This window comes from Ostrea edulis, chromosome 2 (assembly GCF_947568905.1).
Source record: "Ostrea edulis chromosome 2, xbOstEdul1.1, whole genome shotgun sequence".
In the NCBI taxonomy this organism is placed as follows: domain Eukaryota; kingdom Metazoa; phylum Mollusca; class Bivalvia; order Ostreida; family Ostreidae; genus Ostrea; species Ostrea edulis.
Window position 1 is genome coordinate 96,269,571 of NC_079165.1, and position 72,089 is coordinate 96,341,659.

Consider the following 72,089-nt stretch of genomic DNA (forward strand, 5'->3'; position numbering starts at 1 on the left):
TCTTCTCCCAGGTTTCCTTTGTCAACCACTCCTTCTGCTCTCTCTCTCTCTTTCCTCCCCAGAACTTTGGTGCAAGCTTCCTTCCAGGATTTCTGTACTCCTGTCCAGTGGTTCTCTACTGTCTCTTCGGTCAAATCTGCTAGCGCCTCAAACCTGTTCCTGACTTCACAGTTGAACTCTTCTATTTTCTTCCTGTCTTTCAGAAACTGTGTGTTGATCTTGTGGTGTGGTCTTCCTGCAGAGTCACAGAAGGATCTCAGCTTGGTCTTTAGTGTTGCCACCAGCAACTGATGATCCGAGGCTGCGTCAGCACCGCGCCTTGCTCTGACGTCCCGCACACTTCGTCTCCACTTGCGGTCGATCTGGTTATCAGTCTTTCGATCTGGTGAAGTCCAAGTGGTCTTGTGGATCTTTCTGTGTGGGTAGATGGTGCCGCCTATGACTAGGTCGTTGAAGGAACAGAAGTCTGTGAACAACTCTCCGTTCTCGTTGCATGTACCTACACCATGTCTGCCCATGATGAATTCTTTACCTGTGTTGTCGTCCCCCACCTTGGCGTTCAAGTCGCCCATGACGATCTTCATGTCCCCTCGTGGAGTCTGGTCCAAAAGCGACTGCGGAGAACTGTAGAAGTCCTCCTTTTCTTCTTCCTGTGCTACGTTAGTTGGTGCATAGCACTGTATGATGGTGGTCTTCCTTCCCTTGGAGTTGAACCTGGCTGCCATAAGTCTAGGTGAGACGGGTTCCCATGCCACCAGCGCTCTCATAGCCTCTGGAGCCAACAGAAGTGCGACTCCTTGGATGTGATCGTGGTCCATGTCTTCATGTCCGGAATAGATGATAGTGTCTCCTGAAGACAGTCTAGCCTGGCCGTTTCCGTTCCATCGGGTCTCACATAGTCCAAGAACTTTGATGTTTTATCTCTTCATCTCTCTGGCCACCTGCGCTGATTTGCCGCTCCCGTTTAGGGTTCTGATGTTCCAGGTCCCTATCCTGGTTTTGGCCTTGGTTGTAAGAAGACTAGTCTGTGAGCTGGCTTCTCGAAGGCTTTCACCAGCACGCGTCATGGTCCCCGCTGAAGGGGCGTCTTCCCGTCCAGGCAGTTGTTGGGTTGTAGTTGTCGTTGTTGCAGTTTCTGTAGCACTACTTTTTTTACGGGGTGGGGTTGCTAGCCCCATGCCCAACCCTCCTCCTTTTTCAGCCGGGCTTGTGACCGTCCTAGGCGGAGTTATGACGATGTAGAGTACCTCCTTAAATATCCCTGTTTTAAGGTAACTTCATCTCATGTGACTTGGCAATATTATGGGTTCAAAGTTTTAAAACAGTATTAATTTCTACTTGATATAGTTTAATTTAATCAATAACCAAAGAAAATGTATATGTCGCCTCTTGTTTTAAAGAAACAGAATCTTATAGGCCTATATCAACATCAGAAATGTGCACATTTCAGTGAATTCGTAGCATAATAAAAATGCGTAAAACTGGTTAAGATATCCCTTTTTAATAAAACAGTCTCAAAACAATGTCACTTTATAAATGTATATATAAATTAATCGTGGATATCAGAGAAATTAGTGTAGATATAGACTTACAAAAGAGAAAATACCAGCTAGGAATATTGACCTTGACGACATTTTATTTTATTAAAATTTTAATTATAGCATAGATACATTGTAATTGATTATTTAAAAGGGATGTAAACTTTTTCGGTATAAGAAATAGTTTACCAGATTGTTTTTATTGTACCCAGTGAAAAAAGCCTGCAAAATATATATTTATGATATTTGCACAACGTTTGCAAAAAAAACTATGACTGCACCTTAGGATGAAGTTACCTTACTACAATACCGTATATCTTTGAATCCGATTTTCACACCTCATTGTAAAAACGATACTGTGAATTAAAATGAAATTCGTCTATAAATGTACAAATCCTGTATATCCTTTGAGGCTGATAATATTGTTATGTCGCTAAACTTCAATATGAAATGGGGTGATTTCTTCTTTTTTTTCTTTAAACATGGCATATCAACCCTCATACAATTGTATTGGTTACATGGTGACTAAAAATTGCAGTGATCAATCAACACTTTAAATAAGGGTATTATTTGTCTCTAAAGGTATCAATGAAAGTTCTATATAAGGAGAAGAACTTACTTCTGATCACTTTGTATACAGTGTATTTATATACAACAGAATACGTTCAAATCAATGAAAGTGCTGTGTATGTGAACGCAAACTAGTATATCAAAATGAATGTGTGTAGCATTATTCAAAAATAAGTAAATCAGTCGAGGTAGCTCAGTAGTTGAGTGTTCGCTACACAACCGGGAGGTCGCGAGTTTGAGCCCCGCTCGTGCCATGGTCGCGTCAAACTTGAGTGATTGCCCCCTCGCCAAACGCTCGGCATGTAGAAGTAAGAATCAAAGGTCTTTCGGATATAATCCCACAAACGGAGGTACCGTGTTGAGTTAGGCGTTGGTATGTTAGAACTCTCATTGCCATGGCCGTAAGCACTAAACATAGGTCTATTTGTAGTATTTCACGTACAACAGATGACGTCTCAATATGAGTGAAAAAGTATGGACGGGACGTAAAATTGTAGTTAAATCATAGTATATTATTGATAAAGGAATAAATTTTACTTTGGAAAATGCCTCAGGGTATGAACTGCAATGCTGCACACCGGCATACTTGCTTTAAAATTCAAAATGAAGGTCATGTAAATCCCAAGCCTCTTGAAAAACTGTTTTCATAACCATACAGTAGAGCCAGAATTGTCGCAGATGAGAGGGGTATTGACCTCGATCAGTGAAGTTTGCTTTATAAAGCATTGATATCGGATCTAAACGTTTTACGTTCACAAGATACACAACAAGATATAATCAAAGTCGAAATAAAAAGGGACAATTTTAACAAGATGGTCACATTACAAACATTGTAATAAACAGTATATTTATATTCACTAAACTATCATTATCGTACCAAGTGCAGAAAACATATACCAAATGTTAAATTTAAAAAAAAAAAAAACCAAAAAACAAACACTACTTATGTACACTCATATTCAATTTCAATTTATTGAATAAAATGTACATGATTAGATAAGCGAATTAATGTAGAGAACGTTCTGTGATGGTTATTTTACCACCAGACATTCTTATACTTAGTACAGCTAGGTCAGTCATACTACGACATCTGTGATGCATCATGGCAAATGTACATGCATAATTCAATCATTACAATGCTTACACAGATGTACGTACACAGTGTTTGAAAAACTTATTGTTCACAAACTGTTCTTGTATATCGCGTGCAGAAAAGCTACGTGTTCACAAATAATCGATTCTTGTACATATCGCGTGCAGAAAAGCTACTTGTTCACAAATAAACTATTATAGGATTAAACATTCTTTTTGAAGAATTTATCGATGTGTAAACTCCGGACATTTTACTCACAAACTGAATAAAAGTGTGAAGCACTTTTATGTTAAGTTTGTGAGTAAAATGTCCGGAGTTTACACATCGATAAATTCTTCAAAAAGAATGTTTGATTCTTATAATTCGAATTCATCCACTTTATTTACAATTGCAAAAATTTGAATAGTTTCCCCGCACTATGTTATTTGTTTTCAGGCGTGTATGAATACATCGCGTTTTCGGATTTATTGATGTATAAACTCTTGTTCAGTTTTATTTTTGTCCAATCAAAACAATTGTAATAAATAACATTGGAATTATTCTTGTATATATCGCGCCCAGAAAAGCTAGAGCTCCACATTTAAGTTACACGTAAATATACTTAGGTAGCAGGGGACAGTTTCGCACTATAGGCCCGGTCAACTTTTTCAAAAAATGGAATTACCCTGTATTTGAAGTGATATTACATGTGTAAAAATGTATACAATAATTTTAGGATGCATGTCAAATGTAGCTGAGTGCTTAGTAAAAATGTTGATATACAACATGTAGGTGTCACCATGATTCCTAGCATATAGATGGGTGCAAATACGAAACTAAGACACGTGGTCTGTTGCTGAAGAAATTCCGGTGAAAACATGCAGGGTCTAGCAAAAGGTCTGTAGCTGTGAGGGAAGGTGGATGGCCCCATATGAGAGGTAGATTTTTGAGAAGGGCAGATAGGTTCTTGATTGTGCACAGTGTCTAAATCCCCATGTTTGGTACTGTGATGGTGTGGGGGTGGTGCGGATTAGCCCAAATGAGGGAAAATCAAAGCAAAAAAGGGGAACCTGCTCAGAGCATGTTTTGTGCACCAGCACCAGTATTTATAGATTACATGTAATTTAGGGTCATAATTTATTAACTACACTAATATGAAATACAAGTATTGACATAAAAGGGAAATATGATTTTTCATTAGTCTGTCATAATCTGACTTTGGTGTATACCCCCTATCCACATGTTTCAAAACCAAAGAAACTGTCCCCTGCCACCTTAGGCATTTCATATATAATTAACACACGCATCAAATTATGCATAAATGATATGCATTCTGTTATTGGGTGTCCTTTTTAGATAAAGCACATTATGTTAATTTTATTTTCTGTACTTTTGAGGATCTGCTATAAATAAAGCTTTCCCTTTGTTTACGACTTATATTAGATAATTTTTCTCAGCGAAAAAATATGCAGTGACTTTCTATCAGCCGTTGTGTTCATCGTCGCCAGCCATGGCTGAAACGTAGGTTCCTCTCCCCCTTTCAGATTAGACCATACGTTTCAGCCATGTTTGTACTACATATTTTACAAAATCTTTCATATGTTGGTTTCAACGAATGTCTTCCCTTTTCCACAGCAAGGTCATGACTTGTAATCCCTGTTTTGTATCACAATAAGCACAGCACAACGTTCAATTGATACCATTTTTCATTGAGTGAATAATAATTGCTTGAGAATACAATTATATTATAAACACTGACCAGTTACTCTTTGCTTCTAAAATACGATTCAGAAATGGCTTTTTTGGAAAAAAATTACATGAAAGTACCAAGTTATTGTTAGTACCAAAAAATATATTAAAGTTTGTGTGGATAGATGAATTATAAATCTTAAATACTAATACATTTATATTCTCAAAAGTAATAAGACGGTTCTATAATTTTATACATGAACTATACATTCTTGAATTCGGAGTGGTCTACCCAAATCTGCTCTTCAAAGAGTATTAGTGATTGATATAAACTTATCGTATGCACAGCAGTGGTACCTAGTTTTTTTCTGGTGGAAAATGGACACATAGACCGAATTAAGGGAGAACTCAGTGAGGTATAAGAAGCTTAGTTACAACTCAGTTCAAAGGTTTTACTTCTAAATGTCATTGTACAGGTGATATTTCAAATTGTTTATAGAAACGCGGCATTCGTGTAGTGAAATGAATAGTATTATAGTTTCGTTCGATCGTAAATTTATGGTTTTAAAATGAGTTTATGTAACAGTGCAAGTGAAATTCGATATCTCAGTGACAGGCCTGTATAAAATATGCAGACAGTCAGACGATCCCATGTGCTATCTGTCTAACCCTACTCCCTCTACCGACCTTAGAGATAGTGCGATTCTCAGCCGCACGTATACTTTTGCACCCGACTAGATCTACACCTGTATCTATAGTATAGAACATAAAGGCTGGCAGTTGATGGACATTTGTCAATATTTGTTCGCCATTGTCACACTACCACCCAGCTTTCTGGTGACTAAATATTTATTCGTTAATCTATGCTTTATCATTCCCTCGAATAAATATAATAGTTAGTATCCTTTATGTGAAGGTCGCCTGAAGGGGGACCACGACACTTGAATGGCAGTTATTCATTCAGTACAGCGGACACTGTAAAGGTTACTCGGTCTGGTTTCGGACATGATGACCACAGGGAAAAAAAAACAAGTCTCAGTATGGATTTTATTAATTATAACAAATGAGTCTGTTCAACGTGATTTTTTTGCGTATAAATCCGCTGACTATACAAAGTTTATTCTCAGTTTTCGTTTGAATGGTTACATATACATGTGTATGTAGTTCTTTCAAATATACTGAATACCGGGTCCAAAATTTAAAAAATTACCGACATTCATTACTCCCGAAATAAACGTTCGATGTGCATTGAAACACCAACTTGTGCATTAAGACTTAGTACATATAGGGTATTGCGGATAGCAAAGTATATATTTCATGTTTACGGCCGTTGACCTAATCAATGGCCATTTGATGATCGAATTAACACCTCTTTAAATATAAGTCGGTTTTGAATTTTAATACATATGTAGATCTACTTCTAAAATGGATTACTGACGCATTAAACGTGAATGATTTTTGACACATCCCCAAAAGATTACATGCTATACTTTATCAGTATTAGAACTTGTCAGTCAATCCGATTACAAAATCGATCAGTTCATCAACTACTGTTCAATGCAACAAACGGTCACCCAAATATAATGCAATAGTATTTTTAATATTTGAAAAACTAATACGAAGGGTGTATATAGAGTTCATACGATGAAAGAGGATTAAAGATATTCGCATCGAAGTTGTGCTGTATTCTTAATTCTTCATCTTTTTTTTTCTGCGTTGAAGGAAAATTACTCGTATTACACAAAAGAGAGATACATTGTGTTAAACTTGACCTTTTCGCATTTAGATATGGAAAATTAATAAGAAAATGGATAATGACCTTTTTGCACTTAAAATATTCAAAAACTCATCATATATAATAGGTGTTTAAAAGAACAATATTATGAAAGTATTGTCAGTTTTAAAGACTGTACATAAGAAGTGGGTGCTCTGTACATCAAATATTTGAACCGTCCTCATACTTTTTTAAATATCACAATATTTTGGGATATTTAGTCCCATCCCTAAGATCTAAAATTGGATGTATATGGTGCGGTGCAGTGGCGGATCTAGAGGGGGACATGGGAGTTGCATCCCCCCTTGGGGTGAATTTTTTTTTTATATATAAAAAGGGGTCATTTTTGCCATTTTAGGGTTTTCATCCCCTTTCTGGGCACAAAAGATATAAACTTGGGCCGGATTTCAATGAAATAGCTCAAGATCTGTCATAAGGTAGCTTATATCAAGATCCGACTTATGACAATCATAAGATACGACAGTACCGTTTCACAAAACTATCTTAACTTTTAAAATATTTTTGAATGCTATGGGAAAGATTAAAGGTTATAGAAATATGAATAGAAAGTAGATATATTACGATTTTAGTCATTTGTAATTATTCAATGTATTTATAAGGTTTAATGCATTGTACTTCTTTTCTAAATTATGTGATTTTACACGTTAATTTGTATTTCAAAAGTTACGCTCGGTTTGTGTACCATTTGATTACAGAAATTGTGAGACAAAATTAAAGTATTGAGTGGTGTTTTTATAGAAACGTCGACGTTAAGATATTAAACATGAAATTTTGATATATTTTTGTTTAATTTTTCCTTCGCTCCACTCTTCAGAAAATAAATATTTTCTAAACTAATTTCAAATATAAAGAAAAAAGACAATGATAAGGTTGAAGCGTTCGTTACAAGTTCGCAACATAACAAAATAACATACTAAGCACAAAAAAAAAAAAATATTCCGTAAACGAGGATGTGGGTGGGTAGGGAAAACCAAAGACACGGGTATCACTTGTGCAAACTTTTAACGATGCGGAATGTCGCATTAATCAAACAAAACGCATGTTCGACTATGTATACTGGACACGAAAAGCCAATGACTGAATGAAATTAAATAATACGAAAACTACCAAAGATAAAAACGTAAAGAAATAAAGTTTTCAAAACAAAACTCCACAGTTCCCAATGCTATGAAGGAAGGTTGTGGAGATGTCTCTCCTAAAGTCAATGTAGTAAATTCAACAGATTATCTCCGGTCGGGGAAAGAAAAGAAGAAAAAGTGGACATGCCTTTAGAAGCAGCAATGACAGGAAAAAGTTGGCTGTGGGATATCATAAACAAATATTGAGTTCATCACAAAGATGATATGCCGTGGTATACGAAGCATATCAATGATGTTCACATCCTCCATATAGTCTAATAGATTGTTTCTGTCCCTGAAAATCACAAAAACTGGTTGAAACAATATAATAGTATTCACAACAATTTCATGCAACTGTTTCTTTAAAAAATATACAAAATGTTCGTAAAAAATAAAGGAAATCTATCGCATAATGGATAGCTGTATGACCCGATTATCATGTATTATTTTTGTACATAATTACTTTAAAGCAGATTAATTACTTTATAAAGTTATTAACTTTCCCTTAATTACATGCTTGAAAACACCTGCATGTAAAAGAAAACAGTGCAAATATTATTTAGAAAGTAAATATATTGGGTACATATATAAATCACCCCATAATAGACGTCTATAAATAGACCCACGCGCATCAGGAGAATCCCAACATGATGTATTAACTCATACGCAACTGTCTAGTTTTAAGGCTGTAAGAGCGTAAAACAACGAATTACTAAGAGGTATTTGATATTTTTATTTCGATCAAACTTATGGTACGCTACTGTTATAACAAAATACACAGCTTTACACAGATAAGACCACCGATGATCTGAAAGTTTAAACTGGTCACGTGACTGTCACTTGAAATGGCAGTGACGCGGTTATTTGTAAACATCGATTTAAAATCAAATAATTTTGGTTAAAACAGGTGAAATAATTTATGATATGTCGTACAGCCTCATAACTACATACGTGCGATGATTTAATAGCGTTTTTACGAGATGGAAAAAAATTATGTAATTCGGACCATACAGCTTTAATAATAATTTAATGAAAACAGTTATTGCCCTTGGATTTAATATTTTGAAACATATCATTGAGTATTCAAATATAACTAAGACTTTTATGGTTAATAAGGGTTTTTTACAATAACTGTTGAAAAAGGCTCCAACAAAATTTATGTTCCTGTCATGCATACATCTTATCAACTCACTGACTTTGCGAAATCTTACGACGTCACTGAGGAGGGTGTAACTATATTAAGATACGAAGGAAGCAGCTACATGATATGATCTTATAACAAACAGATCTTAGTCGTAAAATAGTTTTGTGAAACTGGCCCCTAATAACAACACTCCTTTAAAGTTTTCTGGACCCGCTCCTGGGTGGTGTGCAAAGAGATCAAAATCTATAGACATGGCACAAACAGGTTATAAGTATAATCAATGTTCAGGTCTCGTTCATTTCTTCCTACAAACGCAGACATAGTCTGAATAACGATAACCACAGTATCCAACACTCCAGATTATATAGGTACACTCAATAGCTATGTTAGATTATATAGGTACACTCAATAGCTATGTTAGATTATATAGGTACACTCAATAGCTATGTTAGATTATATAGGTACACTCAATAGCTATGTTAGATTATATAGGTACACTCAATAGCTATGTTAGATTATATAGGTACACTCAATAGCTATGTTAGTAGAAGTACATGTTTTAACAGATAGCCATGGACATGTGAAATGTGTGTCTGGTGAAAAAAAGGCTATTGGGTAAAAATGAACCAGAACTTGTTGCGTGTCCTGTTTAATTTTTGCTGTTCTCGGGTGCGACAACAGAATAACCCAAGAGAAAGACAGTTGCTGGCGTTGCAAATAACAACCGTGTGAAAATGACTGGAGAAAGATAGGAATTTCTGGAAATTGTAGTATTGTTACAACTGATTGCAATCAACGTACTTGCTATGCACGGTATCTCGTGAATCAATGACGTGGTGACTATGTACACATTGAAACTATCCCTAGCCTATTGTTTAGCCCAAGCACACACGCAGAAGTATCAATGAACGGGTCCTACTTATCCTTAACTCTTCATTTTTATCTGGTAATGAGGACGGTGTCATTACACGAAACAGCCAAGGTCCATTTATTTTAATCTCGTACATGCATATACATTAGGGTGCGTACGTCATATGATTTGAAAGCTGAGGCAATGTGGAATTAAATACTATACCACCATTTCTTGTCAAAAAGCTGGCATATATAACTGACTGTATGTTCATTGTATTCAAAATCATATATTGAAAAGGTCTCTTTATTGTTAACGTTAATCTCCTGGATTAACAGAGTATACTCTTAGTAGTTGCAAAAGATGTTTCATCCAATAAAGCGTCTTTTATTAAGATGGTACAATACACTTACACTTAGTATCAATTTTTTTTTTAAACGCTGACCATCTAATTTCAAGTGATAGTTTTATGTGGATAGCTACACCAAAATTGTATTTAATAGCATATCATTTGAAGTATGATTTCACCATTGCAAAAGTGATATAAGTTATTAATAATTTTCTATCAAATTATATATGGGGTTTTTTTGGGGGGGGGGGGGGGGCGTCAAGTTGTATTGGATAGGTAAAATATTAGTCCGATGATTTTTAGATTCACGTGAAAATTATAAATATCTCCGTAATGATTGACCATATATGCGCGGATCCAGGATTTTATTTTTTGGAGATGGTTTCGGACTTTTGTTAATAATAATAATAAAAAACTCGTTTAAAAAAAAAGGTAAATATATAATAAAATAGTCAATGAATTATATACAATTCTCTCTGTGCCTTGTATGAATACTGTTGATGAATCGTTCTCTGTGCCCACAGGCACTCGACGTTTTAAATATCTATAATAACAAAATTGTCTTCCTGTAAACATAATATTCAAAATTATGTTTACAGGAAGACAATTGTTTTTAGCTCACTTGAGCTGAAAGCTCAAGTGAGCTTTTCTGATCACCCGTATTCCGGCGTCCGTCCGTCTGTCTGTCCGTCTGTAAACATTTTCAACTTCTTCTCAACAACCACTGGGCCAATTTCAACCAAAGTTGGCACAAAACATCCTTAGGTAAAGGGAATTCTAAATTGAAAAAAATAAAGGACCAGGCCACCTTCCAAGGGGAGATAATCAAGAAAAGGTAGGGTCATTAAAAAATCTTCTTCTCAAGAACCACTGGGTCAGAAAAGATGAAATTTATAGATAAGCTTTATTAGGTAGTGAAGATTCTAAATTGTTAAAATCATGGCCCCCGGGGGTCGGATGGGGCCACAATAGGGGATCAAAGTTTTACATACAAATATATAGGAAAAATCTTTTAAAATCTTCTTCTCAAGAACCACTGAGCCAGAAAAGCTGAGATTTATATGAAAGCTTCCTGATATAGTACATATTCTAAATTGTTAAAATCATGGCCTCCGGGGATCGGATGGGGCCACAATAGGGGGTCAAAGTTTTTTGGTTTTTGTTTGTTTGTTTGTTTGGGGTTTTTTTTATATAGTGCAGATTCAAGTTTGTTAAAATCATGGACCCCGGGGATTGGATGGGGCCTCAAGGGGGGCATCAAAGTTTTACATACAAATATATAGGAAAAATCTTTAAAAATCTTCTTCCCAGAACCACTAAGCCAGAAAAGCTGAGATTTATATGAAAGCTTTCTGATATAGTGCAGATTCAGGTTTGTTAAAATCATGACCCCCTAGGGTAGGATGAGGCCACAATAGGGGATCAAAGTTTTACATACAAATATATAGGGAAAATCTTTAAAAATCTTCTTCTCAAGAACCATTGGGCCAAAGAAGTTCACATTTACATGAAAGCTTTCTGACATAGTGTAGATTCAAGTTTGCAAAAACCATGGCCTCCAGGGATAGGTTTGAGGCCATAATTGGGACTACGGTTTTACATGCAAATAGATATGGAAAATCTTCTGATATGGACCACGGTGACTCAGGTGAGCGATGTGGCCCATGGGCCTCTTGTTTATTATAGATATTTAAAACGTCGAGTGCCTGTGTCTTGTATGAATACTGTTGATGAATCGTTTCTCAAAATAAAAATATGGCGGACTTGTGATTTTTGCGGAATAAGTTGATTGAGATGACTTCTACATTTAATAAATTCCAATGTTTTATCAAATCGGGTACAAATGATTATTTGAAGAACTCTAATCTGCATCTTGGAATATAGAACTGGTCTTTGTTTATCTTGGAATATAGAACTGGTCTTTGTTTCTTGTGTTATAACGGGACACATTTTAGTGTTTATTTGAATCATTTAAGGTATTCAATATTTGATGAACAATTTTGATGGATTTTAAAAACAAAAATCCCACCATCCATTTACAAGATATGAAATATGGTCGTTATACAATGAAGTCTGTGGCGCTGCTATTGCAAATTGAACATAGTCATTTTTGCGATATACATGTAATGTCTATTTTGTAAAGTTTGCCAGACTCTTAATTCTAAATAAGGGATTCTCTACATGCAAAAGCACCAATGCTTTTACTATTTTCCAGAAGTTTATTGATGGCAAAATAGTGAAAGCACAGGTGCTTGACACTTTAATAAAAAATTGTCTTTTTCTGTAAACAAACTTCGTCTGTGGACAGACGGCACCAAAACGCAGATCAAATTTTATTGGAACAAAACGTGTCTTCATAGTTGCTAATGACAAGAAATGAGTTTCGGTAGAAATTAAGCAGAATACAAGTAGTGATGTAATAAATATTAACATTCACTGTGTTGTATTCTGCGATCTCTATTGAAGACACGTTTCATTCTAGTTAGGCGGCCGTCCGCGTGTAACACATTCCACGAATACCGCGACCTATTTCGCGGCATTGTTGAAAAATGTTTTCTATTTATATATAAATACCTTTTATTTTAATTTAGAATAGTACTTACCTATATATACGATGGTTTATTTTACGAGTTCAGAGTTTGTCCTTTTTGGTTTTTGATTTTCAGCCGTTACATATTTATATCTTGCAGGTCAGTAATATCTATATTTTACATACTTGAAAGTATTCATATCATTAAAAATATAACTGATAACTCTTTCTTTTGGTTTGTTAAATGAAAGATGAAAGTAGCAAATTTTTTGCATAATCCGCTGACGCATTTTTATGCCTTCCTTTGGAAAATAGGAGCATATTGTTTTGCACCTGTCGGATAGATTGTCGAAAAAAGTCCAGAAATTAAAAAATTAAGCTCATTCAACCATGAAACTCAAGTCTTCAATTTTCGTTAAAATAAATCAACCAGAACAAGATCGGTATCTACTCAACAATTCCTATAGCAAAGTGGAAAAAAGTCCGGAAAACTATATCCAGCACAATTAATTCGCATAAATATCGTACATTGTAAAAAGAACTCAGTTGTGATGAAATGTATCGTGATATGTAAACAAAGTACATGTGACAGACGAACACACGGACAGACAGACGGACTGACGAAGTGCAAATTAGAAGTCGACTTCAGCTCCATCATACACTTTCATAAAACATCGCGTTCTTTTATAGGAACAGAACTGTGGAGTAAGAGGGATAACTCTTATTTTATTGATAAATCAGACTGTACGTTAGTTGAAAATAGATTACTAATAAATAATTTTTAGTAAAAAAGATCAGATAACATATACTAATAAAAAGTAACATTCTGATTTATTCACAAAGCCTCCAACACAACAGCGAGTCGCATTTCAAGCCAGTTCACTTCTTCCGTCAGACCATAAGTTTTCCAAAATGTCAACATTTTTCTGTATCTTTCTTCAACGTCAAACTTCATGACAGAGTAGAGCTTATTAAGACACAGTGGGCATAGAAATGAGGGTCTTTTATCTGCTTCGTCCAAGTGGTTGGAACCATTCATTAAGCATTCAAAATGAGTGCAGTGTCTCAGCCCATACATGTGACCTATTTCATGGCACATTACTTTGCATGCTCTCCTGATGATGGTAGGCTCTCCACCTTTCTCTCTGCAAGTTAAAAATAAAGAATGAAGAAATCAAGTATTTTGTGCTGTTAAGTATTTAGAAGCATAGAGATAAAATTAAATATACTCAAGAAATAAATTTTATTTTTGAAAATACATAAAGGTATGAACTGTGACACTTCACGCCTACATACTTGCTCCATGTAAAGTTTGCAGATGCAGTTCATTACGTAATGTATTTCCAAGAATTAAGTTTGTTTCATATATTTACTCTTTACTTTCATTTCTGTCTGAATTCTCAACCATTAAATAGATGTACTGCATTTATTAAGATTGAACTGATTCATGTGCACATTGCTTACAACTGCAACATGTTCATAAGGAAATAGATACTGAAATTTTCATGTTTAGAGGACAGAGGACGCTCAAAATTAGAATGCTCTAGATATTTGTGAAATTGTGTCTGTACAGGTTTTATCACATGTAAATGTTTAGTTAAACAAATATATACGGTGAGTTTTCCCTTGAATCGTTCGTATTTTAGCATTCAACCCAAAGCTGGTCTTTATATTTCTTCAGAAATTCAATTCAGTAACAGTGTTCGAAATTGGTTTAAAACTTGGCATAGACCACGGGTCTATGCCAAAACAAGATGACATAGACCTAGCTCATCGAATTGGCATAGACCGCAACATTGAACAAAAAAAACCCCCCACTAATTCAAAACATAGTTATTTACTTTTAATGTACTTAAAAAGCATATTTGCTTTCCATTTCCATAACAATGTCCTTTTTTACTCATAACATTTTCAGACGTCAACTTTTGGGATAACTATATTGCTTTAAACCTAGAAAATTGGCATAGACAATTTGGTCGATCTCAATTACAATTGGCATAGACCGGTGTCATTTGACAAAGACTCGGTCTATTGGTCTATGGTTAATTTCGAACACTGCAGTAATGTGATAAATATGAAAAAAAAATCCAAAAACTTCTTTGTAAATATTCATGAAATCAATAAATTTCATTTATATATTATCAATATACAACGGTCAAAGCACTAGCTAATATGGATCTTTTTTCTTTGGATATTTTATGGACCCACTGACCTCACTGTAATTATAAAGAAACCTATAGACCTCATTGTAATTATAAAGAAACCCACTGACTTCACTGTAATTATAAAGAAACCCACTAACCTCACTGTAATTATAAAGAAACCCACTAACCTCACTGTAATTATAAAGAAACCTATAGACCTCACTGTAATTATAAAGAAACCTATAGACCTACTCATCAGGACCTCACTGTAATTATAAAGAAACCCACTGACCTCACTGTAATTATAAAGAAACCTATAGACCTCATTGTAATTATAAAGAAACCTATAGCCCTCACTGTAATCATAAAGAAACCTATAGACCTACTCATCAGGACCTCATTGTAATTATAAAGAAACCCACTGACCTCACTGTAATTATAAAGAAACCTATAGACCTCATTGTAATTATAAAGAAACATATAGACCTCACTGTAATTATAAAGAAACCTATAGACCTCACTGTAATTATAAAGAAACCTATAGACCTCACTGTAATTATAAAGAAACCTATAGACCTCACTGTAATTATAAAGAAACCTATAGACCTCATTGTAATTATAAAGAAACCTATAGACCTCACTGTAATCATAAAGAAACCTATAGACCTCACTGTAATTATAAAGAAACCTATAGACCTCACTGTAATTATAAAGAAACCTATAGACCTACTCATCAGGATTGTACACTGTATTTCTTGAGGAGCCAAAATTGGACAGGTATCTGGCTAATGAATAAACTCCACGAGCGCCATCCACATTGGCCAGTCCAAAGACAAAGTTCCATGATTCCTGTGGATAAAGGTCACAAAGGGTTATCCCAGCAGCACAAAACGCATCCGCAGGAAGCTCCATTTTCTGCAACAAAGCTGTAGCATCTACTTGGAAGTTTTTCGTAAACTCATTAATTCTGTTAGGTACGTCTTTTTTCATGTTTCTCTGCTTGCCGACTTTGATAGGCAAGTCAAAGAAAACAGCGGCATATTCTGATAGTGGTTTGAGGATATTCTTTGGAACAGGCTCCTCTTCAAAAACTAATGGGATGAGGTAAATGGTTCTGTGGCGCCCAAATGGTCTGTTGCCAATTTTACCTAGAAACTGTTTAAAGGTCTGACCTGGTTCCTTATGTTCTGCCAGCCATTCACCTTTCCTTGCCTTCTTTTTCTTCTTGAAGAATCCTGGATCTACAAAATACAAACATTCATCAATTACATGATAGAAGTTTTATTTCAAACATTTAGGGAAACCACATATTGAATGAATTAAAATTTACTGATGAAAGTACCATTTTTACAGCATTTGACACCAGTTGACCTAATGGGTCATGAATTTGAAGAAACTACAATAGTACCTACATTATACACAGATACTATTTTTGTCACTTCTGACCCACTGGTTTAAGAGCAGGAGATTTTTTAATGACCACACTGATTTTACTAGCCCATCATTTTTGGGTATTTTTAAATAAAATATTTCAAAATGGCTATAATGACATTCCTCTCAACATAATGTACAATCTAGCGTGAAAATTTCATAAAAGTCACCAATTGTTCATCATAATACACGCAGATTTCATTTTCAACTTCTTTTCCAGAACCAAAGGCAGCAGGCCATTCTCAACCACAGGACAATTTTAAGGCTCATGTAGGACCTAATTTGGCTTTGTGAATCAAAGTTTTTACAAAACTCAAAGTTGAGAGACACCTTTGAGATTTTTAAAATTTCATTCATCATCCTCGCAATGTTCTAATTCACTCAGGTCCTTATCACTGTGACATCAACGTCATAGCCTACTAGGGGAAAGTGTTGTTATTTCAGACAGTATGCTCTGTATTTCGGAAATGCTCATCATCTAAACCACTGAACATAGGGATATTGTATATCGGTTGATTTGACGAACATTCTAGATTTGTTCCCAGGTTTCATTAGATTTTTCCTGCTATTTATGCCACATATTTTAACACTTAAACAAAGTCAGGTAGAAGGTTGTAACTTAGGACAATGGTGTTGTTATTTCATTGACATGGTGTTATAACTTTGAATACAGGTAGTTAGAAAAATTTGGTTATTGCCTTTTATTTTGCGATTCAATGACATTTTATGCATTCGTTTTTGCACATTAGATGATTATTTTTTGTAGTGATTTTGATTTTGTTTATAATTTTTTGATTATATCGGTAACTTTTACCAGAAAACTAGGTCTCAACAGGACTTGGTTTTGCTATAAATGAAACAATATGGATGCTGGTGTCCTTTACAGCAATGTTAGTGAAGGTCATGTATTTCAGCTGGGTTACAGATGCACATGTAATCAGGTGTTTTCCATTTTGTAAATATATTGAGTTCGGAAATAAGTTTAGATTTAGAACAAATAACAATTGAAAGAAATAATGCTTTTTTTATTGACTGTCTGAAATATCACACCCGTCCAAAATATCAACTTTCCCTTAAGCACTAGACAATAATGTAGTTTAGTAAGCTATGATGTCATAGCTATTAAAGTGATGACAACCATTATTACCAGGTGAAAACATAAAATAAATTAATCATGTGATCAGTGTCCTGACAACCTTAAAAACAGCATTAATATGACATATATATTTATGTGAAAATTTTCTTTAGGAACTCACTTTTGGCCAAGAAGTGTATAAATTATCAGTGTCAGATACTCATAATTTCTCTGATTGTTTCTGTCCTAAGGCTAAAATTGTGCAGGTTTCTTAAGCTTAATTGCTCTGCAATATTTTTCGAGCTAACCAGCAAATTTTATTTCACATATTAAATTTCGAATTTTGATTATCTAAAAACATAGAGCTGATGGATAGTTATTAATTAGTATTATTATATAGCTAATAAATAGTCTATTATAAAATCTGCGTAAAATCTAGAGAATGTTAGCATTCAATATCCTGAGAATTTATTGAATGCTAACTTTGCATTGCGTAAATTGTATGCGCCCGAAACATTCCGAGTATGAGCGTTCGATATTGACGTTACCGTAACGACGTAAACAAGCCAAAATGGCAGACGACAGTCCTCCGAATCTGACAGAACCGGTATTTGATATTTACTTAAGCAAAATGTTTTACTGTACTTAAATTATGATGTCCCCATTCACAAAATCAGTTTGCCTCATGCATTAATGACGAGTTCAGTGATTTTTTGTTTTTCAAACTACCACCCCTAGCTCCTTTTGAACTGGGAAAAATTAGCGACATTTTCCTCAAATTGGAAAAAATCATTCATAGTAAATTAAAATGGTAAAGATACATAAAATAATCAAATAGCATTTTTTTGGTTTGAAGTTTATTTCAGATCTGATTTAAAATCATAAAATAAATCATTATTTAACATTAAATATGTATTGGAAGTCACACCTTGTATAGATATTATTTACTTTTTCTAAGAAATACGTATTGTCTAATTTCATGAACAAAATAATAAATTATGAATTCACCAGCATTTGTACCCATAATCTTGTATATATTATATTAATAATCAAGTTTCCAGAATGTCTCTCCTGGGTTTTTTCCCCCCGGATCTTAGTAAAACCCTATACTGTTGGGCACTTCCTGTTATTAGCCTGACCCTACATATAATGGCGGTCAAACTAAATTGTCAACAATATGGCTTAATGTGTATCTGGAAACTATATACTTTGCCGCATATCTGCTTATATGAATGCCTCTATTGTTTTACATATTCTTTACAAAACCTTTTGCATGTGCAGTGGTTTGGAGAATAAAACTGAAGAAAAAACGTATTTACTCTTTGTCAGCAATATACAGTAACCTTTTTTTAAATGGCCTAATTTCCCTAGAATTGAAATTGGGAAAAACATATATATATAATTGGGAAAATTAACTAATTTTAGTGAGGGGAAACAGCCGAATATCGGTGGCATTTTGGCCCCAAAAAAATCACAGGGGTTAAATAATGAACAGTTAAGAAATGCATGATGATATTGCACACTGCCAATATTGATGAATTCTCGTCTATTTTGGAGTATTTTGAGGGAAAAGGGATATAATTTAACAATTAAATACTTTAGTTTTATAATAAAAGGGTTATTGAACTTATATTGGTGAATATCGGCAAGCTCGTGCATTTTCACAGCCAACTCGTGCCAATATTCACCAATATAAGCTCAATAACCCTATATTACAAACACGTATCTCATGGGTAACAAGTTAGTGTGCTTCACGGATCAATTCAATTATATTGGGTGTTATTGTTGACAAGCAACATAAGAATTACTGAGAATAGGGTGTACCAAAAAAAAATAAGGGATTTAGCACTTACCAGGATACATAAACCTGGCATTCTTTTCGTTTACAATTTTCTCATGGACTGTTTTGTAATTTGGTCCTCTAGCTTGTTCTTTATCCTGAAAATATAGCGGGATTCCATTTCCAGTTCATAATGTTAAGCATAAAATACAATGTATAAAGAAAATTCCATACCCTACAATATAACATCTACAGGTCCAGTCCAAAGACTATTTCTACCTACGTAGGTACTTATAGCTACGTAGGTATTTAAACCTACTCCAGGTAGCTATTTAAACCTACTCTAGGTAGCTATTTAAACCTACTCCAGGTAGCTATTTTTACCTACTTTTTCCTTTACTTGCATTTCGTGGCCAAACGCAGGAACGGTGAAATATGGCGTGTACCAAATTTCTTGATTCACTTACACTGACGATGAATACCCCAAAAATATTGGACAAAAATGATTACTTTCTAACTTTTGAAATTTGTATCAATAACAGCACCCAGTTCCATTTTCTAGGAGTTTAGGATCAAAGCTATATGTGAGAAAAAGTGTAGAATGTCTAACAAATCTGTATTAATTTTAAAGTTTACCTTCATGCAGTTTTACATTAAAGGTTTTTGGGGCGAATTTTCATGCATTTCCTCTGCATTCTCCACCCTCGTAAAGTATTCAAATTTACACTCTGAATTTTGCCGTGCACAACATGATACATGAAACGACTGACCTGTTTAAAAAGATGCGCTTTAATTATTATTTATTCATGTTTTCAAAAACAGGTAAAAGTAGGTAGAAGTAGCTACTTTAAGTAGGTTTAAATACCTATGTAGCTATAAATAGCGAGCTCTAATGACTAGAGCGCGGGAAATAATCCGATTACATCTAAACCTCTAACAAGAAAATTTTTTTGACGCCAATCCCAGAAGTCCCTTGTCAAAAATGGCTGAGATCTCGCAAAGTCACACCTTGGAATATGATTGTGAACTTACGTGGATTTTCATCCTAATCTTGTGGTCTCCTAGCTCCAAAATTCAGTGCACCATTAGGCGAAATGTTTAACGAAGTGCAATGTTTATGAAAGGCAGGCTAAGATGATGTGTGACGTCATGTCTACGTTTCGACGTACGTCATAGTAAGACGGACAGTGGCGGATCTAAATACGTACTTGCTTAAAAGTCATACTTCTGGGACAATATTGAATATACGTAAACATTAGGCACACGTAATATGGCATCGAATACAAATTGTTTATAATCTATTGCACACCACAAATCTGATTAAAATACTAAATTCTCATTAGGAATTCATTATTCTAACAAGAAAAAAGGGAGACTAACTTTTAAAAATTGTTAAAATATGTGAGATCACAGATACTGAATAGTGCTATTAAAAAAATATACAAAAAATCGATGAAAACATTTTTTTATAAAATCTTTGGGTTTTTTTTTTTTTCGCGACTAAAAATAGTAAGTGCTTGAGTCCATTTCCTTCTTAAAACATGTCTGGTAATAATAATAATACAATATTTATATAGCACCCTTTTCATACACTATGTACGCTCAAAGGTGCTTTACAATGCATATATACCTTACAACAGAATGTTATACACATATACATAGAAAATAAATAAAACATTTAAAGCTGTACCTATCCTCATTGTACATGCTCAATAGCTGAATTTATCGATTTATCTAAAATTATCATTATATTGAAATGCATTTTGTGTTCCAAGGCAGTGCTGTTTCCACAGTTTTACAAACTTGAAAGGTTTAATGTTTGGGCATTTTTTCATAAATTAGTAACTTGAAAAGGTTGAGAGTAGAAAAAAGGAAAGTACAGGCAGTTGACTGCTGAGAGCATACAGTTCAGAACAAATCGTGCATCAAAGGTTAAGCAAGTCACAGTGAAGGCAGCAGAAATAAAATGTATATACACTGTATAGCATAAAAATATTTCAATTACATTAATGTATACATGTTTTAATGATTTTTAATATAAACCCATGGGAGAAAACTAAAACGGCCTAGCTCTTTCAGCTACCCAATTTCATTCATGTTATGATAATAGGCAGATAGATATTGTTTAAATTGAACCTGATCAAAGCATGAACATTACAAAATATGTACATACATGAAGCTGCGCTCGCTCAAACGGTAGCACCGTCAACATATTAGCTACGTAGGCCGTAGGTAGAAATAGTCTTTGGACTGAACCTGATCTAGATAAAGACACTAGCTATAAATTCAAGAAAATATTTTTCAAAAGTTTGTATATATTGTAGTTAGACCTTGTCCACCAATAACTAGCAAGCTAGGCCTATATGCCATAGCTAAGTCCTTGTCCACCATATGAAATTTTATAGATGGATCATTGGATGATACGATCATCATGATCATCTAACAAGTTACAGGAATAAAAGGCAGGTCAAACCGTACTTTCAGGGGTTCTATTCCAATAATTTGAAGCAATTTTACATCAGCTGTAACAGATTCTGCTGTTGCCATTGATTATTCTACTCGTTTGACAGTGTTGTCAGGACGCAAATCTGTAAACATGACCACAGAAGAAATGGCATTCATATTTCATTTCTTTTCTAAAAATCCCGATCCCGACGTTATTTCTAGCAAACGAACCGATAAAATGTAGTAAGGCCTACCATACCACCCCGTTTGGGGGGGGGGGTTACACAGAGCATTATTTCTTATTTTAGAAATGTTTCGTAAAATTTTGTTCGGCTTTGTTAACAAGTTTGTATCTTCATTTATTGTTCATAATCCATATAATTTTTTTTCTTTATTTTACAAAGTATAAAAATTTTATATTTTCCTAGCAATGTCCTAAAAAAATCATCCTTTCTCCCCTTTTTGAATAAAGGACATTTAATCAGTGAATGCACCTCATCTTCTATACAATTCATGCCACATATTCTACAAATTCTTCTATTTCTTTCAAGTGATTCTTTTTTTTTTCTTTCTTTTTGGTCATCCGAGTTGACATTTTTTGATACATCTCTCTCTTAGATATCCTCGGCAACAGGAATTTAGGAGAGAGAGAGAGAGAGGGGGGGGGGTAGACCTTTCCTTTCCACTTCACACATTATCTGGATTATTGAATTCGATAAACATGTACATGTACTATATTCGCTATCTGTGTTTATTTGGGGAAATCGTGCATGACTAGCTTGTTTGTTAATTATCAATCAATCTCCAAAAAAACAAGCCCCTGGCCTTATCGGTCACCGGAGTATTAGTTACAAGTATCACTAGACCCAAGGGCCGTGGAATCTAAAATAATTTCTGTTCTGCAGATCTATGCTAAATTCTAATATTCAAAAAAAGTATAAAACTAATCTCAGCGAGACTGCCAAGATAAGTATATTAAAACAAGATATGCACCTAAAACTCAAATACACCATTATTTACCTCCAAGAGTGCCCGTACTGGTGAAAGACTATGTAATATGTGTTATATCAACTCTATGACTATACTGATCCCACTCTCGAGTCAGAACCCTGGGGTTGTGAAATTCACAATTTCGGTTCATCATGTGTGCTTTTCCTCAATATGCGTTTACTTTTTATACAGTATCAGCAAAATTCAATGTCTTTCAAAAGATAGACAATGATCACGGTGATAATCTTGACCCCACAATTGAACTAAAACCTTTACACCCAAGATCATGAAATTTACAATTTTGGTAAAGGGCTACCTGCTCCTTCTAAATACCTATTTAGTTTCAATTTAGTATCAATAGCATTAAAGATACTTTTTAAATGTTTTACACATGTGCAGTTCAATGTAGAGAAAGAAAAATTTTGAAAATTGATCATTTTTGCCCCACGGGTGCAGGAGTCCTAATATTTTATTTCTTCCTCGTAGTCTTATGCTTTCGTATCTGTATATTCTTGCATGAAAGTTTTCTTTTATTTTGTATTCTTTTGTTAATCTGTGATATGTCTGTGTATATGTGTACATGCATGCTATGTGTCTTTGTCCTTGATATACTTGAATGTGATAGTCGGTTAAAAAGCTCTACAGAGCTTGTTTGACATGTTGAATGTATATAGTGCCGACTTTAAATAAAATTTACTTTACTTTACTTTTTAGTCCTTTTTACAATTCATGACCCTTGTCCCACGCTTCATACCAAAGAGTAATGGAATGGTAGTTATCAAGAAGTTAAAAATATTGGATTGTTATGCAAGATGACAAATGCAGACAAATACCAATAGGTCACCTGACTCGTGTGACCTAAAAACAAGCGCACATGTATTTGATACCATCAGTGATGCAGATTCAGAAAAACAAAGATGTGGCGATCTGGAAAGTCAGATTAGACTTTGAAATTAACAGAATCAATAAACTGATTTAGCCGGCAAAAAAGGATTGCTAAGGCTGCAGATAACTGCAATGCTCCTTTTTAGCTCACCTGAACTAAAAGCTAAAGTGAGCTATTCTGATCACCCGTATTCCGGCGTCCGTCCGTCTGTAAACTTTTAACATTTTTTACTTTTTCTCAAAAACCACTGGACCAATTTCAACCTAAGTTGGCACAAAGCATCCTTAGGTAAAGAGAATTCTAAATATTAAAATAAAGGGCCAGGCCATCTTCCAAGGGGAGATAATCAAGAAAAGGTAAAAATAGAGTAGGGTCATTAAAAAATCTTCTCAAGAACCACGGGGCCAGAAAAGATGAAATTTATAAATAAGCTTTATTAGGTAGTGCAGATTCTGAATTGTTAAAATCATGGCTCCCGGGGGTTGGATGGGGCCACAATAGGGGATCAAAGTTTTACATACAAATATATAGGAAAAATCTTCTCAAGAACCACTGAGCCTGAAAAGCTGAGATTTATATGAAAGCTTCCTGATATAGTGCAGATTCTAAATTGTTAAAATCCGGGCCCCCGGGGGTCAGATGGGGCCCCAATAGGGGATCAAAGTTTTACATACAAATATATAGGAAACATCTTTAAAAATCATCTTCTCAAGAACCACTGAGCCAGAAAAGCTGATATTTACATGAAAGCTTTCTGACATAGTGCAGATTCAAGTTTGTTCAAATCATGGCCCCTGGGGGTAGGATGGGGGCACAGGGGGGGGGGGGAATCAAAGTTTTACATACAAATATATAGGGACAATCTTTAAAAATCTTCTTTTCAAGAACCACTGAGCCAGAAAAGCTTATATTTACATGAAAGCTTTCTGACATAGTGCAGATTCAAGTTTGTTCAAATCATGGCCCCTGGGGGTAGGATGGGGCCACAAGGGGGGATCAAAGTTTTACATACAAATATATAGGAAAAATCTTTTTCTCAAGAACCATTGGACCAAAGAAGTTCACATTTACATGAAAGCTTTCTGACATAGTGTAGATTCAAGTTTGCAAAAACCATGGCCTCCAGGGGGTAGGTTGGGGCCATAATAGGGACTACGGTTTTACATGCAAATAGATATGAAAAGTCTTCTGATATGGACCAAGGTGACTCCGGTGAGCGATGTGGCCCATGGGCCTCTTGTTTTATATTGTACAGTGCTGCATAGAGCAAAAAGAAATGCCTTGTTCTATCTTATCTATGAAATAAAACATCCAATGCAGATTTTGTTAACAGAAAGTTTTATTTTAAACTATTCTTTTTGTACAGGTGGACTTTCACTAACTACTGTCACAACATACAGCAAAAATTTCACATCTCTCAATCATAAAAGGAAAATGTGTTGACAAATTATATGGAAGTTTTCACAGAAAGTATTCTGTTTTCATTTTTCTTTCTTTCCAAAGGAATAAAATATAAATGAGGAAAAAAGAAATGCCAGATTACTATTTCAGATTTGGAAGATATATACACGGTATTGCAAAAAAAATTAATAAAAACATTAAAACATGACCATGCATAAAAATATGTGCATCCATCTACTGTTTCAGGAACTTGTTCAGTATATTTACTTTATTCATAATAAATGCATTCAGCTGCTATTATAAAGTGAATTGTCAAGAAACATTTACAAGAATAGCATATCAAAAGGCAGAAATAAATAATACACATATAACAAGGAAAGAAAGCTTTGCAGATCTAGAGTTTTAAAAAATAAAATAGTTATATTTGTAATAACAAAAATTATGCACCATCATGAAAAGATATACACATACATGCTATAAAATAGTGTACATTTTCTACAAAAACCAAGAATAATCAAATTGCAAACGGAGGACATCCTTAATTTGCACACACCAGTGTACACTCGGTTTTCAAGAGTAACAGCAAAATCATGTGTTCTTTTGGTATGGTGAATTTTCTAAATTGACAAGAATGATTTTCTTGTTTCCTCTTACCAATTTTTTTTCTGACAATGATTTACAACTCTGAACCAGGATATAAATATGAGCTAATTTAACATATTTTTATATATTACTAGACCGCATTTTTTGTACTTGTTTCAAATATCAGATATAACAAAGTCATTAACTATCATTATATTTCTATTAAACTTCCTCAATAATATATGGATATTTTTGAATTTATAATTTTTCTAAATTATACATGGATATCTGACTAATTTTAACAAAGTCATTGTTTCACACATTTCTAAATACACAAAATTTCATATGTCTTACTTTACAAGTTCAACATGTTGGATTGCACTACACCCATCAACACATGTCTCTGGATTTAGTTAGAAAAGTCTACATTAAAAGTGTACACCACTCCACTTGAGTTCAGAAGTTTACATGGTGCGAGTAAATCAAGTGTGCTCAGAGTGCAAGTTATCTCCCTTTGTGAAAATCCGTAAAAGCTGAGAAAAGAAAAACAAAAAATGTTTTATTGCACATACTTGCATTCAGTATATTTAAGAAGAAAAAATATACACAAAACTAAAGAGATTGTTTGGTTTCTTAAAGCTTTTTTGATTCTACAGTGATTCAAATAAAGAAGAAATCACACTGTAAAGCCTTGAACTCTATATGTAGTGATAGTATGAACCAGGAATGCAAGAATTCAGTGCGTTTCTCAAAACAAAATCGAATGACGAATACTAACTACCAGTTATTTTGAATCTAAAGGACTGTAATACCATCAGAACTTCTTTTGACATCTCATTTTTGTACATATAAATATATGCAGTTCGTGCTTGTAGTGATGCATTATTCAATCTCTGCTGCAGGGGAGCAGGGAAAATAAAGGTCCGTCTGTCATACCCATAAAAAAGCAGAAATACAAAAAATAGGAAGTCTTGATTATACAATTGAGAACGACATTGGAACAAATTTGTGTTAAATATGGCACCGTAAAAACAATTGTAAAATGTTGTCTGGCGCCATGTCCGTTTCTGATTTTCTAGAGATGAGGATGCTTATAAGTGTGTACAAAACAAAACAAAGAAAAAACATACCTAAAAATGAAATACTGTAATTACAATACTATCATATTATAAAAGACACAAGAAAAAAAAGAAAAAATGGTGGTCGATTGGGCATTAATGAACATTGTGTTCAGTGTTTGCATGCACACTTCCTTTCATTGAAAATTTTTGCACCACTTAAACAGGCTTATACCATACACACAACATGCATATGTCCATACATGCCATTATGTTACATTTACTTTCATGAAAAAATTTCTTTGCTTGAAATTTTTTAAGTACAAAAAGTTAATGAATAATCATTTGGCCCCTGTTTCTCGATCAAACAATGATTGTGTCTCAGCACACATGAATATAATTCACAAAGCAAATCCTACACACAAGATTATAGTATCTAACTGGGACATAGGAATTTGAATGAAAAAAATAATAATATAAAAACAGTATGATACAATGACACTTGGGCAAAAACAAAATGCCCTCTATTGGTTATACAGAGGTTTCTGAGTTAAGACGCAACACAAATTTGTTGGTTTTGGGATTTATAACTTCCTCTGTGAGATTGAAATGTGGTAGTCTTTTCACAGTACACAATATGGAGATATCATTCTGCCGCAACTGAAACATGGAATTGTGTTCGAGTTCCCGTGTCAGGAGCTGATCCGAGATAAGGATCCACTTCTCTACTTCTTTGTAGTCTTTTTCATTCATGATGACTATGCCCTGTGACAGATACCGCTCCACAAAGGCTTTTGGTGTCATGTCATGACTGATGCAACTGGCCAAGTGATTCAGTACCGACTCCATGGTGTACCTAGGTTGCTGGCGTGTGATACGGAGATATTTCTGGAGAGCCCTGGCCATTGAAGGAAACACTGCCTGAGCTGCCTCATTGGGGTCCATTGGGATGGCTGCTCCTCCTAAAATGAGTTCAAAAACAGTTAAAGCATGATTAAAGTAAAGTATGTTGTCTCTTTTTTTTCCTTTTTTTTATACATCTGTTTTGATTTTAAGACCTATTCATCTAAATAATATATCATTAATAAGGGTTTCAAATATATGTATCTAATGCCTATACCCCAATACATGTACATGAATGTACACACACCATATCAGGGTCCCAATTTCGACGGAATACCTTAGGGGCCAAGTGGGCCCCTGAATTAGAAATACTGTTATCCCACATGAAATTTCAGTAGCCCACACATATCATGAAATTGAATACCATGGTTTCTTTACAAGAAAAAAGAAATATCAGGTCACATTGCAATTTATTAAAAAAATAAAATATCAATATTTAAATTCTGTTTCCTTCTCTGCAATTCTTTCGAATACCTCTCTCTCATTTCCACTCTCAATTCGTCAACCTAGCAAAAATATCAGAGTTCATGGACTTTATTATCTTCGCGGCGTCTGACTTTAACACACGTTTCTTCCGACTGTTTATGTGATTTCAAAATTTCTCAGCTTTACGATGCTGTCAAGTTTATAACTTGGGCAAGCTGTCACAACAATTGGACCTTTCGTGTCATGTTTTGTACACACAGCACGTCATCCCCTTTTCGTCATCATCGAACCATATTCTCCCCTTCTTTCCACTTTGGTAAAAGCAGACGTTTTCTTTTCGTTTGAAGTAACCCTTGCGTTGTTCAACTTCTTCTGGTTTAAGTACATTTTAGAAGATTTGATACCACAGGAATGTCTCGCCAAGTGGCAAAACCTCAACCGGAAATTGAACTTCAATTATAATAGGACTCGGATCGGTCGGAAAGAAAAATGTTGATCGGACAATTACGGTCGCCAAGAGCGGAAATTTTGGGTGCCCACAAGCAAAGTTTAGTCGCCAATGCGAGTGGGCGAGCGGTAATTTGGAACCCTGCATATATGAATGTAATTTTCCTCACATGTCATATTCTACATATACAAAGCTGTATATATGTAAGACTCTAAAGTGCGATGGTCACGCCAAAGTGCAATGGTATGCACCAAAGTGTAATGGTATGTGCCAAAAGTGCGATGGTTTGGTGATGTTACGGATTCCAAAGTTGGTCGTGCCAAATTGCGATGTTCCCTCTCCTATATAGACACACTACACCAAAGTGCAATGGACCATCATTTGTAGATGCACAATGCCAAAGTGCAATGGTCTGACACACCAAAGTGCAATGTTGCGGGAGTTCAGTAACGTTTGTGAGTTGTGATGTCACAACCTCATTTGTAACGTCTTTCAAAATCAAACTGAAGAAATGCAACATCAGTTGGCCCCTGACAAAGGTTATTTCTGCTGGCACCAACGTCTTCAGGATATTGGAGGAAGGCACAGGTGATTAAGATTGACCTGGACAGTAGCAAGGGCAAGGTTTACACTGTTGAAGACTGTGAAAACGGCTAAGTACATTTGTTGTCAGAAGATCTGCTTCGCCCGAACATGCTTTGATTCATAATCATTTATTACTTGTGATGTACACATAATAAATTACTGGGGGGTATGCCATAACGCAAAACATTTTCAGACTACACATAAGATTTCACGTTTAAAAAGTTTGTGCATAATAACATGACAACTAAATGGTAATGAAACAAGAGGTACTGTGAGCAATGCTCACTAAGAATACCCCCCGCTTACCCCAATCTCCCAAAGGATGTTGGTAATAGGTATAAACTACCTCTTTTCTGAGTGTAAAAAACAAATGGCATGACAAACTGAACCATATTGCTACTTCAATGTCCAGTGTGCGTGACCTTTGACCCCAAAATCCATAGGGAACATCTTCATCCCATGGGTAGTCCATATGTATGATATGGTGACTGTAGGTGGAAAGGATAACGTTTTAGAGCCCGGAAACCATATTGCTACTTCTATGTCCAGTGCGTGTGACCTTTGACCTTTTGACCCCAATATCGATAGGGAACATCTTCATCCCATGGGTAGTCCATATGTATGATATGGTGACTGTAGTTGGAAAGGATAACGCTTTAGAGCCCGGAAACCATATTCAGGCTGTCCAGCACCCTTGGACAAAAAATAAGGGCAAATTTTAGGGGTAAAATTTAAAAAATTAGGGCTAAATTAGGACTAAAATTAGGAATTTTTAACCAAATTGCAGAAGTTTTAATTATTTAAAAGGACTTACCTTGTCAAATTTGACAATAAAGAAACTCACATGACACACAAATAAGATGTAAGTACAGGAAGGGCATATTCCAGTGTTCCATGGTCTCAGCTATTATTGGCTATAACCAATAAACAAGCTTGACACATGGATCCACAGGTCAACTGCCTTTCACTGCATCAGCATTATCTGAATAAGAACTGCAATCTACGTTAATAACACACATTTTGTATGAATGCATTTTGATTTTTCAAGACTGATAAAAAAGTAGGAATTGACATGAAAAATAAGGGCTTTTTTAGGATTTCCCCTTGAATTTTACATTTTTTTTTAGGAATTTTAGCAAAACTGAAAAAAATTAGGAATTTTTAGGAATTTTAGGGCCGCTGGACAGCCTGCATATTGCTACTTCGATGTCCAGTGCGCTTGACCTTTGACCTTTTGACCCCAAAATCGATAGGGAACATCTTCATCCCATGGGTAGTCCATATATATGATATGGTGACGGTCATCTTCGCAAGGTAGGTGGAAAGGATAATGCTTTAGAGCCCGGAAACCATTGCGTCTACAGACGGACAACCCGATTCCAGTATACCCCCCCCCCCCCCCACAACTTGTTGCGGGGGGTATAATAAGTTACCATTATTATCACTCTGCATTGATATTATGGTGAAACAATATACGGTTGGTACAGTCTGTCAAAACACTGTGTCCATTCAGTTTTGCAAACCATTGGACTTCGGCATGTCATTCTATTGCACTTTGGCGCATGAGTGTGGACCATCTGTACAGGGCTTGAAGCTAACTTTTTATGTCATCAGTCCAGCAGGACTGATGGAGTATGATTTCAACCAGCCCACAGAAAAAAATTACCAGTCCAAGAAAGTTTTCCAGATTCAATATGCCTCGGACAATATTGTAACACTTATGTGGGATTTGTATTTACGAATCAGATTCGTCTGATATCTACAGAGCATGCCAAATGTGTGTTTAAGATTTCATAAGTCCAAAATGATGCTTTAGAAAATTAACTAGCTGCAATAATGTAGCCCTATCCAATTTTTCTTTATTCTGACGTTTTCGGGATAGGGCTACAATTCCATAGGATCTCTGTAATGGTGCAAAATAATTTTATGAATAACCGAAAATAAACTCTGTGTATTAGTCCCAAATGTTGTTTACACCAAAAGGAGTACTAACTTTGTGCTCGGGCATGTCTAATAAAGGTGTTTTTCATTAAATATAATGTACAGCATGCAAAATTCTTCGTCTGCTCCGCCATGCTTGTTATCGCGAGATCTCGTAGGTGGATCTAATGAAAAGCCTAAACATTGACAATCAGCGCGAAAATGTAGTTACTCGAGCCACTTCGACAAAGAAAGGAAAATCATATTGTTGCAGAAAGAATTTACACTCTGCTGTTCGGTTTTTAACTTGATATTAAATTCAAACCTTTTCAATACCGACGAAATAGCTTTCGCCTCCATACTTGTCTATTGATGTAAATACTACCTTATATGGCATATATGCAAATGACTTGACAACCGGAAGTTGAAACTTCAGTACATCAAACATGGCGCACAAATATGAATCGAGAAATTGGAATTTATCGAAATTGTTGAAAACGGTAGAATAGAGCCTCACAAATCTTAAATTGCAGGTTGTAAATTTATTTGTATCATTGCTGTGGTGTTTTTCCTTTGATGATCACTGTGTTTTTATTTTTGATACACCATGACTTGTTGTGCTCTAACAACCATACTCTATCAAGATAGAGCATGTCAGGGTGAATCGACAATCTCAATGACATTTGACCTTTAATTATCAATAAAACAAACTCAAATAAACGTATTGGATATTCCGAGCTGTCTTCTTGTTTTCTTACTTCAACACAAATCGTTGCATCCAGTAATTCATCTCGGTCAAACATGGGACATTGTCCCGTGCGGCACGCCACTTGTTGAACGTTTCAATTGCCCATTTAGTATTTTTACGAGTGTTAAGATTTTTTGTGAGTCTATCAAACGCTGAATTTCATCATCGGACACCGGTTCAAATCGTTCATTTTTCATCTCGACCTCAGGACTGGAGAAATTTGGCGCACTCAAATCAGTTTCCATCATGTCCAAAATATCTCCTATATCGAAATCCATGAGGTTCATTTTTTAGTCCCGGTAGATCGAGCGTCATACTTTGCAACGAATCTTCAACATGTATCTGATTTGCTATATACGGATTCTGCAAACTGTGAGAGCAAAAATTCCCAGCCATCGTCCATGCATGGTGGTTATTGCTTAAAAAGTGACAAGCGTTGTATTCGACCGTATCGGATAAACATGCTATTTCGATAATGAGTTTTGATTGGTCTAAATTTCGGTCACGCAGTTCCTTGTTAGAGTACAGTTATATAATTAAAGATGATGAAATAATTTCTGAGCGCAATGATACAAAACATTTAGAGTAACCTTGAACTCGTGCATCTTCCGATACCAGTCTCGGGGGCTCCGCCCCCTCGACTGGTATCGGAAGATACACTCGTTCAAGGATACTCTAAATATTACATATTGACTAAGAAACACAGAATATCATATTATTTACGTAAAGAAAGTCAGGAAATGTTTAGAATGAGTGCAAATGTTGCAGGAGTGAATCACTCCTGCATTTGCACCATTACGGAGATCCTAAGGAGTTGTAGCCCTCTCCCTAAAAAAAAAAAAAAAAATCAAAAAAAAAAAAAATCAGAGAGGGCTACATTATTGCAGCTAAAAATTAACCAGTCCCATCGGACTAAAACAAATGTCAGTCAGTCCGCCAGACTTTTAACCAGTCACAGACTGACGGGCATATGTTAATTTCGAGCCCTGTGCCAGCACACTCTTTGGCATGTCACACTATCGGGGTTTGGTGCACACCATTGGCGTGGCCATCACACTTTGGAGTCCTACATATATATATATATATATATATATGAACCAAAAAAAAAAAAAAACCCCAAAAAACAAAAATCCATACACACAAATTTCAAAGGTAACATGATTTCCTGGATACCTCAATTCTACTGTTTACAATAGATTGATTGTTTTCATTTTCAGAAGAAAGTAAATCCTGCAGACATTGAGCATACCACATCTGTCAATATCTGTTAGAATTCAGATTGAAAGTCAGATTATTTTCATTACTAACACACTTCTAACTTGCGACCTTACACTTTACATGTATTGTATGCATTAAGACTGAAATTTAATTCCTCTCTCTTTGTACGTTAAAAGTCTCCCTAAATAAAAAGCAAGTGCTGGGTGGAATTTCTTTATATCAACTCGATCAATATTTAGCAAAGTGAGAGAAGATAAAACTGTTAAGTGCCCATTAAGCGATCCTAGCATTTAACTTCAGGGTTATTAGAAACTTTTCACTTGGGATGTCTCTTGTATTTCAAACATTAAACTTCTTCAGAATTTATCCCCAAAGACTAAACATGCATATGTACATATTAATGAAATGAGTTCTGATTAATGAAAACTTTCAGAAATTCCCAACCAAAATCTATGTTCATATAACCCTTTGGGTTCCTTACATTAAGGGAGTGTTATCGCTATGAATTACCCTGATATTCTTCCTATTTATTTGTTAATTTAGCACACAAAGTGAGTACATGCAGAGTGGAGCATTGCTGAGCCCCAGGTATTCCTGGAAAATCATGCAGAACTCGCATTCTACCTGTGCTGGGCCTTCTTTGAGAGTCAGATGAATCTAATTAAACACCATCCCTTTATGTCTTGTGTTTTACATCTAACTTCATAAAGCTCCATTGCTTTTGAGTTTGAGTGTACAGACAGTGCAGTTAATGAAGTTGAACCTTTGCGGGAGACAGTTTCCCCATATTGTCAGGATACAAGACATGAATCAAACAGAGGGGAGGGGGGAAACTAATTTTATCAAAGGATATTAAGCATTTCTCAAGCTTTATTCTGATCCTACCTAAAGTTTCATCAAAACAGAGAAAATATTGTGGTGTCAGAGGATCAGTTTCACTTCAGTTCTTGCTGGTCAATGACTTTCCCCAATTCTGAGAAATTTTTCAGTTTTAGAAGTTTTGAAAATGTGAAACAATTTATCACACCTTAATGAAAAGAATTAGTCACAAAAACATGGTAAGATGGTAACATTGAAATGAAAACCTAATCACTTCGACAGCTAATACTTAACTAAGAGAAAAGAAAATTGTCATACTAATATAGATAAATATTGATGTTTTGTCAGCAATAAACCTATTTCACAGTATCTTATTTCTTTATTAAAAAATGAGACCTTTCGATGTAACATATAAAAACATTCATAAAATATTTATCCATACATGTGCAATATAGATGTGTTGGTTGCTTGTATTATTGGGGTAAGAGAGTTGTCCCAAAATACCAAAGTCAAATGGCATTTTGCTTTGTTTATTTACCTATAGGTGAGCTGAAAGGACAAAGATTTTCAGATTTTAAAAGAGCTAATGCAGGAAACATTGAGGATCCTCGCTTGATTGGATCAGAGATGGTTCAATAACATCATGTTTGCAAAGTAGACTGACTGGCATAGGAAACGTAATTGAGCATAATGGTGAATATTTTGAGAAAGAATAAGAAAGGTTCTTGTATAATTTAACTTCGAATTGAAGAGCCACAAACAATGATGCTTGTTTTTCCTGATTTATGAAAATGTTTAGAATTATATATTACATGACTTATATAGATCTATGTTTGTAAATTCATAAACTCAGGGTACAAAAATGCATTTGAAACAAAAGTAAAGGGTTTTACTCAACAATACATTTGGATTATTTTATATGATGTGGAGTAAGAAGAATTTTCAACATTTTGATGCCTGACACGTATTGCACTGCCTTGTTTAACACTATATAGTACCAGTACTAAAGTTCTCTATCTCTAAAAATAAACTAGAAACACCAGTAAAACTTTAGTTATCATTCAACAAAAACACACGGAAAAAAATATTATACTTTAAGTGAGTCTTTAACAAAATTGTCCTGAATGAATTTAAAGTTTTGTGTTCAGTCTACTGAATTTTGAGACATCAGCATTATATATCACATTAAAGACACTGACCAAATTCACCAAAATGCAAATTAAGTCATGACTAAAATAATTCAAAAATGTTGCAAGTGATTGGATATTCAAATTAATCCAAATGTTCAAATTTAGAAAATTCTGAAGGCCAGAATGAATATTTTCCTCATTAAAACATCTCACTGACTCCTAAACTGCGTTGTGCAATAAATAAAAAGTAACAAGAAATGCAAATGCCTTGTTTTCAAATTGAACAATAGAAATCAAATCACAATTGCATATCTTCTGCATTTCTTGTTGATAAAGGTAAAGACCCTCTTCAGCTGACAAACCACCATCAGTCCTTGCAGTCTATCAATAATAATGACTCATACACTGTGCTTTTTCTATAGCCTGCAAAGCTACTCGGGATTTTGTCTCCCTATATGTTCTATCTCAGAATCTTGTTGTCATGGAATCTTAAAGGAATAATGCCTAATACATTGATACAATACTTTTTTGAAACACCAAGGCAACAGTTGCACTAGTGGATGGTAATGAGTCATTTCTTCCTGTCTAGTAGGTCTATAGAGATTCTTACTCTAATGCTAATGCACTGTGTAATACATAGCTCTAAATGCATGCTGTGCAAACAGACAATGCCCCAGTTGCCTGTTCTCCTCCTATCTTATAGCAGCAATATGGTAATGGTTTTGTTTTTATTACTCCATATGTGTTTAAAATGCTCCTAAAGATTTTACTGTCCCTAATTCCATAACACTTACAACAATTAAAAGAATGCAAATCTGAAGTCATAATTCTCTGTGTGGCAATCAACTATCAAGGTCTGTCCACTTTTCCCAGATGACCAAGTAGAGGGTCATTATGAGTTGCTTCCCCTTGTTAAGATTTCTAATTTCCTGCTTAACCATATTATCAAATTTACACTGACAAAGACCCCTCTTCACCAAAATGAATACAAAGGGATCTAGGTGTCATATCCCAAATCTCTCTGACTTCTTGTAACTCCTTAGTATCTGACCATGACATATCCTGTCCTTTAGCATGTTTAGCTAAATACTTTAAATGCTTGAAGGGTTTCACACTGATGTGTAGCTGTGTACAACAGTTGACTAAATTATAAAATCTTATGGAAACATAATTTTTAAACTTTTATGCCTGACCAACCTTTAAAACACTTCTATAGCTATGACTTTGCAATCTTTTAAAGTAATTTCACCGAACAATTCACATACGCAGGCATATGAGATTTATACATTACATTGTATATGTCCTTACCATAATTTATGTGCTCTATTGAAACTCGGGAATAATCTTCACTTTTTAGTTTTAAAAACAAATGTGCAGCAGCAATTAATCCAAATAGATCCATCAACTTACATACAAACCAACTCAAATATATATGTATATAATCTAAACACTGTAATACATGTACCAATATGACAAAAGAGCCACTGTTTCCTGTATTTTAGAGTATCATAGCCCTTCTCTAAGGCTACCTGTACATCACTTTATCAATATATAATTCATGCAAGTACAGGTGTATATGCATGCATTCATTAAAAAAAGATTTTATGTCTGTAGTATCCATGTCAATGTCTTTATTCATTTTATTTATTTTTTGGTCAGAGTTGTGTTGCCAATGAGCTAAATGAATATGTCTGTACCTACAGGTATCACTTCAATTTCAAACCAACATATGGCGACTTTGCCAAGGTAAATGGTAAACTACTCTGTGTGTCCTCTTTCCATCACAGTGCTGAACATGAAATAACATTTCTGAACCGTTGAATGTCTACCCGGGACTTACCAATAAGTTACTTATGATTTTGCATTTCAAAATATGACAACAACCTTGTAAGCTTAGCACGCTTAGTGAGAGGTGTAGGAGTTTATACCTGCTTCCTCCTGCATTCTCTTGATGTGGGTAAATGCCTCCTCGGCCGCCACAACCAGACGAGCTCTTCGCTTCCTCACTCGTCTGCTATACTCCTCTTCTTCGTGAAATCTACAAAATCAATATAACATTAATTGTTGCGGATTGTACAGAGAAATTCCAATGTTTACAGTCACTTTATAAAATTCTATAATATCAATAAGTGACGATTAATGCAAATGTTCCACATACAAAGAGTGTAAAAAGATATAAAAGTATTTAGATTTTAGAGACTGATAGAAAAAATTGCTGATTGATTATAATATTTGAAACTGAAATCACACTCAATAGCTTTAGGAATTCTTAAATTAAATCTATAAGGAGCATATCGCACCTGTCATTGTGACTTGCGTCTCTTCTTCGAGCTGCAGCTGCGAATATTGCTCTGGATCTGCTTTGAACATTTTGTGAATTATTTCCATCAATATCATAGAATTTGATTCCTGACATTTTAAGTGGCTTTTTGTAGGCATTTTCTAAGTACGGGTTATAGACAGGGAAGTCCCTGTAATATTGCTCTAGAATCCAGGAGGCCGCCCTCTGAATACTTAAAGCACCAACACTGTAACATCTAGACTCCCCATCAGGCGAGCGAACCACTTTGATGACAAACAAGGGTTGTAACTGACGAATTTCCAACAAAATGACGGCAATGTAATGGATAAATAAGAGTGCATCCACAAAAGACACGGCAAATTGAACAATCTCCTTGTACTCATTATTCAGCAGCTTCACTACATCACTACTCAATGTGTTTGCTAAGTTACTTTTCAATAGTTGATCAGCAACATTATCGGATACCTGGGAAGATTTTGATGAGGTTTGTTCCTTGATGATTCTTACACCGTAGAAAAGCCAAAAGGCAAAAGTCAGAACAAACACCAGAAATAATACTACGGCTCGGAAGAGAAATACACGAGGCATTGTAGCTTTGGGCTGCCTGAAAAACAAGGCAAAAGTTCCCATTGCTAAAATTAAAAGTTTGAAGGCAAAGCTGATAAGTAGCCCCTCACAATCTGGTTTACATGGACCAGCATCCCAGCCATTAATGCCAAGTTTAGGTAAAATCACCATGGCTATTGGGGAAAGAAAAGCGATCACAGACAAGATACTGGCTAGTGTGGTGCCGACATATCGAGCACATCCAATACCAATGGTCTCCTCAAAGCTCTCCTTTCCAAACTTTCCTCTCATGTCTTCCATAGAAAATCCTGTTTCACTTGTATTACCTATAGTAAAATAATAAAACAATCATAAAAATTCAACTCCTCAACAAAATCAAAAGAAATGTTTGACTCTTTGATTTGCAATGAATTTCGCTGGACTGCATGAATCTTTACAATGTTATGCCGAACCAAATGCATTTTCATATCGGCCATATGATTAGATATATAATGCTAATTTACCTGTAATAGCTGTTGTGTTGTCTCCCCAGTTGTCATCTTGAGGAATAACCTGCACCTCGATCCTCTCCTCGCCCATCATCCTATCCTCTGTGTCCGACATATTGCCCGGGGTTTTGATTGTAACTGAGCGTTCATCCATACTACGATCCCCTTGCCGATGATGACCGCCATGATCTGAACTGGTACCACGGCTGCGGTTGCTGTGATGATGACGATGATGATGGTGGCTACCGTGACTACGTCTTGACCTTTCTGACCTATCACTCCTTCCTGAACGAACAGATTCAGCTCCATCCATTATGAATCAAATTTCTGCAAGATGCAAAAATATTTCATAAATTAATACATGTTCACACATGCAATACAAACAGCAGTTTATTCTAAATAATTAAAATTCAATTTCTGTCTCGTGTTAATATCATCATTTTAAGAAAAACATTTTGAGCACACAGCTAAATATTTACACCAAAAAAATATAATGTTCACAGGATAAAACATTTTTGTTCCGAAGAACATTCTTTTCTCCAAACTCTCAGACTCTAGTTTATACAAAACACTTGTTCATTTTTTGGCTGTTCATATTATTCCTCATGATAATTACACTGAAGTAGAGCAAAACTATATTCAACTGTTGTTGCATCACAGCTTGCCAAATACCTTTTGTACTTATCTAAAAATTGAACACACTTGTTGGCCGGGGCATGAAATGTATCACTGCAACATCAAATGCATTTGAATTTTATCAACTCTGTCATTTGACGTAAATTGGAGACAATCAATTTGCCACTGAAAGTCAGTAATCTCATATAAAAAATCACCCGATTAGCCTTACCTGTATTGTAAGACTACGTTACCTTCATGTAATGCAGTAACTTTCCTGGTGTGAAGGGGATTAATGAGATCTTGACAAAGAAAAACATAATCTGACCTTTACTGGAATTCCAACACATTGAAACATTACACAGTGGAGCTAAACAGCTTGCTTTGGTAAGCTTGTCAAAATTTTGATCAACATCTCTTCAAAGAATATCATAATACATCCTTTGTCCCATAATATTGGTAAGAAGATACTAATGTATCTTTGCTATAGGAATGTGTGTTCTAAGTACTTTATCTTTATTTAATGCTGAATTAAAAATGTACAATTAATGAGAAATATAATATGCATAAATCCATTAAAGACCTCTCATGATAAATCACTCTGGGTTGGAATTAAACAAAGCCATTAACCATTATAATTGTATTAAGTCTTACATCCATTAACATGATTAAATTCAGCGTGGTTTTAAAAAAATGATATGGTCATGTATGTAGTCAACTACTTTATAATTCACATACATGTGTTGAAAATGTATAATACATAGTCATGCACAAGTGCAATTCGGAACATGTGGAGATATTTTTTCCCCTGTTTTTTTTTTTTTTTTAAATTCACTATTCTACCAAAGCTATAGCTCTATCAACAGTATATCGAAGACCACAATACTCCAGTATTAACTCCCCACATAAATTAAAAAAAACAACCCAAAAAACTGGAAGGTTCATCTAGTGTTCTAAAGTATGAAGACCATTAGTAAACAAAAATGTTTTGCTGAAATAGAATTTTGTTCTTCTGTCTATACACCAATGAAAGTTGAACTGGCTTCAGAACAAATGTTTTTTAAAAATATGTTTGACTTCCAAGCATTTGTGAACAGACCATGACACTGAGGTGCCCAAGACCTGATCAATGTGGACATTACTGGTGATCAGAGACCATGACACTGAGGTACCCAAGACCCGATCAATGTGGACATTACTGGTGATCAGAGACCATGACACTGAGGTGACCAAGACCCGATCAATGTGGACATTACTGGTGATCAGAGACCATGACACTGAGGTGCCCAAGACCCGATCAATGTGGACATTACTGGTGATCAGAGACCATGACACTGAGGTGACCAAGACCTGATCAATGTGGACATTACTGGTGATCAGAGACCATGACACTGAGGTGCCCAAGACCCGATCAATGTGGGCATTACTGGTGATCACAGACCATGACACTGAGGTGACCAAGACCTGATCAATGTGGACATTACTGGTGATCAGAGACCATGACACTGAGGTGCCCAAGACCTGATCAATGTGGACATTACTGGTGATCACAGACCATGACACTGAGGTGACCAAGACCCGATCAATGTGGGCATTACTGGTGATCACAGACCATGACACTGAGGTGCCCAAGACCCGATCAATGTGGACATTACTGGTGATCACAGACCATGACACTGAGGTGACCAAGACCCGATCAATGTGGACATTACTGGTGATCAGAGACCATGACACTGAGGTGACCAAGACCTGATCAATGTGGACATTACTGGTGATCAGAGACCATGACACTGAGGTGCCCAAGACCCGATCAATGTGGACATTACTGGTGATCAGAGACCATGACACTGAGGTGCCCAAGACCCGATCAATGTGGACATTACTGGTGATCAGAGACCATGACACTGAGGTGCCCAAGACCCGATCAATGTGGACATTACTGGTGATCAGAGACCATGACACTGAGGTGCCCAAGACCCGATCAATGTGGACATTACTGGTGATCAGAGACCATGACACTGAGGTGCCCAAGACCCGATCAATGTGGACATTACTGGTGATCAGAGACCATGACACTGAGGTGCCCAAGACCCGATCAATGTGGACATTACTGGTGATCAGAGACCATGACACTGAGGTGCCCAAGACCCGATCAATGTGGACATTACTGGTGATCAGAGACCATGACACTGAGGTGCCCAAGACCCGATCAATGTGGACATTACTGGTGATCAGAGACCATGACACTGAGGTGCCCAAGACCCGATCAATGTGGACATTACTGGTGATCAGAGACCATGACACTGAGGTGCCCAAGACCCGATCAATGTGGACATTACTGGTGATCAGAGACCATGACACTGAGGTGCCCAAGACCCGATCAATGTGGACATTACTGGTGATCAGAGACCATGACACTGAGGTGCCCAAGACCCGATCAATGTGGACATTACTGGTGATCAGAGACCATGACACTGAGGTGCCCAAGACCTGATCAATGTGGACATTACTGGTGATCACAGACCATGACACTGAGGTGCCCAAGACCTGATCAATGTGGGCATTACTGGTGATCACAGACCATGACACTGAGGTGCCCAAGACCCGATCAATGTGGGCATTACTGGTGATCGTTTGACTAGGCTGATAATCCTTTGTTTCATGAGTTGGTTCACTTTGTTGACTTTTGTCTTTTTTTCAGTGCTTTAAGGAATCATACTGGGTACGAGTTGACTTTTGCACTGATTAACTCATCCTCCTTGGAGAATAATTACATCATCCATTTTCTCTTCGTAGTTTGTGAATCAGTCCAATGGATGAATAGGATGTGTCCGAATTTGCTCCTTAAATAACTTATTGATTAGCAAGCCAAAAACAATAGACAGGTAATTTGCAGTATATATACGTTCGTAGAGCTTTTAGTGCTAGCCCCTTTTTTGGGTACATGTTCTACATAAGTAAAACTTTTCCTTTTGTCCTCCAGAAAGGACAGATCATCCCAAAAATTGGACAATTATTATTGTTGCCGTTGGTGGTAATTTCAGTGCTCTATCGATCACCCCGTCACTGAAGAAATACAAAAACTACAGGAGTAAAAGTGGGTCCAAATGGTCATCGAAGTCTCACTTGATGGTATTAAACTTACCAAAACAAAGCCTCAATGAATATTTATGGATTTTTGAATCTTGGCAAATTCACAATGGTTTAGCTGACTGGTCATAAGCAACTTTTATCTTTGAGAAAAATATTAGCATCTATTGTCTACTCATTACAAAGGCCTGGCCTGGAACAAATACTTCTAATCTTGCATACTTTGTAAAGTACCTGACTTTGGCAAATAGAACTGAAGTCAAGGTCATGACAAACTGTTTGGTCATAGGCAAGTTATGCAACATGTGAACTTAGAAGTTAACCCTCAATTACAAAGCCCCCCAGATATATTTTCATTGTTTTTGGTTACCACTGACCTTGACCAAGGTAAAGGGTTATGACACACATGTAAGGGTCATGACACCTTATTATTATATAAGGGTCATGACACACATATACAGGGCTTGAAGCTAACTTTTTATGTCACTAGCCCAGCCGGACTGATGGGGTATAATTTCAACCAGTCCGCAGAAAAATTTACCAGTCCAACAGTTTTCCAGAAATAATCAAACATGTTTCGTTAATGTTATTAAAATGAAATTTAACTCAATATACCTTAGACAAGTGGGATTTATATTTATGATTCAGATTTGTCTGATATCTACAAATCAAAGCATGCCAAATGTCTGTATAAAATCCCATAAGCATATTTTCCAAAATGATGCTTTAGAAAATTAACCAGTCCCATCGGACTGACTAAAACAAATGTATGTCAGTCCGCCAGACTTTTAACCAGTCACAGACTGACGGGCATATGTTAATTTCGAGCCCTGATATAGTGTTGTGAAGTAAAATGGAATTTTCAATACATTTTGGATCCCTCTCAATATTTCATTGTAGTAATGCTTTAATTCATTTTCCACTTCTATCGTTGAGCTCATTATGTTACTAACATCAGATGACAATAAATACACACACACTATTTTCATTGAACTGAAAAGATATATATAGTGAAAAAAATTCTATACTCTTGGAGCAGGGTTTGACATATTTACATTTTTGAGCACCAGACCAGTGAGGCTATTTCTAATCAAATTATTTTTTTAATTATTAAACCTGACATTACATCCACTAGCCCTGACCGTCATAACACTGACAAAATCTTTCAGTGGAAACAAATTCCAAGGCTTTACTTTGATTTCTGAAAATGAAAGTATCCAAAATATTGCAGTATTCTCATCAACCCAAAAACCTACGTAACAGAAAAAGCAAATTGATCTAGGACGTGACATTGTTTAAAACTGTGTGTCCGCAGACTCGCCATAGGACACATCCCAAACAACGAGGAAATTTGTGCGTTTTTAAAAGTCAGAGATTTTAGATGTTGGGATCAGTCTGCATTATACTGAATCATATTTTTCAGTTGAGAAACAAAAGTGAAACATGAATTTTCATTACCAAGAAACTCTTTTTTCTTATACATATTCATTTTTAAGTATGTGTGGATATGCTTATGAGGTATTTAGAGAATATTACTTAGTGATTTATCTATGTATTTCAATTTTAATTTATTGCAATTATAAAACATTTAAAAAAAAAAATGTTTTGTCACGAGTGTACTACAGTAGTAAATCTGGACTCAGCCTAATTGTTCTGGGAACCATCAAATCTAGCTAGGACCAAACCTTTTCAAAAATCATAAGTCCTGGGACTCAAGTTTTAAAATCCTGTATTGATGATTTGAGTTCTCAGATGATGCAGATGAAGTAAAATTCATCATCTTCAGCCATCACCTGCTCTTGAGACTAATGCAAATTTCTTTTGGTAAAATTTGACTTACACTATGCCTGGGTCATGACTCTACCAGTGATTCATTTTGGCGTGCGTCCTGCGTAAATTACGCATTGAATTTGCTTGGGACGCATGATTTCAATAACTGTGCATCCCAGCGGACGCATGAACATTCGAAATTTATGATCATGTTTTCATTTCCCAATCTAAGCTCCAGAACATACTACACACCCGAGATATTCCGAATTAAGAATTATAATATTTCATTGGTCAACTTGCATTGCATTAACCAATGAAACCAAATGATATATAAGGCATTACGGCGGGTAAGCAAAACTGGGAACTAGAATTTCCTCGCATATAATCCGATTCCGCCGATTTTTTTTTTTTAATGTTTTAAAACTTCCTAATCAGGGAAAGTTAACAGCATTTTTGCAAAGTGATGTGAATGATAATATTGCCAGTAACTACGGGTAAAAAAACCCAACAACCGCAGAGTCCCCGAAATCAAACGTCGGTCCTGAAAACGAAGTAGAGGTTGAGAAAATTCGAAAAGTGAAAACAATGTCATAAAAAATGGCTTAGTAACACTTTATTCTTGGCTAAGATTTGAGAAAAATGAAGAAAACGGAGAAAAATTTATTTATTGTAGCATTTGCACGGAACAGAAAAACTAAATGGTATGAACAAAAAGTAGCTAGGAATAAAAACTTTCATCATTCAACTTTAAACATCTGAAAATCAATTTGCAATATGAACTACAAATAAGAATTTTCTGCAAATGAATTATCAGATGGCTTGTAATAAAAAGCGAAATATTTATTCTCTAGAAGGGGGTGACAACAGTATAAGCTTCTTCCTTAACGTGGTTTGTTTATACCTGTCGGGCTGTTTGTTGGAAATAATGAAATTTGGACTCATTAATTTTAGCATGGGACTCATTATTGTAATCAAGGGGAGTCCGCTGGACTCATGATAACCATTTTCAAAATGAATCACTGCTCTACTGGAATGTCTCCATGTACCAGAAAGAGAAAATTGAAGTTAACTTAAATCGGTTGATAAATCATTTAGTTTAGCGAAATATAAAACTATAGTGCAAAATGTTTCCCCAAATTTCAACCATATATTGCTGTTTTTCCGAATTCCTGATTTGAATAGCCCATTGAATCAAAGGATAAACAAATCCTTTAAGATCATGTCCATGCATTTATGTTAAAGTTGTGGAAATAATTCGTCTCTTTCATAAATCCAAGTATATTTGAGTCAAAATATCAGCCAAAATGTAACCTGTCACCAGTTTCAGCATTTACAAATTGTCCATAATCAAAACATGAAGGTTTGCAAAAAGAAGAGGATGTAGGCTATGTCTGTCCACTTCTCTAAAAGAATATTGGAATCTACACACAAGGACCATCAGAGCAGATAATGTGCACTAAGCACCAATTCTCATACATGAAATATTTTTCCATTTATTCTAATGGCTAGTAAAAAATTTGTAACTTGTATTTAGGCCTATATATTAGACAATCAATGCTAAACTGCACCATGAGTACTGAATATTGTATTCATGTTTATTAGTTTTAAAATATTGTTTTTCGAAATTATATTATTTACTAATACATCTTCATTTCCTACCACAATTGCATACCTCAGAGAACTAAACTTAAGAATGCCTTCCTAAACATACTCGAAAAGGTTCTGCATAAAGATAGGCAACATCAACATGATTGACAATTTCAAATAATTTTGAATTCATCACAAAGCAATCACTACTCCTTAAAACACTGATCACAAAATTGGTACATTTTTCTCTTACCTATTGTAAATAATCACGTATTTTTGTAATGTAGGACAAGTCTTTCTATAAATACGTTTTACACACGGTGAAATATCCCATCATTGTCTGGCAGACCGTCACCCACCATTTTTAATTTTCTTCGACAAGCTCGATCTTCGGTAAGTTTCGGGCGCGTTTATTGGCACTTCGTGGAATATTCTGAGTGCGTGTATTTTACGCCCTATGAAAATTCAAATCAAAAGTTGTAATTTGGGCTCTTAAAATTTTCAACTTATATACCTAATTCTGGTAAATAATAATTCAAGTTACATTCCCAAAGAAAAAGAAATTCTCAATGAATTGAAGCATACGTACGGAGCTTAGGGCGGTAATTATAACAGCTTTGCTTATCAAAGCGGGATAACTCCAATGTCAACAATCACACCTGGCGAGCAGTGCCTCAAGGATAAAGTACTGAAAGGTGTTTTGTGGTTGACTTTAATTGCTGGACTTTAGTTTATTCTTTGAAATTGAGTGTTTTGACATTGTAATTAACTTGTTTTCGAAATCCAGATTGTTGTGACATATTGTATCGATACATTTTATAGCCACAGGGGTCATGCATTTATAAGTCAATTTAAGTCTCATTTTCGTCAAATTCATTTTTATTTAATAAAGAAACAAAAGAACAGTAGAAGAACGAAAATAGTGAATTGAATTGAATTACAACGTATCGTATTCTGATCTGATGATACTATCATCTACCTAAAGGGATACTTTTTATAGCCACAGGGTCATGCATTTATAAATCAAGTCTCATTTTCATCAAGTTCATTTTTATGTAATTAATATTTTATTTCATGCATCTCTATTCATTATGTCAGAAGATGGTTTTAAAAGAATTTAAATATCAATGATAGGTGGTGGGGAGTCGAGAAACTTAAAAAAAACCCCAAATAAACGTAGAGATTTTCAAAAGCAAGTATATACTACTGTACATAATATTGTTCTTTTGATTGTACAGTACAGTAGGCCTATTTAAATTCAAATTATTGTACCACCATGTTATCTAGTTGTCTAAAATGTTTGAAGAGCAAATCTAATTTTGAAATTTATTTCAATGTATTTTAAAACTGTAGATTGTGTTCATTTGTGAAAGCATGCCAGCTGCAGTAGAGATAAGACCAGGGGTGTCAGACTTCAGCACAGTTCATGAACCATTGGGAGAATTATTTGATCCTATTACAGTAAGAGTGTTTACAAATCAGTTACCAAAAGACATATTGTATGTAGGTATGTTTATTCAGAAAAACAATCATGTTATATCTGTTTACAACATGTGATTCACAAAATACAAATTTGTGGCTACAGTGACAATAGCAGATGGTGGTGGATGGACAGTTGTAAATATTTTATTTCAGAGGAAGCTTCTTTCAGTAAGTTTTACCAGTTCCAATTATGATTTTATCACTTTCAGAACCCAGCTGACTGGAGAAAGCACCTGCTTAGCAAGGATCAAATAGACTTGTTTTGGAGAGATGGATTTTTACTCAATGTCCCATTGCTAAGTCCTGGACAATGTGACAAGATCCTGGATGACTACAAGATATTTATGGTAATTTGTTATGTATTATAACTCGTAGCACTAGTTCGACATGCTTTTGTTTCAGATTGCAGTCTGTATCTATTACCCTAAGGACATTTGATATACAGATCTGTCTGTTTTTATGCTATGCCAACAAATCTAGATTGAAGTTCAGGGTTTAGTTTTTATCTTATAAATCTGTCTGTCATATCAGTACAAAAATACTATAGATCACAATTTTTAAGGTGTGCAAGGCACAAGATTTGTACTGGGTAAAGTAAAAGGACAAGGTTAAATTTGATGTCATATTTAGTAAAGGTCAAATGTAAAGTATTTACCTTGGCAATGCCTTTTGAACCATAAAGAATCTTTCAAACAAGTCTTGGGGATGTCACATTTTATGAAAAGGCTAGTTATACAGATAAGATAAGTTTATTCCAATTTTGGGCCCAGACAGCTTATAAAGAAATAAATTTCAAAAAATGTTTACAACATTAACTACAGATTACATGAACTGTGAAACTACATGTGGATGTAGCATTTGGGGGAAATGAGTACATATATATATATGAATTGCAAATCATGTTACATGTACAGTGTACTTAGCATTTTATTTTTATTTCATACTCAATTTCAAGTCAGGATTGGACTATGTTTATAGTGTTATGCAATAATTACAGAGAATTAGCAGGTATACCTTGGTTCACAACCAAGTTGTAAAATTTTATAATCAATATCTATTTTAGACTAAATGTTTTCAACAAAAAAAAAAAAAATGATGTTATACATGAAAAATTAATAGTGTGTGCTCACTGAACTTGCATGATATTCGTACAGGGTGAAACCACACACCCAGGAATGGACATGATGTATGAATACCATAGTAACCAGAGTGGTGACCCTACCAATGTTCTGATCCATGGTCTTGGGCACTGGCGACTGACAAAGCTGTTCCATGATCTTGCCTTCCTCCCTCAGGCTGTGGTATGTGTACAAGATGTTACATTTTCATGTACTACTTTAATAATATACATTTCTAGAGCTTGATAAATGCATTCTTTTATACCATTTTGTACTGGAGTCCTGTTCTATGTTTATCCTCCACTAAACCTGTGGATCAGTCCTATCAATTTTTTTTAATTGACATATATGCACAGTAGACAATAATAAGTCCAACAATGAAGTTTTTGAAAAATCTACTGAACTGAAAGGCACATTGTCAATATAAAAAAAAGCTATCAGTGACTGAAAGGCACATTGTCTATATCAAAAATAGGCTATCTGTGACTGAAGGGCACATTGTCTATATCAAAAATAGGTTATCTGTGACTGAAAGGTGCATTGTCTATATCAAAAATAGGCTTTGACTGAAAGGCACATTGTCTATTTCAAAATAGGCTATCTGTGACTGAAAGGCACATTATCTATATCAAAAATAGGCTATCTGTGACTGAAAGGCACATTGTCTATATCAAAAATAGGCTATCTGTGACTGAAAGGCATCTTCTTGAAATGCTACTCCATAACTGTTCCTTTATATATACATTCACAGTGTGTTTTTTGCTTAATTTCAATGGAAATCCATTGCTTATCATTTGCAGCAATGAAGACATATTTTGTTTCAATTTAGTTAGATCAGTTTTTTGTGCCATCCGTCTATGTATGAATCTACTAACAGATAAACAAATGTGTTAAAAGCATTGCACAGGGACCTGTAGATCAACTTGCAATTCAATATACATGATAAAGACAAATAATATTCATTCTTGTTATGATAATTTTTTTATGCCTTTAGAGTTTGTCCTTCTTGGACTATTTCCATTTACAATAGCATCATTCAAATATGGAAATCATTATTATTCAAGACAAGTCAAGGTCAGGTGATTTTCAGCTGATATGTTTAAATGACTTACAGGATAATAATATATATATTTTACGTACTTGAAAGTATTTATATAAAAAAAAAATTCAGTAAAATGTAAATATTAAATAATGGGACATGAAGGCCACAGACATTGCAGAAAAACATTGCACAACCTGCTGGCAAAGATTATGCATTTTTCTGCAATATTTTCAACCTTCTTTTCCTTTTTCACAAACCAAAGAAAACATTTTATTATTTGAAATACGTAAATCCTGGAAACAATTAAAAAAATTTATATCATGTGTCTTCACAAAATAGAATAGACTATGGCGTCATAATACATTGATGTTCACTGCTAGACTAGCAAGCAATGAAGATCACTGACTGAGTGATTTATTTTGTCACATGATTTTCCCCAGAAAACTGTTAGTTCAGATCCAGGAGGTTGTTTGAGGATAACAGAATGGGAGTGTAATGTGCAAGAATGGATAAATGTGAAGTACATTGTAAATGAAATCTGTACAATGCATATGTGGTAGAATTGGTGGATCCTTGTTTTCCTTAGTACAAATGGAGAGAGAGAGCATGAAATAAAAATCTGTGGCTGAATTGGAAGCAAACTTGAGACCCTGCATAACTAGTCAAGTGCTCTAAACACTAGATCAATATATCCAGGCTGACATCCACTATATGCACCAATTCTACTTACATAATTCTACCACACAGATTGGGAGAGGTTCTAAGTTGCTAGAACTTGTAATCAATCCCTTCGTATATTTATACAATAAAATATGTTCAAATCGAATTCTACTTACACATATATGTAAGATTGCTCCAGCTCTTTAGTTTATACTGACTGGTGCTCCTTTCACATCAATTCACAAAAAAGAAGAAGAAAAGAAGAAATCCAAAAAACAACACAGAAGCTTGGCAACAAATATATGGAATAAAACACAAGTGTATATGGAAATTTGATATTTAGTATTTTGTATGACTAGGTTCCTACTTCACAATTACTTGTGAAAGACAAAACACTTCCTGTGAGATTTTGGCATGATCAGTTGTTTGCCAAACCGCCTCATCATGGTGGCTGTGTGGCATGGTAAGAAAACTAGCTTGCAGATTTTCCTACCTTGTGATGTCACAGTGACTGAAAGCTTGATTGTTTGAATGTCATATATATCTGCTCTGTGTGTGTCACTGTGACACATACCATAAATCTGGAAATTTTTCCTTACATTTATTTTTGTGAAATTGGATCATATTGCTTTTAGATTTATTTTGTCTATCATACTTTTGCAAACAAAATATCATTGACAAACAAAATTGTACCAAAAAAAATGTCTTTTGCAAATTCAATACTGAATAGACTAGCAAAGTTGCTAAAATTTTATCCTTAGTAAAATAACCAGATTTATGGATCACAAAACTGCTCAAGCACATGGACATACCAAAAGGCAAAAAAAAAAAAACCCACCAAATGACTTATAGTAATGCTGAGATTTTGCTATCATAGTATGGAAGAATGAAGGAGTAACAAGTGCATTTTTAAAATAATTAATAAACTGGGATAACTTTAGAAATGCAATTTAAAACAAATATATAATAAACTTCAGAAAAGTATTAAAGTTCCACAACCGTGATGCACTCCTTGACTTAGCAGCCACATGTTTTATAAGTTGCTTTTTTCCCTGTGGAACCCTGGCCTGTAGCTACTTTCCCATATTTTGTATGTTATAAAATATGTGTCTGTTCTTTACAGGAAATACACTATCACTGTTACATCTATTTGTATTTAGGCACCAGGATTATTCATACTGGACTAGGACACAGCCCATGCAGCATCTTACAGTAAGTGTGTGATTCCAGGTTATATTTTTAAAAAATACTTTTTGTTGTCTTTCATTATACTTAAGCCTTTTGATGCCTTTTATCTTTACTTCATAATGATACTCAGTATTTAAAAAAAGACATTGTCAGCAACATTTAATTTTAAATTATAAAAAATAATATACATGTATTCTTAAATTCTTTTCAAAACTGAAATTATTGAATTAAATATTGATATTTTGTATAGCCATGCAATACTAGTGTCAATTAAAAACTGAAAATGATATTATAGGGCTTCCTGTCAGCTTGTCCCCAATACCCTATTTTCACCTAGTCAGTAGTGCACGGTTATTTGTAAATGTGCGCTATTACTTTTTCGTTAATTGTATAACTTTACTTTTTTTGGTCTTCTTAGAACTTTTCACATATAAAAACACATGTGTTCATTTGAGGGTTCCAAGCAAACATGTTATCTATTATGCCACTGGAGCTTTACTCTAATTGATGATAAATTATTTATATCTATTAAAGTTTACCAGTAATTAATTATTTTTGAGGTTTGTATCATTTTATTAAATATAGTTAAACAGTCAGCACAATAATAACAATGTACTATGCTAAAATAATCGTCAGGGTTTGACCCACAGTGCACACACCTCTAGCTCGTACACCATGGGTCAATCACTGACTACTATTTTGGCATAGTACATGCAAATCATAACACTATTGTATAATCGATAATCCGTCATGTTTTTGAATTGGCTTTTTGTACTTGACAATAGAGCAACTGTTTCTGTTCTGTTTGTAGAATGAATGTGATGAATGCAGTCTTTATAAATCATACGATGGAGAAGATGGTTTCAATATACTGTAGACTTATATTAGTGTTAGTAATATTGTAGATCTTGTTCACTTGAAGCGATTCCAAGTAATGTGCTCTCGTTGATAAAGAAGTGCTCCCACACTCAGCTTCTTTTTTCCTTTGTGACAAAGTGACTGGATGCTGCACAGTTTACTGTGTTGTTAATTATTAACTTGTATGCGGATATAAGACACATGACCGAATATTCGAATATTAAATTTTTATTTGAATATTCTCAATTTGTCATTCATTTGCGAATATTCGAACATTCATTTCAGCTCTAGTTGATTATCAGGAATAGGTCTATTGCAGAGCAGCTATCGGTGTTCCACTAAGATCTATGTATGAGCAAGGTAGCTCAGGTAAATGTTGTGGTCCCTGGTCCTCTTGTAAATTACTAATTACTTTCCCAGCAGTGTAAGCTGGCACAGTGATGTATTGCCACTTATAAGTTAGTTGAATGCACGAGATTGTCTACTATCATCTGTTTCTCGTTTCAGATACACAGTGATGTATTGCCACTTATAAGTTAGTTGAATGCACGAGATTGTCTGCTATCATCTGTTTCTCGTTTCAGATACACATTGCCCTGGAGGATCAGACCGAGGAAAATGGCACTCTGTTCTACATACCAGGCTCACACAGGTAGACATACATGAATAATGGGCTCAGACAGGTAGAAATAAAATGGGCTCAGACAGGTAGACATATACCAGGTTCACACAGGTAAACATATACTGGACTCATACAGGTAAACATATACTGGACTCACACAGGTAAACATATACTGGACTCACACAGGTAAACATATACTGGACTCACACAGGTAGACATATACTGGACTCACACGGGTAGATATATACTGGACTCACATAGGCAGACATATACTGGACTCATACAGGCAGACATATACCGGACTCATACAGGCAGACATACACATATAGCAGGCTCACACAGTTAGACATATACTGGGCTCACACAGGCAGACATACACATATAGCAGGCTCACACAGGTAGACATATACTGGGCTCACACAGGCAGACATATACCGGGCTCATACAGACAGACATATACTGGACTCACACGGGTAGACATATACCGTGCTCCATCTTTTATGGGGAGCGGAGTGGACCGAAAACCCTTGGCTAGTGAAGATGACCGTGCTCATACCGGTAGGCATTCCAAGCTTTTGCTTTGATGTCTTTACAAATTGTAATGATAGCCATTTCCGCATGTAATGATAGTCATTTCCGCATGCATTGGCTGAAGTTATGAACAATGCATGTATGAATCTTGATAGATATAGTACATTTATTTTAATGCCCGTGGATTCCAACAGAAATGAAAGTAAAATGTAAATTTAAAAATAATTTTCATTTTTGAAAATAGATGAAGGTATGAACTGCAACACATTACGCCAGCATACTGTTCACGGATTACTAACACACTTCATTACGCCAGCATACTGTTCACGGATTACTAACACACTTCATTACGCCAGCATACTGTTCACGGATTACTAACACACTTCATTACGCCAGCCTACTGTTCACGGATTACTAACACACTTCATTACGCCAGCATACTGTTCACGGATTACTAACACACTTCATTACGCCAGCATACTGTTCACGGATTACTAACACACTTCATTACGCCAGCATACTGTTCACGGATTACTAACACACTTCATTACGCCAGCCTACTGTTCACGGATTACTAACACACTTCATTACGCCAGCATACTGTTCACGGATTACTAACACACTTCATTACGCCAGCCTACTGTTCACGGATTACTAACACACTTCATTACGCCAGCATACTGTTCACGGATTACTAACACACTTCATTACGCCAGCATACTGTTCACGGATTACTAACACACTTCATTACGCCAGCATACTGTTCACGGATTACTAACACACTTCATTACGCCAGCATACTGTTCACGGATTACTAACACACTTCATTACGCCAGCCTACTGTTCACGGATTACTAACACACTTCATTACGCCAGCATACTGTTCACGGATTACTAACACACTTCATTACGCCAGCATACTGTTCACGGATTACTAACACACTTCATTACGCCAGCATACTGTTCACGGATTACTAACACACTTCATTACGCCAGCCTACTGTTCACGGATTACTAACACACTTCATTACGCCAGCCTACTGTTCACGGATTACTAACACACTTCATTACGCCAGCCTACTGTTCACGGATTACTAACACACTTCATTACGCCAGCATACTGTTCACGGATTACTAACACACTTCATTACGCCAGCATACTGTTCACGGATTACTAACACACTTCATTACGCCAGCATACTGTTCACGGATTACTAACACACTTCATTACGCCAGCATACTGTTCACGGATTACTAACACACTTCATTACGCCAGCCTACTGTTCACGGATTACTAACACACTTCATTACGCCAGCCTACTGTTCACGGATTACTAACACACTTCATTACGCCAGCCTACTGTTCACGGATTACTAACACACTTCATTACGCCAGCCTACTGTTCACGGATTACTAACACACTTCATTACGCCAGCCTACTGTTCACGGATTACTAACACACTTCATTACGCCAGCCTACTGTTCACGGATTACTAACACACTTCATTACGCCAGCATACTGTTCACGGATTACTAACACACTTCATTACGCCAGCATACTGTTCACGGATTACTAACACACTTCATTACGCCAGCATACTGTTCACGGATTACTAACACACTTCATTACGCCAGCATACTGTTCACGGATTACTAACACACTTCATTACGCCAGCCTACTGTTCACGGATTACTAACACACTTCATTACGCCAGCCTACTGTTCACGGATTACTAACACACTTCATTACGCCAGCATACTGTTCACGGATTACTAACACACTTCATTACGCCAGCATACTGTTCACGGATTACTAACACACTTCATTACGCCAGCATACTGTTCACGGATTACTAACACACTTCATTACGCCAGCATACTGTTCACGGATTACTAACACACTTCATTACGCCAGCATACTGTTCACGGATTACTAACACACTTCATTACGCCAGCCTACTGTTCACGGATTACTAACACACTTCATTACGCCAGCCTACTGTTCACGGATTACTAACACACTTCATTACGCCAGCCTACTGTTCACGGATTACTAACACACTTCATTACGCCAGCCTACTGTTCACGGATTACTAACACACTTCATTACGCCAGCCTACTGTTCACGGATTACTAACACACTTCATTACGCCAGCCTACTGTTCACGGATTACTAACACACTTCATTACGCCAGCCTACTGTTCACGGATTACTAACACACTTCATTACGCCAGCCTACTGTTCACGGATTACTAACACACTTCATTACGCCAGCCTACTGTTCACGGATTACTAACACACTTCATTACGCCAGCCTACTGTTCACGGATTACTAACACACTTCATTACGCCAGCCTACTGTTCACGGATTACTAACACACTTCATTACGCCAGCCTACTGTTCACGGATTACTAACACACTTCATTACGCCAGCCTACTGTTCACGGATTACTAACACACTTCATTACGCCAGCCTACTGTTCAGGGATTACTAACACACTTCATTACGCCAGCCTACTGTTCAGGGATTACTAACACACTTCATTACGCCAGCCTACTGTTCAGGGATTACTAACACACTTCATTACGCCAGCCTACTGTTCAGGGATTACTAACACACTTCATTACGCCAGCCTACTGTTCAGGGATTACTAACACACTTCATTACGCCAGCCTACTGTTCATGGATTACTAACACACTTCATTACGCCAGCCTACTGTTCATGGATTACTAACACACTTCATTACGCCAGCCTACTGTTCATGGATTACTAACACACTTCATTACGCCAGCCTACTGTTCATGGATTACTAACACACTTCATTACGCCAGCCTACTGTTCATGGATTACTAACACACTTCATTACGCCAGCCTACTGTTCATGGATTACTAACACACTTCATTACGCCAGCCTACTGTTCATGGATTACTAACACACTTCATTACGCCAGCCTACTGTTCATGGATTACTAACACACTTCATTACGCCAGCCTACTGTTCATGGATTACTAACACACTTCATTACGCCAGCCTACTGTTCATGGATTACTAACACACTTCATTACGCCAGCCTACTGTTCATGGATTACTAACACACTTCATTACGCCAGCCTACTGTTCATGGATTACTAACACACTTCATTACGCCAGCCTACTGTTCATGGATTACTAACACACTTCATTACGCCAGCCTACTGTTCATGGATTACTAACACACTTCATTACGCCAGCCTACTGTTCATGGATTACTAACACACTTCATTACGCCAGCCTACTGTTCATGGATTACTAACACACTTCATTACGCCAGCCTACTGTTCATGGATTACTAACACACTTCATGAAGTGTGCCAGCTTAAAGCATCCCAGTGCATGCTCTCATGTATTTTCAAAAATGAAATTTATTTCTTAACCCACTTCTACAATAATTGTATTGTGTTAAGGTGTATATTATATGATCAATGTGTATCAAGTAATCAAATTGAATTTAAATTTCTCTTCTGTTTGATATTCTAATCATTTAGAGATATAGAACTTAAACAGAGATAATAAAGCAATAAAGAAAACTTGTGTATAGAAGAGGCCTTGATGCTAAAAATGAGACTGAGATTGAAAAAAAAAATGAATGAATGAGACTAAGATTGATCATAGCCAGCAGGTTGTCAGGGTGTTGGTGACATCTTACCTATAAAGAAATCGCATTTCTGCAGTTTGCCTGTAAAGAATTAAGGTAGCTCCATCCTCATATGACTTATCAATATTAATGGTTAAAAGTGGGAAAACTGTATTAATTTCCACTCAATATAGTTTAATTTAATTAATAACCAAAGAAAATGTATATGTTGCCACCTTTTTAAAGATGTCAGACATACAAAAACAGAAGTATACATCAACATCAAAAAATCACACATTTTAGTTAAACAGAATAATAAAAATACATAAAAACTTGTTGAAATGACAAAATTTAAATATCAACAGTTTTAAAAAAACTGATAATTCATAAATATGTATAGATTAATTGTGGATATTAGGTAAACCAATGTATAATACACATCCAGTAGAGGAAATTTCAGCATAGGAGTTATTGCCCTTGACAAAATTATTTTAATCATAAATAATTGATTATCTATGGAAAATATAAACTTTTTCAGTATTAATAGTTTACCAGATTTTTTATTATATACAGTGAATAAAATTCCTCGGATAGATATATTTCTATCATGCGCAAAGTTTGATTTATTAAGATTTTTGCAAAAACCTATGACATCACATGAGGATTGATCAACCCCATTTCTTCATCTTACTTGTAAAGAAACCACATTTCTGTAGCTTACCTGTATGATTGAATTAAAACAACTCTGCAAAATTTCATATTGTATTTCACCTCTATGCACATATATCATTGCGGTATTTAATATTATTCTTTACAGATGGACCAGAAACGGAGGTCCACTACCAGTCACAGACTTCAACTTCAAAGACATGGAATCTATCAAGGTCTGTTTGCATTATCTGGTGTTTTTCACCTTTTCAAATTATTCAGAGCTCTCGCTCTCATTTTGATGTGGACATATTTTCATTTTATTATGACAGACAGTGCTAACGGAGGAAGAGAGGAAATGTTTTAAACCCATACCATCCATGTTGAAGAAAGGAGAAGCCAGTTTTCACCATGCTATGGCAGTCCATGGTTCCTATGGTAACAGGTAGTGAATTCAATTCATTCATCCAATAATGCTCAATCTTAGTATATGATCTCTGAGTAGTTAAAGTAATGATTACTGTGTTAGAAAGTAAGTTATACTGAAATAATGATTGACATAACTCACAAGAAATGTTTAAAGAAAAATCTTGTATTGATCAATTTCTTGTGGGCCTAGTAAAATACATAGTCATTCTTAGACTCTGCTGCTGGAGATATATTGTAAAAGAGAAGGGAAATAAATTTAGGTTATATTTACACTATATATATATATATATAATTGTATCTTTGTTTCATTTTGATGGGAAATTGTATAGTTGAAATGTATTGTGAGTTTTCATTGATTTTGAAAAACTATGATGTACGGTACATGTGCAATTTTCTCAAGAAAACAGGCATCTTTTGTTGATTAGGTCAGACAGCCCCAGAAGAGCTGCTGTTTTGAACTACTTTGCTGATGGCACATTGTCCAACACAGACGACGAACTTCTCAAAGGGATCACAATTCCTAAGGTCAGTAAATCTATCCTTTTGATGGAGTGAATAGTTTCTGATGAGTACTTAGAATTAGGAAATATCTTGGGCTAAAGTTGAAATTGCTCTTGTGAAATGCCTTTTGTCAGTGTTTGAAACTTGCTGCAAAATTAGCTAAACATGCAGGACTGATTGCTTGTAAAAATTTTAAACACTGCCAAAGACCTTCTAGCCCTGAGAAAATAATTGCCATTTTTTAAAGATCTTTTATAACTGTCTTATTCTATCTTCTAATCAAATACGATTATGTGACTAGGACTCAGTTCCCATAAATTCAATCCCGATCCTATATAATTTCATAAAGCAGGGTTGGCAAAAAAAAGTGGTGTTTTATGAGTATTGACCGGGCCGGTGGTCAATATGGTTAAAACCTGTCAATACTGGTTAATACTGGTCGATTGAAAATTATTTGGTCATTATAGTCTGTGTTATTTATTTTAAATGTTTAAGTGGTAAATACTGTAATTCATAACATGCACTATCAGTTTATAATAACTTATACGTCATAATATTAGATAAATAATGTACAAATGACTCTGTTGAATTGGGGAAGATGTAAAAGTTTCTGTTCAAATTCCTTAGTTTAACTTATTTTAATAAGTATTGTTTCATCATTTTTCATTTTAAGTGTTAAATAAACATTTGAGGGGGTGGGTTGGTGATGTTTTCATAACAATAACAGGCACACTGGTCATCTCTGGTCCCTGCCTATGCTTATTAACACCTGTCAACTCTGCTTCCTGTGCTCAGGTAATGTCCAGCTACCTTTTATTCTTAATCTGTCCAGGTACATGTATTAACAGGTCTGTCTCCAATTGTCAAGCTATGCTATAGAACTGTGACCCTCTGGTAGGTACTAAAGATATTTTGGTCAGTTTCAGCAAACCAACTATATCAAACTTATGAAATTACGTTTGATTATCTAATGAAAAATATTAATCAACAATTGATCCATATAATGAAAAGACTTAATTTATCTTTATCTTTGCAAGAAATGTACAAAAATAGGAAATTGGACAGTTTAAATTACAATTGACCATTATTGACCACTTGGGGAGTATTGACCGGGACAGTTAAAACCACTGGTTAAAACCGGGAGCGGTTTTAACCGCCCAACCCTGTCATAAAGCCCCCTTGGCCTGTTACAACTTTGTTACCAATATGATATTAAGTAGATATGATACACTGTATATCAATATTTTATTTAGTGGAAATTTTAACATGTCTGGTTGGGTGTCTGTACAAAGAAATTTGTTCCCCGCGGTAAAATTTATACATCTCAGGCAGTAGGATGCAGTTATTTCAAACACTGCTTCTGTTTTGAAAATACAAAATAATTGCATCTTCATTTTTTGCAGGGAAAAAGGATGGATGGGCAATTCTTTCCAGTTGTATTTGATCCAAAATGGATGGAATGATTTTATGTGTACAGGGACAGATAAAAAAAATCAAAATAAAACAGCAATTGAAAAATTTTGATTATTTTTAATGTGATCAATTCAGAGGTCACGGAATTTAGTCTGATTAAAATAATTCTTTTCAGGTTACTTTCAGTTACAATAAATTAGGGGAGCGAGATAATCAGACTGCAAGGAATTGTATGTTTAATGTTTCATAATTTTTAAAATCAATACATGTATTAGCTCATCTTAAATAAAGGCTCTAGTGAGTTTCATTTCGTTCTGATATGAAACTTTCGAACATAAGATTTTTTTTACTGTTTACAAATCTTTTTATGTATTGTGTGCTCAGTAGATCAAATATTCTTCAGTGTGATGGGAGTAAAATTAATTAACTTTGCATGTTGATTTGGTTATGTTGATGAAGACATTTTTTTGAATAAAAGAATTTGCAAATCTTATCAGTTTTAAATTTCTGTTTTTGTGAAACATAGCCAAGATCAGTAAATTGTTTCTGAGAATGATAAATCCTTGTATTAGATATATCAGCAAGTGGCCCATAACCCAAACAGTCACTCATGTCATCACACAACGAGAAAGCTGCACCAGAAGAGTTATGCATTGTTAGTGGTGGAATGAGTGCATCTTTCAACCTCAAGAACTACCGTGTAGCAGGTTTTTTTCTGCGGGTCTAAAAGGCGATTTGCTGGCTCAGAGGTATGCTAATAATTCTAGCAGAAGTTTTGGCAGGCAGGGAAGAGTTATCTCTCTTGCAAATGCTGAAGTCACAATTGGACATTGTGTACACACAGGTCACGTGCTACCAACATCCGACTCATATAAATGTCAGTAATGCTAAACTGCGGCAGTTTAACGAAACATCAAAAACGTTGGCCTTATATTTAAATATAACACGCCAATCTATTGGAAACCGGTGTTTTCCATTTAGATTTCTGAGTCGGCCGTATCGTCAGCAAATGCGCTATACCTCTTTGTCCATGGTGTGTCGGCGTTGTAAACTTTTGACATTTTCATCTCCTCCAGAACCACTGGGTCAATTTTAACCAAACATGGCCAAAAGCATCCTTGGGTGAAGGGCTTTCAAGTTTGTTCAACGGAAGGACCATGCCCCCTTCTAAGGGGAGATAATCACATAAATGCAAAATTAGGAGAGGGTCATTTAAAAATCTTCGAAAGAACCACTGGGCAAGAGGACCTGACATTTACATAAAAGCTTCCTGACATAGTGCAGATTCAAGTTTGTTCAAATCATGGCCCCCGGGTGTAGGATGGGGCCACAATATCTTCTTAAGAACCAATGAGGCAAAAAAGCTGACATTTACATTAAAGCTTAGTCCTGACATAGTGCAGATTCAAGTTTGTTCAAATCATGGCCTCTGGGGATAGGTTGGGACCACAATAGGGGATCAAAGTTTTAAATAGAAATATATAGATACAAGAGACCCATGGGCTTAGAATCGCTCTTCTGATACATTGTAGAACGGGCAAAAATTCTTACTAACCAAGATTCATCAATTAACAAGGTTTTAAAGACCTATCACATGATAGTGTATGAAGGGGATATCATACAGTAATACAGATAATTGAAGTCAAATAGTATCCGAAATATTCAGATATAAACGTCAAATTCCAAAAGTAGATCACAGTGACCTACTTTTTGGTCAACACACTCTGAAGACTCAAGACCCTTCAACTGACAAAGTTTGATGATTGTAAGTCAAATAGTATCTGAAATATTCAAATATAGCCGTCAAATTCCAAAAGCAGGTCACAGTGACCTACTTTTTGTTCAACAAACTATGAAGACTCAAGATGCATCAACTGACAAAATTTGAGGATCCTACCTTTCATAGTGTCCAAAATATGCATCTAAAATTGAAAATGTGAAATTTGAATGTCTGCAAAATAAATATGTTTCGAGGCCTCGATAGATGCATCAACTTACAAGGTTTGATGATTCTAAACCTCTCTGAAATAACAATCTAAAATGTATTCATAAATGGTTAACCATAAAATTCAGAAAGTAGGTCATGGTGACATACTTTTTACATGACGCACTTCAAGGTCCCATGATCCATCAACTGACAACTATTGATGATCATAGGCTCAAATGTGTCCAAGATATGCATAAAAATCCATTTAATAATAATTACCTGCGAAATTCAAAAAGTAGGTCACCATGACCCACTTTTGAGACAACATGATATAAGGTCCTAAGATGCATCAACTGACAAAATTTGATGATCCTAGTCTTTATACTAAGCAAAATATCAAAGTTTTAACAAAACAAACTTTAAGGTCAACTTTGAAGTGACCTTGAGACCACACCCTTTGCCCCAGGATGATGCCTTGAACAATTTTTTATCTACAACCTATCCTCATCCTTATGCATAAGTTTGGTGATAATTTGCCCAGTGGTTCTTGAGAAGATTTTTTAGCAACCACTACTTTTGTTTGCATTTTCCTAATTATCTCCCCTTGTTAAAGGGTCACAACCCTAGTTTTAGTACAAATGAAAGCCCTTGGGCCAAGGATACCCTGTGACAAATTTGACAAAAATTGACCAAGGGGTTCTTGAGATATAGCCCTTTTTCAAAAAAGTTGACACACACCGCACGCTACACATATGGCCATATGATTAGCTCTTTGAGCCTTCGGCTCAGAAGAGCTAAAAATCTTTAAAAATGTTCTTCTCAAGAACCAATGAGCCAAAGAAGTTGACATTTACATGAAAGCTTTCTGACATAGTGCAGATTCAAGTTTGTAAAAATCATGGCCTCCTGGGGTAGGTTGGGGCAACAATAGGGACTAAGGTTTTACTTGCAAATATATATGTGGAAAGTCTTCAAATAAGGGCCAAGGTGGTTCAGTTGAGTGATGTGGCCCATGGGCCTCTTGTTTGGCTGCTTGACTTTAATCTTGGGCCATGTTATTGTCTTGTCATAAATCAACCCTTTTTAACTCTTTAATATCCCTCCACTATTAAATCCACAGATATGTTTTAAAACTTTTTTTTAACCACTTACCTGACCTTTGCATAACGACCTTGAAGGGTAATAACAGCGTTTGGTCAGAGGGAATCCTTGCGTCAAGCATGGGCCTCTAACTTCTCAAGATTGTACCCAAACAGATCTCTAACTTCATTAGATTCTACATTCTTCTTACTTTGAACTTGGGCCAAATGACCTCAATCTAGGATCCTTACATTGTTCTTGAACAACCTTTCTCATAAGCAGTACGTCTTTGCACCAAGTATCAGCTTTTATTGTCAACCCACTACAACAAGGTTGTGACAAGAAAACCAAGCAAGACAGAAGGGCAGAAGATAACAGGTGGACAAAGTGATTTCTATTTATCACCTGTATGTTTGTATGGTGCTGCAATGCACTGTTTCCTAGATGTTCAGGCATAAAGGAGGAAGAGTTTCAAAATTGATTTTTTCCACACATTTTAACCAGAGGCCGAAAATTTCACACCTCCCAATTCATTACAACCCTGCAGCCAGTGTATATACTATGTAATTATTTTAACTACCCCTCAGCAAACTCCCATCCCCGAGACAAAGACATATCCCTGCTGATTATTACCCCTCAGCAAACTCCCAACCCCGAGACAAAGACACTGCTGATCATTGCTCTGCACTGTCTAGTTTTAGTGCCGAGGACTCTTGACCACTGAGCCACTGAGTACTAACTTTGGGGTCATGGCTTTCATAGATGTTTCACAGTGCACTCAGTTTGGTCGATTGATGTCTACAAGTCAGAAACCTTGAAGAAATTTGTTTTATGAGCCAGAGTCCTGTCCAATAAAGACACTTGTACACTGTTGACATACCGTCGATTTATAAACCATCTGCGCCATTTATTCATGTGTGTTTGTGAACATGAGGGTAACAAAACCTACTCACAAGTAAACAAAGGATTTGGACTTTGAGATTGTGCAGCAATTATAGAGTTTGTTTAGTCTAACAAATCCAGTCAAATCAATGCATTATCAATCTCCCGACTATAAAAGTTATTATTTGTCATTGTTTCTTTTTTTAATTGGTTAGATTGCCACAGATATCGTTATTGTTCAATGTGATGTCTTCTACATTGTTACATACAAGTGTCGTCCACTAGAATGGTCCTATATCTTTGATGACTAACACATCACCTGTGGACTTTTTCCGGAACTGACATCTCTACAGCAGTGATAACAGAGTCTGGAGTGGCAATCTTCAATAAGGTGTCTCCACTACGACTTTCCATCTTTGGCTTGACATGTGACCTTTTGACCCCAAACAGGATTTTCCTTTCCTCACTGACCATCTCTATAGCATGTACTGTGAAGACTGTAAAGAGTCCACACCATTACCGCGACTGACCTTTTGACTCAGAAATCAACACAAAGAGCATTATCTCTGTAGAAAACGACACTGATGTCTGAACAGGCACTCTATATGGAGTCTGTAACACACACAGCCAAGTTCATATAATATCTGAAACTTTGGGGTTGGGGAATAAAGCCTGAAGCCCTTGTATTTATTTCATATGGTTTTATTAATCACCAGTTTATTGCTTGTTAGTGAGGTTTTACAGATGATGAAGTAATGGAATAGAAAATAAATATTATGCTAAAATCCCACTCTTCACAATGGGACCCTGCCATAAGCACTTAGGAGTACTTTAAAATATACATTAAAAAATACTTGGAGGTGCATAAAAATAAAAACAGGCAAACAGCAGGCCCTCACACCAAGGACATTACCAAACACTAATACACGCGAAAGATCACTAGAATTCGATGATGATCGCAAATTACATTATCAACAGCAACTTGTTCACACTATTGTGATCAGATCTCTACATTATGAGCAGCTATATGATTTTCAAACTTCATACACTAATAACAAATTATACAACCACACAAAAACAACCAATTCTCATTAGTTTTGAAATATTCCCAGTGATCACAAATACAGACAACTTATGTGGGATCTTAACTTTAGATATACAGGTACATTTTAAGGGGAAAAACACACAATGCAATTCATTGCATACAACTGTGTTTCTAACAAAAATACATTAGGTAAACAAAATAAATAAATATTGACTAGAAAAGATACATGTACAGTACATGACATATATATAAAATGGGAGGACATACCCTTGTGTTGACACTAGTAGGCCTAATTAACAGAAGCTGTCATGTATTCAATATCTAAAGGATGCAAGCTTTCAAAGCTTTAGAACTATGCAGGATATTGTAATGAAATAAATCTAATTCATCTGCTTTCAGCAAAATGGCAGTGTTTAACCCCTTCAGGATTAAGTAGCAAGTTTACACAACAACTTAAATCATGAAAAAACTCAATAAAATAAAGAAATACATAAATTACCCATAAATAATACTGCATATCTGCCGAAAACCATACCAATGTCGGAACTGAAAATATGATGAAACATCCTGTGAAATTGGAATGGGGATACAATATTTGGTTTTACTATAAAATCAATCATTATTGCACATTGCCACATATGATTTCAGTGGGATGACTGGGGGTACTAGTGTTAGTTACCATGAAAGGTTTCTTGGAGGTTGAAGTTGGCAAAGGAATTACAACATTTAGTTACTCTAACATCCTGGTCCCTACATGATACAACAGTTTCACAGTTGTAGAAAACAATCTTGAGCTCTAAAGATATGGCAGCAATTTGCATTCACACATGCACTTAATGTTAAATTTTGTTTGCTGGTTAATTGTTTTTAACACTGTAAAATGGCTTGGGACCCATTCTAACTGGATTTGGTCTGGTGACTCCTTCCAATGTAGACAGGGCACTTGTTGGCGGTAACTCGAGACTATGTCGGACATTAACAAGAGTGAGGGATTCTGACTGACTCAGTCCTAATGTTGGTGACACACTATGAACGCGCTGTCGACCACCCCCCCTTCCCACATCTTCACCACAACTCTCCCGTTTGCTTTCGAAAAAATGCATTAGTTCTTTAATGCTTCCCCTTCTTTTGAGATGAGAAGCGGTTTCCTCCAGAGATTGAGAATGTTCTAATGTAAGGGATCGACTCATCATGTCCTCAGAGGCACATCCACTAGCTGCACCATGTGGAGAAGTGTTCAACACAGAACAAGATTTAGTCATTCTTTCATTTTTCTCGGAACTCATCACAACCCTGCTGATTCCCGGTGAGCCTCGAGTTGCTGTAACAGATTGATTGTGACTCTGAAAAGACACATGCCTTGTTCCCCTAGGAGATCCTTCAGATTTGACCCTTAAAACTTTAGGTGAATTCTCCTCTGAAGACTGATGCCTAATGCTGCGAGGTGAACTTTCTTCAGAGCAGCGACGGATTCCTCTTGGTGAGTCATCAGAAGAAATTTGACTGAAAGGTGAGGAATCTCTTTGAGATTTTGGAGAACTTTTTGAACTAAGTGATCCCTCTCTAGCAAACTTGGGAGATCCATCCACAGATCTAGGAGATGATCTTGTTCTCTGTTCAGATTCACACACTGACGACTCACTTCCAGTCCTAGTTTTTGAAACACTTCTATGTTTTGGTGGCTTTCCAATTCCAACAGTTTTATCTACTTTTTCGCATTTCATTCCCATGCTTTTTGACAACTGGAATTCATAACCCACATCGGTAGAAATACTTCTTCTGCTTCCAGGGACATTAAAACTGTTTGACACAGCATTACCAGCACCAAGTTGTTGCTCATAATATGAATGTTCAATCTGCGAGTATGACTTCTGTTTTCCAAATGAGGCTCTAGCATTCACTACCCTATTTGAATCACTGGCAATCTGTTGATTTGGCAAACACACTAAATTTTCTTGAGATGCCTGATTTTCCTTTTGATGTTTTTCAGCATTTTCTTTGCACGACTTTTCAAACAGTTCCTTCAGACTCTGCAGTTTTGTTGACTTGTGGGCTTTGGTGAATCTGACGTCCTCTGCTTGATTTGGATCTGCGTTGTCTCCTGTGAAATCATCATGCCGTGAGGAGGCTAACTGTAAAATGGACTCGTCTAAAGAACTACGATTTGGAGGTTCCTCTAAAGCATAGAAATTGCCAATACATCTTTCTGCCACAGATTTAAGTGGAACACGACTAACTAATTTACTCCTAGTTATGTTTGATTTTATATCATCCACAAAAACATCATCATTTAAGTCTGAAAAATCAACTGACTCTGTAAGCTGTTTGCGTTCTTTCCTAGGTTTGGCTGTAGGTAAGGGAACAGGTGCCTTTTTCTTGAAACTTGCTCTGTGCTCCACAATTACCTCATTTTCTCCCTTTTCTGAACTTCCTTCACTTGAGAGCGTTTCCTTTATAGGTTTCATAACACATGGCCTACGGACCTCCAGAAATTCTTGCTCCGGGGGCGGAAGTTGTGGAAGTGGTCCATCAACACTGCTGCAGACATCGGTTTCCATGCAAATTTCATTTTCACTTGAAGAAATATAGCATGCATTCTGATTTAATGATGACTGAAGAGTCATATTAAGCTCTTTGTCTGCATTTATTGCATTCTGTGCCTCTTCTTCAGAATTATCAATGGGTTTAACCATTTGACTGACTGGTTCAATTTGTTCCACAACAAATGGTTCAGCCGTTATCAATGGCCCTTGAGAGAGCATTTGTATGTCTTCTGCTGGCCTTGTGATGGAAGTATATCCAGAGGCAAGCACAGAGGCTTCCACTTCCATACCTTGGTGATAATCAAACCCACTATCCATTCTCAAATGATCAGGCAATTCATGGACAACAATCCCAGGCTGCATATCATCACTCAATGTAGAGCAGGTATCCTGACCCTTCATTGCTTTAAATCTGTCCTGCATTCTTTCTCTCATTTCGTTGCTGAGATTCTGATGTGTTGGGATTCCAAAACAACTCTCATTTATATCAATTTCCTCCATCATACTGCTGTGCCCTCCAAAAGAATTCATATCCGTGCTCATCATACTTTCTACTCCAAATGAATTCACATCATTCATAGTATTTTCCACTCCATATGAATTCATATCAGAATTGTCATAGTAACTATCAGACAAATTCACAGGGAAGCTTCCTTCACTTCCTAACAAATCATTAGAACTACTACTGGCTTTTTCAGTTTTATCACAGCTAAGCTTGGAAGCACCTGTTATTGGAACTTCATCAGAGTTTTCAAACTTAGGAAATCCAGACAACTCTAGAGGGGGAAGCATTGGCATATTCAACACAACTTCTTTCCCATCTACCTTGTGAACCTTATTAATCTTTTGATCCTTCCCCATCTTTTCCTGAATACTGATTCCATTCCTCTCCATTGATTGACCTACAGCCCTGCTGTAACTATCACTTCTACATATATTGATTTGACTCTCCATGCTGCTTTCTTCATGCACTACCACACTTGCTCCTGAATCACATAAACGCATCTCAGAACTGGATGAAGTATCACTACTGCCCTGCGTAACAATACTACAGTGCTTTATCTGTGGGAGGTCAGTCTCTGTTAAACATTTCTTTATCATGGGTTTTTCTACAACTACTGTCCTCTCATCTGTGCTACACTCTGGAGTTTTTTCTCTGCAATCAGATGGATGTGAAACTTCCATAGCAGCTGGCAATGTTGTAGACCTTTTTAAAATATGTTTTTCATTAGAATGAACATTGTCTTTTGTGTCAGTTAATCTACACACATCTCCAGTAGGTGCAAGCTGGTTTTTCCAAAGTTCATTAAAATTTGAAAGATCTTGCAACTTTCTATCAAACGAGGAGTCTAGGTTTTCTTGATTTGACGGAACTTGTGCAGATGGAGAATTAGATTTAACTTCACTTGTTTTGTTCTGAGGTTTGTTTGGAGACTTGTCTAAACCAGCCATAGCTCGGAAATCTTGATTCAGACCTGCTAAATCTTCCCACCTTGGCTGGTTTCTTGGGGAACGTGGACTAGAAGTAGATTTAGAGTCTGTGCATGTGGAGGAGAGAAGTAAATGAGGAAAGTCTCTTTTAGCAGGTTGTTTCGGAAAAGGAGATGGAGGATTTTCAGGTTTGGATGACTGCTTCATTCTGGCTTCTGGACTTGAAAGACTAGACACAGTTGAAGATGATGAATTTGAGTCAGTTCGTGTAAGAGTATCCCTCTTTTTTCCTTGTTGTGAAAGAAAATACAAATCATCATCCGATAAGTCAAAAGTCACTTTTCCTCTCCTGGACAGTACTTTCCGTTGCTGTGAATCATAGTCAAAAGACCGGTCGGGACTAGAAGGACTCATCAATGGTGAAACAAATCCTCTGTGAGCAGGACCTGGGCTAGAAAGTGGGCTATCCGCTTGCCAAGTTTGTGTAGGTGTATTAGGTTGTGAATGCTTCAGACGTCTCTGAACTGGACTTGCCAGGGGTGAACTTCCTGTCCTTGCCATGATTGGACTTGATACAGGAGACATGGTAGGTAGTGAAGAAACAGATCCTTTTGGGTTTTGTTTCGGAGATTCTTGAGGTGAGAATATTCTTGATGACTCTGATGAAGGACTGACTTGCTGTATTGAGGAAAATGCCACGAGATGTTCCTCAGGAGTTCGTGTTTTGAAGTGGTATGATGAAGATGAAATGTTTTTAGATTCAGCAGACTGCCCAACATTGAGTGAAAAGTTTTGGTCTTTGGCATTACGTAATGGAGCACGGATTAATCTTGGTGTTTCTACAACTTGCACCTCTGCAGCAGGTCTGTCCACAAATGTATTCGAGTCTTGATTAGCTGATTCATGCAAGCTGGTTGCAATCTCTTCTCTGAAATCACCTGAATCTATAGACAGACTTTTTTCCTCCTTCAGTTTCTTTGCTTTTTGAACTTCGTTCTTGAAAGCCTGATCAATCTGGGCATTTATCTCCACCAAGGTCCTGGTGAGTGGGGATTCAGACAAACTGTCTAATGAAGCACTTCTCCGTTTTCTGTCTACACCAGAACTGTTTTCCTCACTAAGACTAAAACTATCCATGGAAGTGGAAACTTCACTCAGAGTAATGGAAGAGAGCAAGTCAGTTTGACTTCCGGATGTAAGATTTTCTAGTGATTTCTGAATGTCTGATGGAACACTTAAACATTTTGACATCTTTGAACACCCTTCAGTCTTAGACTGATGAAATTCCACTGAGGAGTATTTGGCTTCACTTTCACTGTATGAGTAAGAAGTTATGTTATTATTTGTAGCTTGGTTGATTGACTGCAGGTTTGCAGCCTGGTCAATGGATTGGAGTAGATCTGTGTCATCAGATGGAAGAAAAAACATTGCATTATCCACATTGTCGTAGTTGTCTGACAAACGGTTTACATTTTCCTCTGTTTGCAAAGAAGAGGATGACTGAGTATTGTTCGGAATTTCGTTTTCACTGCTGTCAGAAATTTCTGCATAGTCATGATGTCTTGAGAAGTACTGATTCAATGGAGGTTCATCAGGTGTGGTACATGGGGTGGATGATGAACTACTTAACCAGTTTTTCCGTTTGGCTCCTGGACTTTCTGGTAAGTCAATTACCTCTTCCTTCTTCCGAGATTTGTCACTAACGTTCATAGTCTTTTTCTGTTCTCTAGGAGAAGAGGACCCTTCCTTTGAATCTCTCTGTGGTGATTTAGAGTTCCTCAGTTTACGACTGTCACTTGAGGGGCTCTTGCCCTTTTGATCAACTGGTTTCAACAAGTCTTTGTCATCAACATGCAACACAAACTTTTCTGCATCAATGGAAGATGACATGAGATTCTCTCTCAGTCCCTCAGTGCCTCGATGCTCTATTTCAAAGACACTTTGTGAGATTCCTTTCTGCTTGGACATTTTTGGACTCCTGCTTTTCTCACGAGATTCATTCATTTTTGGACTAAGAGGTGCAGAAGGGGTCCTACGATGAGATACGACTCTTCGCTTAGGCTCAGAACGAACAAAAGAATGCTTCTGTTTTCTTTTATCTGGATTTTCATTCTCTACACCATCTGCAAAAATAATGAACACATGCACTCAAGATATTACCTTTCAAACATGAATTTATAAGAATTGAAATTTGAAAAGGACTCGATTTAATCCAGCCTCATCATCACCTTTTAAATTATCTACATCAATTGCCATCTCTCTAGAACCAGCTACAATATAGCTCGGGTAAGTGATGGTATCCTCAGCATGCATAAGGTTTCTGGGGGACTCCGATGACAGAGATCTCTTATGACCCAAAAGTTTTTTACTCTCCTCTTCTGCAAAAATAGAAGGAAAACTTATTTTATGAAGTTTCTCATGTGAAAAGAATATAAATATATTTGACATTTCAACTATCTACTCCATATACTGTAAAGAACATTATTTTTGTTGTAGTTTTATTTTTGTTGAAGTGAAAGTGAAATGAAAATGACAGTGAAAATAACACAACCACAGCCTTTACATACGGAAATAATATTTGAAAAAAGAGTGAAAATACATATAATTTGGAAAGCATAGAAAGAACCTGAAGCTAGTATAATATAGTACAATACATCTAAATAACAGCAGTTGGGTATATTGACATTTTTTCAAATCATCCTGTGTAAATCCACATAAAAATGCAGGCATTCAGTACCTTGAAACAATTTCATCAGCATGGTCTCATCAACCAGCCTGGACATTCTCTTGGTGCTGTCAATGGAGGTGGACGGTGGAAGGACCAGCAATGACTCAGCACTCTTGGCTCCCCTAAGTCGCCGTCTCTTCCAGGTCTGCACATCTTCCTCGGTTATGGCTTTTCTCTCCATTCCAGTACCCAGTGATTCTACAAATGAAAATACTAAGCTTTTTAAAATTTTCATAGTGGTTTCAAATAAAGGATCATATTCATTACACAACTAACATATGTCCCGATAAAAAAATAAGAAATTTATAATGACTGAAATGTCCATTAAATTCCCTGTAATATACATGTATGTCAATTGATGCCTGTTGAAAATATATGGGTGGTGATAACCTTGCTTGTGTATAATTGATTGAATGATGTCAGAAAATGATTATTTCCCACAATTTCTTCAAAATATAGTCCAAAAGTACAATATGTTATTCACATTTTGTTTCAGGAATAACACAATGCAAACATAATCAAACACCATTTTCACATTTTATTGATACTATGATTCTATACAAAATGTCAGTAAACAGTGCTATTCCCCCAACCCTTAAAAAGTTATGAGCAAGGTTAAAGATTCAGTTAAAGTTTTGAAATTTGTGTCAAATTACAAGATCAAGCATCATGGCATCAAATGAAATTTCTTGTCATAAGGAATTTATATACAAAATATGAAAGTTCTATCATATATAGTTCAGGAGATATTGCATAGTTTTGGTTTGCTTAAAAGTAAGTCAAACTCTAAGGTCAAATGGTTAAAAACTTTGGTACCAAAATATAGGTCTCACCACAAGGAATGCACATACGAAATATAAAAGCCCTATTACTCATTATGTAAAAGTTATGAGCAAAGTTCAAGTTTCAGACAGAACAAAAAGAATATCCTCCCGCCAACTTTAGTCATGGAGGCAAAAAAACCTTGAATCCACACAACTTAGGAATACCTGAACTTTGATATGATTTAGAATTTGTTATTTCCTGTACATCCCCATATAAAACTTAGATTTTCAATTGTGGCCCTACCCTACCCTTGGGACCCATGAATTGAAAAAAATTTGCACTACCTGATGATGCTTGCACATCAATACGACTAATTATGGCCCTGCTGTTCTTGACAAAATTTTTTCTATATTCCCCCATGTAAAACTGTGGTCCTCTATTGCGGCCCAACCCTACCCCCTAGGGTCATGATTTGACAAATTTCAACTTTTCTGGCCAAGTGGTTCTAAAGAAG

The 72,089-nt window shown here is 35.9% G+C and overlaps 4 protein-coding genes across 11 annotated transcripts in view; 1 reads left to right on the forward strand and 3 right to left on the reverse strand.

Moving 5' to 3' along the window:
• Nucleotides 1–13,361: 13,361 nt before the first annotated feature.
• LOC125678131 (archaemetzincin-2-like) lies at nucleotides 13,362–21,762 on the reverse strand. The gene is made up of 4 exons (XM_048916297.2): nucleotides 21,564–21,762; nucleotides 19,159–19,243; nucleotides 15,530–16,040; nucleotides 13,362–13,800 (listed from the first exon to the last, which is right to left on the reverse strand). The coding sequence occupies exons 1-4, from the start codon at nucleotides 21,630–21,632 to the stop codon at nucleotides 13,491–13,493; spliced, it is 975 nt and encodes a 324-aa protein (XP_048772254.2). The 5' UTR covers nucleotides 21,633–21,762; the 3' UTR covers nucleotides 13,362–13,490.
• Nucleotides 21,763–24,727: 2,965 nt separating this feature from the next.
• Nucleotides 24,728–45,677, reverse strand: LOC125678129 (vang-like protein 2). The gene is made up of 5 exons (XM_048916294.2): nucleotides 45,317–45,677; nucleotides 38,017–38,328; nucleotides 36,945–37,839; nucleotides 36,573–36,682; nucleotides 24,728–27,409 (listed from the first exon to the last, which is right to left on the reverse strand). Exons 2-5 carry the CDS (start codon nucleotides 38,312–38,314, stop codon nucleotides 26,979–26,981), a joined length of 1,734 nt encoding a protein of 577 aa, XP_048772251.1. The 5' UTR covers nucleotides 38,315–38,328; nucleotides 45,317–45,677; the 3' UTR covers nucleotides 24,728–26,978.
• On the forward strand, nucleotides 45,619–59,667 carry LOC125678132 (phytanoyl-CoA dioxygenase, peroxisomal-like). 3 transcript variants are annotated; one of them, XM_048916298.2, is made up of 11 exons: nucleotides 45,619–45,758; nucleotides 46,417–46,524; nucleotides 46,755–46,892; nucleotides 47,700–47,846; nucleotides 49,725–49,828; nucleotides 50,526–50,577; nucleotides 51,996–52,063; nucleotides 57,001–57,067; nucleotides 57,164–57,276; nucleotides 57,668–57,785; nucleotides 59,165–59,667. In XM_048916298.2, the coding sequence occupies exons 2-11, from the start codon at nucleotides 46,438–46,440 to the stop codon at nucleotides 59,222–59,224; spliced, it is 954 nt and encodes a 317-aa protein (XP_048772255.1). In that variant the 5' UTR covers nucleotides 45,619–45,758; nucleotides 46,417–46,437; the 3' UTR covers nucleotides 59,225–59,667. The 3 variants fall into 3 exon arrangements, with proteins under 3 accessions (XP_048772255.1, XP_048772258.1, XP_048772257.1); XM_048916301.2 differs by having other exon boundaries at nucleotides 57,686–57,785; XM_048916300.2 differs by lacking the exon at nucleotides 45,619–45,758 and adding an exon at nucleotides 45,985–46,070.
• Nucleotides 59,668–63,749: 4,082 nt separating this feature from the next.
• The window catches only part of LOC125678137 (uncharacterized), a 50,413-nt gene continuing 42,073 nt past the window's right edge, over nucleotides 63,750–72,089 (reverse strand). For all 6 annotated transcript variants that reach the window (XM_056155672.1, XM_056155674.1, XM_056155669.1 and 3 more), the window contains 3 exons: nucleotides 70,820–71,008; nucleotides 70,311–70,460; nucleotides 63,750–70,205 (listed from right to left, as the gene is read on the reverse strand). In XM_056155672.1, the coding sequence (XP_056011647.1) occupies nucleotides 64,966–70,205; nucleotides 70,311–70,460; nucleotides 70,820–71,008 (5,579 nt within the window). In that variant the 3' untranslated portion in view covers nucleotides 63,750–64,965. The remainder of the gene's footprint in view (nucleotides 70,206–70,310; nucleotides 70,461–70,819; nucleotides 71,009–72,089) is intronic.

Coding starts and splice junctions, on each gene's coding strand:
- LOC125678131 (XM_048916297.2), bottom strand. CDS start 21,632: ATGGCAACAGCAGAATCTGTTACAGCTGATGTAAAATTGCTTCAAATT. Junction 16,041..19,158: donor TGCCAGGTTTATGTATCCTG/GTAAGTGCTAAA, acceptor TGTATTTTGTAG/ATCCAGGATTCTTCAAGAAG. Junction 13,801..15,529: donor ACAGTGTACAATCCTGATGA/GTAGGTCTATAG, acceptor TTTAACTTGCAG/AGAGAAAGGTGGAGAGCCTA.
- LOC125678129 (XM_048916294.2), bottom strand. CDS start 38,314: ATGGATGGAGCTGAATCTGTTCGTTCAGGAAGGAGTGATAGGTCAGAA. Junction 37,840..38,016: donor CAACACAACAGCTATTACAG/GTAAATTAGCAT, acceptor ATTTTACTATAG/GTAATACAAGTGAAACAGGA. Junction 36,683..36,944: donor GACGCAAGTCACAATGACAG/GTGCGATATGCT, acceptor TTGATTTTGTAG/ATTTCACGAAGAAGAGGAGT.
- LOC125678132 (XM_048916298.2), top strand. CDS start 46,438: ATGCCAGCTGCAGTAGAGATAAGACCAGGGGTGTCAGACTTCAGCACA. Junction 49,829..50,525: donor CATGGTGGCTGTGTGGCATG/GTAAGAAAACTA, acceptor ATTTGTATTTAG/GCACCAGGATTATTCATACT. Junction 50,578..51,995: donor AGCCCATGCAGCATCTTACA/GTAAGTGTGTGA, acceptor TTCTCGTTTCAG/ATACACATTGCCCTGGAGGA.